At 32.0% G+C, this 72089-nt stretch overlaps 1 protein-coding gene and 1 long non-coding RNA gene across 2 annotated transcripts; one reads left to right on the forward strand and one right to left on the reverse strand.

Annotated features, from left to right (window-relative positions):
- Window positions 1–7142: 7142 nt before the first annotated feature.
- LOC136271489 (uncharacterized) lies at window positions 7143–32286 on the forward strand. Its single transcript, XM_066071596.1, has 8 exons — window positions 7143–7276; window positions 14614–14746; window positions 15202–15427; window positions 16575–16691; window positions 16849–16933; window positions 22095–22201; window positions 30225–30268; window positions 31938–32286. The coding sequence occupies exons 2-7, from the start codon at window positions 14681–14683 to the stop codon at window positions 30266–30268; spliced, it is 645 nt and encodes a 214-aa protein (XP_065927668.1). The 5' UTR covers window positions 7143–7276; window positions 14614–14680; the 3' UTR covers window positions 31938–32286.
- A 14888-nt stretch (window positions 32287–47174) lies between these two features.
- On the reverse strand, window positions 47175–50263 carry LOC117687164 (uncharacterized). The gene is made up of 2 exons (XR_010709429.1): window positions 50011–50263; window positions 47175–48731 (listed from the first exon to the last, which is right to left on the reverse strand). It is a non-coding gene; the product is annotated as an uncharacterized lncRNA (long non-coding RNA).
- Between the last annotated feature and the right edge of the window lie 21826 nt (window positions 50264–72089).

Consider the following 72089-nt stretch of genomic DNA (forward strand, 5'->3'; position numbering starts at 1 on the left):
CAACGTTTTTACTCGCTTCTAATTTACACACCATGTTGACATTCGGAATTCTCATATTAAATGCACTGAGTTTGAACTCACTCCCGTATTTTCTTTGATGAACACAATATTTAGCAAATTTCCATTGAAAATTTACACCTATTCATCTTATAGTTTTAACATGCAAATGTGATTTTGTGGAAACATAAACTAAAGAGCATCCTGTGATATAGCGTGAATGTAATGCGCATACGCAAGATTGTAAAATCCTAAAAAAATCCGGATGATTTCCATATTTTTTTAAGGAAGTTTCGTTGATTATTAATTAGCGAAGGTTGATTAAGAAAAAAATAAAGACAAGTTGGCAATTATCAAGTACCAATGATGTTTAAAATATATAAAACAAAAAGCAGTTCTCTTCCAATATCTCGGTATTAAAGCCCAAAGATTCGAGTCTATTATTTTAATATAGTGATATAAATTGTTCTCCCATTTTCCAAACAGAGCACCATCCTAACAAGTTTCTATGAATTAGCTATCAGGGCACTAACAAGTCTAGGGGCAATATACTTGTTATCCGAATTGTCAGTTAACAGCTATTTTATCATATCGAATACAACTGTATTTGCCGGCGATGCAGATTTTCTTGATAGCAAACAAGTTAGAGTTATAAGACATCGAATTGAGCGACTCAGATTACATCAGAGGATCGGTAACTCCAGTTTAAAATCAAAGTCTTGAAAGTACAGAAGCATGATCTCCTTCAGAACAAGTATGATAAAAGGTGGCAATGGTAACCCGTTCATGAATTAAAAAAAATGTTTATTGAACGGATAGATATTAGTTCTAAGATTTTTTTTATTATTGTGAAAAGAAATATAGTACAGAACTTTAAGATATTTTATAAGGGCACTACAGTTAAATGAAAAAATTGAGGTAATTAGCTAGCAAAATGTTAAAGAACACAGTACTCATATGCCAAATGAGGTATCTACATGTAGTGAAGAAATACTCAATAACTGCAGGAGATACTGTGGTTTCACCAATATTCTTTGAATAACAATTTTCGTGGATTTCGTTATTAAGTTGATCCATGAAATTAAATGTTCATCAAAGTGCAATTTCTATTAACTTTTTGTATTGATAGGGTCATTGGCCTCGAATTTACGTATCCTTGAAACTGTGATTTTATCTTTATCCACGAAAATTGATAACCTTGAATATAATTAAAACCACAGAAGTCTGAATAAGGCCTTGAATAAAGATAAAATATGAAAATCAATTTAAACATTAAAATATTTATTTGGTTTATAACATTTGTATACATGTAACCCATTGAAACAGATTTGCAAGCTGAAATTACAGGTATTTATTTTCATTTATTATGCAGACTAATGAACAATGTTTATTTTGACAACATTAAAATGAAAAAAGAATTTTATAAAATTTTATAAACTGAAACTGAAGTATATTTTTCTTTACAATGAAAATGTTTTATCAACATAAAGAAGTTGCAATTGTACATGTACATCATTTGATTAGATAATTAGTCTCTATCATATTGTTCACTTGAGAAGCAGGAGCCATTGAGGAAGCAGCCTTATAGAATATTATAATATACACAATATCTGGACAATGTGTTGTACAAATTATAAATAAAAAGAATTTTGAGTTTTCTTTAGATACTCTCAGGTTTAAGAGTAACAGGATGATATCATAGTCATTTAATATATAGAGAATTGCTGACCTCTAAATGATCCTCATATTGCATTTCAATACAATTTGTTTACAAATGTTCAAAATTAGAAAGAATATATTTACCAACAAGCGCAGTATATTTTACAAATATCGAACATACATACAAATGTTAAAAAATAAAAGCCGAGTAATTTATTGATATTGCTATATTGCTATAGGGTTTGGTATATATATTGATATTCAATTACAATGTACAAATAAGTGCATTATGTGTCCTTTACAATTCACAGGATTGTGACTGATCGTTAACTGAAAGGTGACTGAATGACATTAGCTGTGCCATTCAGTCACCTTTCCAGACCTTTCGGATAACATTCAGTTGACTGAATGGCAGACGTTCATCCTGTGATCGCTCCAGGTCATACAGTCTAATCACAGGTCTATAATACTGAAGACATTTGAACATTTGGTCTTAAGCTTTAGTTTAATATTAATGGAATCTTCAAAAGAACTTCCCCATGACAAAACATAGACTTCTAAGGAATCCTTTTATAGGTACATGCTGTAAATGTGTGCTTCGAAAGCGTATAATCCTGGTGTGTGCCATTTGTGGCAACAACAATTACAATTCACTAGTGTTGTCTTGCTTCCATTATACCAATGACGACTGTCTTTTTCAGCATGATTTTCTAAAAAAATGAACTATGGACACGTTATCAAGCATTATGTCGTTACAATATATTTGACCTCCTCCGGTAAAGAAGACATGAACCTTAACAAGTAACCTTAACAATGGTGTTAAGGCCATTCAGGTTAAGGATCCCTGTAAATTTAAGATGTCCTGCTTCCATAAAGAAGTTGCAAATGTGTAATGTCTGTTAGCGGTTTGAATTTTAAATATTGTTGATCTAAATCATGTAAACGCATAAGTCATAAATTTGTTAAAGACATAAAGACGGACGGACATATATTAAGCAGACCCACAAGGATTAAACAGTATAACTTCCTCTCCATCGGACCGATGGTATAATATTTACTGTAAAATATTTCTGACAGTTATTCTATATTTATTTTTAAACCATTGACATCAGTTGGTTTCTTCTTATTAAGTCCAGTGAAAAAATCATTTAAATATCTTCAATATTTTATGATAAAAAGATAAGTCGTGCTGATTTAAACCTTTTTAATAACAAACCTATACAACATGGAGGATCGGGCAACATGCACTAGAACTTCGCGTTGTGTTTTAAGTTAAATATAGTTTTAAAAACATCAAAATAATAGATATAAACAAATCATCAAATATAAGGATGTAATGATGACTTAGGTAAGCCATTTCATTATTTATAAAACCAGTTTTTCAACACAACAATGAAAAGAAAATGAACATGTATAATTTGATATCGTTATTAAATGTAAGACTCTCGGTATTAATAAACAGAGGTTTAAGTTTTTAATCTCCAAGTTTTTAGTTGCACCGTTGACTTGCAAAGTTACAGTCGTCAACAAAATATTAATTGTTTGGAATATTTCTTTATTAGAATATTCGTTTTCGGTTTGTTCAATGTTTATGCCAAAATCCACTTAAATCAGACGCGTAGAAAGGAAAAAATTAGTAGTTTTCTAAAAAACAATCCGAACAGCGCTCGTACTGGCGCTTCAGTTAACATTCAGACAATTACAGAATTGTACATGACATTTTGTGCACAGCAAGAATATACACCTGATAACCATTTGGTTCTATACAAGAAATGACCCTGGCTGTAATGTTTTTTACATTTGCTTTAAGATAAACATTGTAGTCTGGCTATGGATGCTCTTGCAGAAGAAAACTTCTTAAGTGAATTTTGCATTGGCTTTTGCATTTGAACTGTACTTGCAATATATTAATCCAGGTTACATCACTCTTTCGAATAAAATTTCAAGAAGTGCTGCTGTGTTGAAGGTACTGAACACTGTATTTGGTTAATAAATGTTTAATAATTATGTTAAGCTACATGTAAATCCAGCTCTCTGAGATAAGGATGTTACATACATTTTCCATCGATCAAGAGGAAATCACCTCCGCAAACTCAACAAAATAAAAAGAAAGGAAAAAATCATCAATGAACAATGTACAATGAGAAATTTGTATGTTTGTATGTTTTTCCCCGTAAAATTGTTTCATAAGCGAGAAGCAGTCTCGTTGTATTAAAAAAATGCCAGTCCATCTTTATCTTAATATCAGTTCTATTAAAGAAGATTTGTATACGGGTCTGTCAATGCATAGTCACCATTTTTTGGCAAAAAGACAATTCACTTAGTTACTGTGGGTAACCGTTGCCATTGCAACTGACGCTAAAGAGGAACATTTTGCCAATCCTACATATTTTGAAGCCATTAAATAAGGTTTTGCCCACTAATATAAGCTGTCAGAGACGAAAAACAAACTTTTGTTTATTGTTATTTGATTGAAAAAACGTATGATGGAGAAACCAATACTTTTAAAATGCTACAAAGATTATTGAAATCGGTTCTAGATCTGTAAAGGTTTTTTATAAGCCGAATTTTTTACATCCATGCAATATACAATTTATTTATTAAGAAAAATAGCAATTGTTGTTATAGTAACAAGGCCACAAAAAACAAAAAATAAAAAAATGAAGGTGATTTTAATCCGCTGCTATTCCTAAAATTCAGATATTTCTAGCATTTTGTTTTCGTTGGTTCTTGTAAAAATCTTCCTAAATATCCAAAAATACCAACGAATTCTTTTTTATGGAACACAGATATGTTTTTGCTATTAAAAACCATTGAATAGCACACAGAATTTTTTTTCAAGTCCATAGCAACGGTAATTATTATTAGAAAAAATCAATTTGTTTTTCAATATGCACTAAAGTGAAGACATACTCTTTTTTCAACAATTGATATCAAATAATTAATATTTCATATTTGAATCATATACTTTTAAAATTTCCTAAAATACATGCATTAAAATTTTCCAGCTTGTCCCCATAACAACGGTTCTTGCATCTTTAAGTTCTTAATTAATTGCACTATTATAATAGAGTGTATAAAATTTTCTTTATCTTCAAGATTTGCTTTTTAATTTTAAATTAGATAAAGAAATCAAAGTTTGAAATTTCTATTTAGTTACGATCGAAGCACTTGAGCAAAATGCGTTTCTCCATATTATTTTTCTTGAAAATGACAATGTTTTGTTAATAATATACTTATTCTACTTTGGAAACCCCAAATTGTTGTCATTACTCTTAAAGGGGCATGGTCACGATTTTGGTCAAATTTTATTTTTCTGTTTTTATTATTTATAATGCTTAAGGAATGCATAATGTATAATTTTTTTGGGGGTGGGGGTACATTTCATAATTGTGCATCTATGCTAAACCTTGCAGAAACTCAGCACATGCTTTAAAGTTTATTAATTTAAATTCATTTAGTGACATTCATTATCATATAAGCATATATAAACGATCTATATACTTATGAAACGTAGATGAAGAAGTAGCGATTTGTAATCTGCTCTGATGGTAGTAGATATGCAGCTATATATTGATAATATGAAGCAGTTTTCCGGTAATAAATGTGCGGTACCTGTCAAAGTCTTTTCTGAATTTTTGACTAGTTGTATTCTAAGAAATGCGGGAAAACTTTATGACTTTAATCTCTTGCCCGCTTAAACATTTAACTCTCAAAATCATATAACCCTCAATGGATACAAAACCTTTGTTTTTTTTTTTTTACTTTTACTAGACCCCCCCCCCCCCTCCCCCTAAAAAATCAAACTGTTGATTTGAACTGCATACGGTAGCGATTTACTCCAAGTCTTACATAAAATTACCGGAAATGTCTATTGTCAAGTCGTACTTAAAATTCATGTTTAACCTTCGTTTTTTTTTACTATTATTAAAAATATTTAATCAATTGACTTGTAAATCAATAGGCTTTGTCCTTTTATCATGCCAAATAAGTGTACATATTTTGATGAGCATTCGTGAGAGGGTTTTCTTTGAATTTTGATAAAAAGCTGAAAATGGACACACACACACACGCACAACAGCGATGCTATATGCCACTTGCAACAAGTTGCGCAAGGGGATAATAAAACATACATGAAAAAAGGGGTAAAGTTAATTATAATAGCAAGAGATAGATGAATTTAAAATTGAGCATTTATCTTATCCCAACTTTGACTACCAAAGTAAGATTTCGATATGCGTGGAAACAATTAGAGGAACAAAGAATATATCTAAAATTTAAAATTTACTTGAGTTAAATTAACTATAGTTATGATTCCATAAAGAAGTTACTACACCATAAAATGAAATGAGCACACCATGTAAAGAACTGACCACGTCATATAATAACTCGAGACTGGCATATATTAAAATTGTTTCATCATATAAAGGATTATTTTACCATTGAATGTAGAACTTTTATCACAATGCATAAAGATTTTACCACCATACATAATAATTTTAACACATTATCAAATGAAATTAATACTGCATATAATGAACTTATCACCGAATGTCAAGATGTTGCACTATACAAAAGGATTCTGCAATTGCACATGATAATTATACCGTATAAAAAACGAATGGACAACAATGCATGATGTGTTTAAAATGAGTTTATCAATGATAAAACAATTTATTTATAACATATATATGAAAAGAAATAACCACTGCACATTATGACATAAAGTAGTGGTATTGTTATTTCATATAAAGCTTTTATATCTGAATACGTATATCTTCTGTCTTTTTAATTTATTTATTAACATGACATTTATGCTTTTACTAGATATTGGAACCCCGTTAAGGGTACCCTGATCACTCGCTCTCAAATTTAGATTGATAAGTCAATTTCAATTTCTAGTGATTTCTATCCATCAAAGCAAATAATGCATCGTTTCACTATTCGAATGTCTAGTCTTTCTACTCCTTGATCTAGAGACAAAAGGCAGATATCCGAAGTGAACGGTAAATTTCCCTAATTTTTTAAAACAGAAAAAAATCTGATACATTTGTTTCATAATATTTTGTCGTTTGGGTATATTTATACATAAATACAAACCTTGAAAAAGACCTAAATTCATGACGCAGCGATGTCTCGTATATATCATGTTATAAACATCAAGATATTGTTTAGTATTCAACGTAAATTAATCAATATTTTACTTCAAATTAAAATTTTGCTAAGGAAAATTTTGATGTATCATTTTAAACAATACAGCGCCAGTGAGAAACGCGGTGCATAGTGTAACATAACTTATGGATCAACCCTTGTATAATGACGCAAACACAGTATATACACTGTAATAATGTTAGCAGTGTATATTCTGATGTTACCACTACATCGATATTATCATTCCATATAAAATATATACCCATTCATATAATATGCAACTGACCTTAAGGCAACTATAACGTTCCATAGAGCCCGTTAAAGCTTTTAAACACTTTCTAAAGCATTTTTACGTGAAGTGAAAAAGTAGAACGAAAAAAAAAACCTCTAGATAAAAAATAAGTGCACACACACCAACATGGACGTCTTCTTTGTTTGAGTGTTTGATCCTTGATATTGTCATTCCCAGGTAAGGTAGAATGTACTTGTTGTGTCAATGAGCCAAATATTCCTAATAAGAAAAAAAAGTTATATGCAGAGATATCATAAATCAAATTAGATTAAATTTACTTTCATTTTCATATGATACGTTTAGAATTTCAGTGTATAACAAAAAAGACCAAAAAAACAAAAAAAAACATTGAAAGTAATTTGATTGAAACAAATACGTGGTAGAATGTTAAAGATATATTATAGGTTAAATTTAATAAAATATAATTAAATTTACTTTCGTTTTCAATGAACAATGTACATGACAATTCGAAATTCAGTTTATGTAATTAAACATAAAGAACGTGTAACTTAATAACTGTAAAAGTTGAATAATTTATTTAAAATCTTACATTTACTATATATGACCTTCTTAAACGTAAAAATAATGGTAAGAATTAAATTTTTTGGGAAGGTTTTTTTTTAGTTTACTAATGTTTTTGTAGCATATTTAAAATGATAAAACACGTATACCTTCATTAATGTTATGTACCTGTTGTATGTTGATTTGTCAATTACCTATCAAACACAAATATAGTTAAACACGTAAAACACGGTTATAGCGGACACGCTTACAGCGCAGTGATTGTCATTCCCGGTGACTTTATTACATGCTGTAAACTTGACGGATATAACGAATTATGCTTATAACGAAGCAATGTGTGTGTGTGTGTGTGTGTGTGTGTGTGTGTGTGTGTGTGTGTGTGAATCAAAGATACTACTTTGACAAAGGATGCAATCACAATTGAAAGCACTATTTAAACAATGAAATACATTCATATAGTATGATATGAATCACAATCGATGTGCATAAGAAAAGGAGGAGAAAATAATCAATTGAGGTAAATATTACATATATATTTTTATGAAATCGTCTTTAAGTTAGCTTTTGTTGTAAACATATCATTTCGATTAATTATGTTTTCGTTCCTTTTTACCCTTCAAAGCACACGCACTTGGAATATTGATATTTTAAGTGAGATCACGCGAAAGATTACGAGATCTTACTCTTTCTGTAGAAGCGCAACGTGGGGCTGTATTAGATGGTTTGAACTGCGATGGGAGCTTCACTTTTGGCTGCAATGACAGTGTGTCAATGATGTCGTTCATAGAACTTTCAGTAGTTTTCTTTAATTGATGTTTATAATGACAGGATTTTTTGAGCGGGAATTAATTCAGGAATTTAAGCGATTAACTGGAGAGGAATTAACGAATGTTCTGACTTTGGCTCAGAAGCCAACAAATTCAGAAAAAGTAATTTAAGCTTTGCACCTCTCGAATATTCAGACAAGTTTCAAACAAGAAATGTTCAAGATTGATTTTGAAATCTTTGTAGAAAATAAATTTCATAAAACAATATTTGGAATTACTTTTTCTTTATCATTTATCTTGATCTTAGGCTAATAATGTTGTTGCCCCAAGAAGAAGTCTTCTTAGAAAAGGGCCTACCACTAGCTCGGAGGCAGCAGCCTGTGTCAGGAGCAATGGCCATTACCCCCCCCCCCCCCAACCCCAGGCGGCTGCAGATTCAACGAATCTGGAAAACATGACAAGGAAGTTGGAAGAAAATCTAGCAACACAGCACACACAAACTGTTGAAGTAGCATTGAAAAATATAAGAATCCTAGTATCTATGCCAAAACTTATATCCCTGGGATACTTATTGCAGTTTTAGAGGTCCTTGTAGATAATGCCACTGCCAGAGGCCATCCTGATAAAGATTTCTTTCAGAAAGCTTTGATAGAATGTAGACACCATGAGAAACATCTAGATTTGTGTAGTTTGTGTTTAAACTGTTAGGGTCATGTGATGACAGAAAGATTGCTTCATCTGAAGCAGATTGGTTGAAACTATGCAGTAAGAAAGAAGGTATAAAGACAAAAGAAGTAAGTATGAGAAAGAGAAGGCAGTGAATTTTATGTCCTATTCACTACTTGTACCACAGGGCTACCCTCTTTATCCTCCCCCATTTTTCCATAATTCAGGAGTCCCTTCTTTGGGACCAGGTTATTTTGGTAGCCCTAACAGGTACTCTGGGGACAAAGAACTAAAAAAAGAGGGGTCCATGTTTTCTCAGCAAGGAATCCGGACATGTTGTTCATGAATGCCCTAAAATTATTGGTAAGAAAGAGTAGTCTTCATTAGACTGAAGCATGCAATTACTCAGGGTAACAAGGTGTTCTGTTGAGACATTTTTAGAAGATAGCTACCATCTCATGTTAATGTTTTAGGCAAAAGTTGTTATGCATGTCAGGACCAAGAAGTGTGTACTTCAATTTTTTGGATTATTGTCAATGGATTCCATTATTTTGATTGACATGTCTTTCCATTGGCTTGTCCTTCTTTTATCACATGCAAGAAGAATTATTTTGTCCATTTTTGTGAATTTCGAATCGTTTTTCAAAATTCTAATTACAGATGAAGAACTAATATTGGAATCCAGTTCTCTAAATACATTCCTTACTGATTTCGTTGGAGTCTCCTGGATAATTTTCTTCACCTCTTCAATATGTTTATGCGATCGCCCAGTTCTCTGTCTTATACGCGTATCTTTTCTTCTGTCACCGATAGTCCCGTACTGCTCAAATTTAGTAACAATACGAACAATCTGTTTCCTTGAAAGATGTTTCACATCTGGGCACTTCTTTTTCAAAATCTTTTTCGCTAGGGTCGGCGATTTTCCATACTTAAACTAGAGTTTTACAATTTTAATTTTAGAGATCATTATTATCATTTATTTTGAAATACTTGAATACTTTTAATGAGTCATCAAAAATTATTTATGACATCATAGTATACTGTAATTACACTGTAATAGATTTTGCTGGAATAAACGCTTTCAGATGCAGTTATTGTAAAGAAAATATTTGAGCAAAGATATAGATATCCAAAGTTGGACATGCTTATTGAAACACCCTGTACTTTTGGATTCATTTAGCAGGCTTGCATTTTGTATATAATACTATTCCCTTTGGGTTTAAAGCAAATGCTTTCATATATCAAACCACAGGATAGGAGCAACAGACTATTGCAGAAGCCTTGGTATACCTTACTTACAATATATTGGTGACATATTGATCGGAACTTTGTCTTTGAACACCTGTCCAAACTTTAAAATATAATTGGCAGAGAGAGCATTTTACATAGTTTGCAACATCCTTGTTAGGCTTGGCTACTTTGTTGGCTTAAAAAAATTATCACTTCAACCAAATAATTCCTTTACGTTTTAAGGATTAGTTTTAGACTCATGAACACATTTTTTTTTAAACTTCCAGATAAAAAGAATCTTAGTGTTGCGAAATTGACGGGTCATATTTTCAAGAGAAAAGATGTAGATTTGCTCACTTTCTAAATATTTGCAGGGGAAAATATCTCATTTATGCTTGCGGTCCCATCCCCATTGCCACTTGCCCTGATAAAGTAACTAACATTTTAAAATGTGTTGGGGGTCCCAATTCCCTGCCAAATGCTTTCTAGATAATTTTATAAAGCTTCTTGGTCTTAATTGATATTTTATGCACTTTTTAGTTTTCACAACAATGGTTCTGTTCAATATGTGTACAATGATAAATCACATTTAAATACAGAAGGTTTGAAATTTTTAGTTATTGAATTATTTTAAAGAGGTTTTCTTGATATTTTAAATAAAGTTTCTCTCACTTTGTGTATTTGTATTGAAATTTTTCTGTTGAGAATCTTTATATACTAGACTGCAAGAAATTGAGTTTTGGGGTATGTTTTGGTTAAGTTTTAGGGTATTTAAGACTGTAAAAGTTATATGGTGCAATGGCAACCAAATTTTATTTAGGTAAGGAAAATACCATGCAAATATTAATCTAAAACTCAAATATTCAAGTTACCCAGATTGTTAGATTACTTGAAATAAATTTCTACTTTAGTGAGATCACGCGAGAAATTACTAGATCACACTCTTTCTGTAGAAGCGCTGAAGGGGTACACAAAGGGTTTTCGCAAAGCAGCCTTATAATTAGGGTCAGTGTATCCTACTTCAAAATTAAAACATAAAGATATATCATTATCAAGTTCATAAATCGTAATTTGATAAAAAAAAAAAAAAAACGTTAAAAAACAGTCGTTGAATTATTTTTGGTGAAGACAGAAAGGGACAACACGTTTCTTAATACATTTACATGCACCAGATAGTTAGACCACGTCACGTTGCCGGGCGCTGATCAATTAGATCAATTATCATATGCCTTCATTTCAAAGACAGCTACGGGAGAAAAAAAGGCCAACATAATCTTTTTTTATTTTATTTTAATGACGAGAAAAAATCTCGTTATTACGAGAAAAAAATCTCGTTATTACAAAATTACAAGTAAGTTATCTCATTATTACGAGAAAATATCATGTAAATTTAAAAATGTTTACATTAAAAAACAATTATTTACAATATTGGTTGTGTATGAATATATCAAACATAATCTTAGGTCAATCCTATATATCCTTGACAGAAACTGTTTAGTTATCTGTAACTAATTGAATTTTGTTTTTATGACTAGGACTACCTGGTATTTATATCAGAGTGAGATTGTATTATATGTTAAAAAGTAAATTTACATGAAGTTCTTTCTACTTCTGTACCACTATATTAAAATGATAGACTCGAATTTTTTCAGTTTTACAAAGGAAATACGTGTACGTTGGTGAAAAGGTGTTGAAATTTTCCATTCTATGGATTAAAATTTTTAGTTGAAAGGTATTTGCAGTCTCAAAAAGGTTTGTTGTGATGAATGTGACTATTATTTTCAAGGCAACTTCATTATCTTTCTCCGAAATCGTTCCGGAGCGATTCTGCTATTCTCTGCTACATTACGTGTATAAGGGATGCATTCAAACTGTGGTGAGGACTTTTCCCGAGACACAGTTAGATTATTCAAACTAAGGAAAGTGTAGTGAAAAATAATAGCATTATAAATGTCAATAACAAGGTGTGTCGATGTACCTATTTCGTGAATGTCCGATATGCAATGTCAACCCGTGCACGCACGGGTCAAAGTCTAGTTTTCATATTAGATAAAATGTCAAATCCGATCATCTTAAGTGAAAATTAAATGAAAAATAATTGTTTTATTTTATACAAAATCAAAATTTAATTAACGTTTCTGGAAAGAAGAAAATAAACTAAAAGAATAAATCAGTACTTGGAGGTCTAAAATGATGAATTTGGAACACTAGTTATAAACATATTTTTTCACAGAAAAAAGTCAAATAAAATCTACTATATTTTTATAATAACAAGATATTTCCTCGTACGTGTAACATTGGTATAATTAAGGAAGGAGTCTTTTTATTATCAAACATACTTCTTATAATAAGAAATGCATGAAATTTTGACACAGTCAAACGGATCATATTAGTTAATGATTCTATCAGTTTAATTAAATTTGACCTTTTTGTTTTCGGATAAAGGTCAGGTCAAGGTCACTACCTTTTTCCTCAACGTAAAGAGTGATAAAAATAAGTGTAGCTCTTTATAGTTCTGTAGACATTTGTTTAAGATTTAAAGATTCAAATCTTCAATGAAATCATAGACCATGAGAGTGTCTATCAGCTTATACTACTAAATTGGAATAAATATTTATACTAAAATTGATATTGCTTAGCCCGCATTTCCTCTAATTTTCTTAAATTTTGAAGAAATTTTGATTATTTTTTTATGCTTCCAATAATAAAATATTTCTAATTTTTATGTATTATGAAGACTTTATATAAAGATATAAATTGACAGAAAAGCTAATATATTGACCGTTTCATAAGAGAGAAACACTGATTTTAGTGATTTTTTTCACAAAATCAATGTATAGAATGGGCGCTTTAAAAAGCTTATAAAAATGTTATTTGATAGGCAAATCATATTTTAAAAACATATTCTGAAACCCAAGTATCATATTATTAGTTCACATTAGTAAAAAAAATCCAACATTATTGTTATTGTTTTTAATATGCTAAAACAGACTCATTATATATATATATAATCTGCAGCAATTCTGAATTGCGCAACATGTGATATTTTCCTACACCAATATTACGCCAAAAATATAGTCCTTGTTCCATTCTAAACATTGATTACATTTTTCTATGCCAAGTTGTATGATAGTAAAAAAGAAAGAAAAATATACTATTTTAATTTCCTTTCATCTTGATTTAATGAACAATTAATCAAATTTACGTTTGACAAGTCGAAAACGTGAAAAGACTCCTTCCTTAACTTGTAATAACGAGATCTTTTCTCGTAATAACGAGATAATAAACTCGGTATAACGAGATGTTTTATCGTAAAAAAGAGATAATTTACTTGTCATTACGGAATCTTTTCTCTTTTCTCGTTATATGAGATCTTTTCTCGATATAACAAGATAATTAACTCGTAATTCCGAAATAATTAACTCGTAAAAACGAGATCGTCTCTGGTAATGAAAAGGTCTTTTCACCTAAAAAGAGATCTCTCGTAATAACGAGATAATCAACCAGTAAATACAAGATCTTTTCTAGTAATTTCAAGTTGAAAATATTTTTTATGTGGCCCAATTTCAGAGATATCGTACTATCTTTGTTAAATCAGTTTTATATTATTTACCTGTTTGAAGTAAAGAATCTTCACAAGAACTTTTTTCAAAACTAGCGAAAATGCAGAAGTTATTGTGTATTACGTCATTGGTTTCATAGAGTGGTGATATAATTTCGGAAACAACAGTGATCATCTTTAAAACCTGTAACATTGACAATATGAAGAAAGGAAAAATTGAGGGGTGTACAATAAATAAAACACAAAGATCTAATATCCCGTAAAAATTAGTTTCTGAAAATCAAACCTTTTTTTAAATAAATAATTTCAAACTTAAATGGTACTTCCTAATTCTTAAAAATGCGTGAAGTTCATCTAATGATATTTTCCCTAAAAATAAATTTGTGTAAATTAAAAAAAAAACAGTTTAAAAGAAATTAGGTTGAAACGTTTGATTCAGAAAAAATAAACGTGAAAGCTGTGTACATTAATTTAGAATCGGTGTATACATGTAATTGACTTACATATATCGAAATCGAGCATTCTTTTAATCGCAAGATATTAATTTGAAGGAAGAAAAAGGAAAACCTGGCATAGTATTTAGCTTATAAGAACTTTGTAGAAACTCTCTTACGCAGCCTCTTTGCACATATACATAGTACAAACTAACTTGTATAGATGTGTAAATCAACCCATTTAATAAAAATAATAATTTGAAATCAGTTTCAAGCCTGAAACTACATGTATGTCTTCATAAAATTATGCTGAATTTTTTATTTATTTAAAAGGTAACAAAACAAGGAAGTAAGGACGAATTATTGTAGATTATCTTCTGTGAAACAATCCAAAACAACGATGAGCCATAGCGAGACCAAATTCAAATTAAGCTTCATATGCTTTTTTCTACTGATGATCATGGCTGTAAGTTAATGAATGATATGATACAGTTATTATATATAAATCATGCTTTCTTCTGTTTTTAAATATAATTGAGAAGTAAAATTGATATCAATTATAAAGTAAATGATTTTTTTTTCTATTAAATACGTCTTTGTTGATAATTTTTTTTAATCAATATGATGTTTCTTGCTCACAATTTCTAATTGATGATCATCTTTAATTTGAATGTCAGTTGCGATAGAATGACGGTTCACAACTCCTTATTATGCATTATGATGAAATGTCGAACCATGATCTTGTTTATCTTGTTAAAGAGTTTTTATCTTAAAGATAGCTTGCTCAGTCTGTGGAGCAATAACTAAATGAAAACTAAAAACAGGTGTCTCATTATCAACTAATGGGCTTTATATTATTAATCAAAGACTTAAAAAATATACATGTAATTTCCAACAGTATATACCATATATTTTATGTAGAACTGCGGCATAAGAAATTGTCCTTGGTCACAACAAACTGTACAAACGACCGATTCCTGTCCAAAAGACAAAAGTGAAATGGAGGAACGAGCTAAAAAGAAAAACTGCGAAGCATTAGCTCGAATACAAAATTGCACGGAGCCTCAGAAATTCAAATATCACTGTGTCATCAACGAGCGTGGAAACGCCATAGTAGAAGTTTGTGCAGAAGCATACTATATACATGGTGAGTTTGTTTGATAATGATACAGTACCGATCAGACCCAACCTAACACCAGAGTAAACCCCAACTTAACCCTGGGTTTACGTGAGGTTTACTCTGGGTTTACTTTTTGAAAATTTGGGTCCACTCGGGGTTTACTCGGGGTTTACTTTTGGTTTACTTGGAAATTGCTAATGAGATCAACTGTTCGCACTGAAGTTTGAAGCAGATCCGTCTTTTATTTTACCATCCTACTGCTTGTAATTCCTACCTCTTGTATATTCCTAATACACAGTTAGCGTCTGCTTTCAGGGGTATACTTCTGACCTGGTTTACTCTCTGTGTCCACTCTGGGTTTACTCTGGGTCAACTCTAGTAAACCCTGATTAAACCCAGAAAGTAAACCCAGGGTTTAGTAGGGGTTTACTTTTTGTTAGGTTGGATCTGATCGGCACTGTAGCTGAACATTTTTTGTAAGTTTTCAACATTACAAAACCTTAGACCTCGAAGTAAAATGTTGCCCTTTTGTTTTCCTAATTTATTGTTCAAAAGCATTAATTCAGCAATTAAAGAAAAAAAAAACATGTGTATCCTTTTCTGTAATAAAGGTTAAATCATGTAAGCTTCCTAGAAAAAAAAATATCTATACACTGAATTATTATTTGCAGTTAAAATTACACATTTATGATTAGCAATGAGTTGCAAAACAAATCTTTGTGATAAAATTACGAAACTATGATTATTTGATTGTTTGGATATAAAATGTCCTTTTGATAAATTAGTGATTTTTTCGCCACTAATCCATCCCGTTATTGCATCAATTTTTAAAAGCAAAATACCACCAGATTTAAATTTTGATTTACAACGATATTCCAAGAAACCTTATATTTTCAAATTAAAAAAAACCCAGTTGAATTTATTTGTCCGTTGCTTGGACAGAACTTTTTGGACAATCGTTTGGTTGTTTTCCGTTACAATGGCTTCAACATATTGATCTCGAGACCCCAAAAGCAGAGGGGTTTGAGAATTTTCATTGGACAGACAAGGAAATACGTTCTGTCTCCATTTTCTCTTTCGTCGACGCATACAGTCTTTCTCGGGTTTATAGTAACTTGACATTTTCCTTTCTCAGTAACTCATACTTTGTTTATTTATATACATGTATTCTAAGGGTATTGTCCAGAGTATAACACATATGGCGCGGTTGTACAAGCACATTTTAACTTGAAATGCAGTGAGGTTCAACCGCCGTGTCCCGATCGCTATTTATCCACAGAATCCTATCATTGTAAGTTTGTAAGGTACATTTGTACTTTAATCTGACTTAATATTATTCTTATTCATTAAAAAAATATGCTAAAACAATTGTATTTGATTCAAATTTCTTCCTATTACATAACCGTATATTATAATATGGTTTTTGTTGGTTTTGTTTTATTTTATAGACAGTAGTTGCATTGAAGCAATGAAAAAACAAACGAAAAGCAACTCCATGGTGTACGAAAGATTGAACAGCTACAATAAATCAGGGTATGTTTTTACTTAACGAAAAATGAATATCAACACAATTTAAATCAGTATTAGAAATGGAAAATAAAGTCTCATTAAGGAAGTTGGCACCTAAAAAAAAATAGTAATGTCAATCATTCGAAAACCATGGATATAAAGATGGGGACCTAAACTATTCATTAATTTCATTTGTGACCCCTGTCACAGGCCATTTTTTGGAAATTTAGGACCCAAAACAGAAATGATAATTATCCTAATATTTTTGCTAACATATTTGACATGAAAATCGATAATCTGAAGAAATCAAACAAATATTTATACATGTATTATGAACAATTTTTAGCTCACCTGAGCTGAAAGCTCAAGTGAGCTATTCTGATCACTTTTTGTCCGTCGTCCGTCCGTCCGTCCGTCTGTCCGTCCGTCTGTCCGTCTGTCTGTCCGTCTGTAAACTTTTTACATTTTGAACTTCTTCTCTAAAACCGCTTATCCAATTTCAACCAAATTTGGCACAAAGCATCCTTATGGGAGGGCAAATATAAATTGCAGAAATAAAAGTCCGATCTGTATTCAAAGCGGAGAAAACCTTGAAACTGTAGAAAAAGGGGGGTGCATTTTAAAAAATCTTCTTCTCAAGAACTACTGATTCCAATTCAACGTAGTTTAGCATAAATTATCCTTATGGGAAGGAAAATATAAATTGCAAAAATTAAGGTCTAATTCTGTTTCAAATCTGAGTTATTACGAAAATAATAATAAAGGAAAGGCGTGTTTCAATCAGTTTAATAGCTTCGGATTCGGCATCCGGTAAAATGGGTAGACAAGACTTGGCCTGGGCAAAACAAAAGATTGGCAGTTATTAATCTGCCAATCTCATTAAAATTTCAGGATATTTGATGGACCAGTATATTTGTATTTGCTGTAAATATTGCTGCAAAATAATGCGTATTTGGAATTGACGATTGCCGATCTGCCCCGGCTTTTATTTTGCCACGGCCCGGGTTTGCGTACCCATTTTACCAAGACTCGTATTCCATACATCTTAAACGAGGTTCTTTGTTTAAAGCAGCCATGACATTATACGAAAAAGGGTCGATCTGACTATGATGAATTTGCTTGTTGTGCAACAGTTCGCGAATGAAGGGAAATTTTTGAAACATGCAAAATGTATATGGTGCCGATTTTGTGAAGTAAATTGAGGCTAAATATTTCAATGCGTCGACAGTTTTTACACATGACGTTGGTGTTAGCTTGTTCTGATTTTCGTTTCGTTTTCATTATTTATGCTTTGTAACCTGGGAACTATCGTCTGTATTTCGTGATTTTTACGTATCAAATCAAACAGAGACTTCGGTAAATCAAACAGTTAACTGTTTACCTGCGCAAATTAAGCAAAATCTGATGTATCAAAAAAGTACTGAAATACAATTCATTCTATCGGTAATTCGGCATTATATATAGGTTTTGTTGAGATGCTCGGCATTTTCTCGAGTTTATTCAGTTTAAATAGAGTTTGATATCGCTGTCGGAAATATGTAGGTATATACATGTACATGTATATATATGATTCATTTCGAAAAAATAAATTGTGTTCTTTATTTGTTATAGTGCATGTTTCTTGTGTTTTAATTTTTTACAATTTCTATTTACTAACCAAACTTGAGTGTTAAGCTTCGAATTATAAGCAAGATACAGAGATTTGCTAACAATTCTATGTTTGTACACAGATCTTAAAAACTAAAGATTAAAAAAGTAAAAAAATTGTCAATATTTATTAAGAAAATTTTCAAAATCTCTTCTTCCAGAAACCAACTTTAACAACTTATTGTATTGTAAACGTAACCTTTTTTAGCTCACCTGAGCCAAAGTCTTCTTCTCAAAAACTATTAGGCCAGGAAAGCTCAAATTTGAGTGGAAGCATCCTCAGGTAGTGTAGATTCAAGTTTGTTCAAATCATAGTTCCCATGGGTAGGGTGGGGCCACAATTGGGGGATCAAGTTTTACATAGGAATATATTGAGAAAATCTTTAAAAATCTTCTTCTCAAAAACTATTAGGCCAGGAAAGCTCAAATTTGAGTGGAAGCATCCTCAGATAGTATAGATTCAAGTTTGTTCAAATCATGGTCCCCGGGGGTAGGGTGGGGCCACAATTGGGGGATCAAGTTTTATATAGGAATGTATAAAGGAAATCTTTTAAAAATCTTCTTCTCAAAAATATTTGGCCAAGAAATCTCAAATTGGCATGTAACCATCCTTAGGAAGTGTAGATTCAAGTTTGTTCAAATCATGGTCCCTGGGGGTAGGGCGGGGTCACAATGGGGGATGAATTTTTATAGATAGAGAAAATCTTTAAAAGTCTTCTTCTCAAAACTATTAGGCCAGGAAAGCCCAAATTTGAGTGGAAGCATCCCCAGATCATATAGATTCAAGTTTGTTTAAATAATAGTCCAGGGGTAGGGTGAGGCCACAATGGGAGATGAATTTTTACTTAGGAATTAAAGAGAAAATCTTTAAAAATCTTCTTTTTAAAGAATTTTTGGCCAGAAAGGGTTTAAACTTGTGTAGAGGCATCCTCGGGTAGTGTAAATTCAAGTTTGCAAAATCACAGTCGCTAGTGGTAGGGCGGGACCGTGATGGCGGTTTGAATTTTTACATAGGAATATCTTAAAATCTTAAAAACTATTCTGGGAAAGTGTTCCGTTCAAAACTCAGTACTTAGTGTGAAAGCAAAGGTTATGCAGATTTAAGTCTGATGAAACCATGATTCCCTAGAGAAAAATGGGGCCATGAAAATGGGGGGGGGGGGGGTATATAGGAATAGAGAAAAATCTTCTTACAGGTACAACAACAAAAGGGGCTTGGTATTTACCAAAAAATAAGAGGTTGATAAAAATTGGCAGATTTTCAATTTTTTTAAAGCAAGATCTACTGTACTCAGTTGTCAAGATATTTTGATACTGTAATGCTAATTTGATCAGAATTAAGGCAAGTGTTGCTCAGGTGAGCGATGTGGCCCCTGGGCCTCTTGTTTACTAATGATTTTAATACAGTATGAAGTTCAACACATGTAGGGACTATAGAAGTAAAATTAAAAAAAAGTCAAAGTTTAAAAATTCTTGCTTTACTGGTGGTTTCTAAGACCAGTACATAATGAACAGATTCTGTTACACAATATTTTAGCAATGCACTTATACGCAAATAAAAATAAATAATAGTAATTTCATCTTTCCAAAACTTTACATTCAAATGTACACACATTTAATATCTCATTTTAAAGTAACACAAAGAGGGGTTGCATCTTGAAAATTGAGATATAGCATAAAATTAGCTAATTTTAGTCCAAAATTGGAGTTAATTTTTTTTTTAACTTCTATGAAATATAAGCTCAATATGCTAAAATATATCGATAGAAATATCAAAATATTGTTTAAATGTGTTTTTAGAACATCATGAATATATTGTAATACACAAACTATCTAGAAGTTTGGTCTGCGCTGAAAATTAGGAAGCTAAAATAACAGTACTCTAAATCTAGTGAGTTAAGAAAATAGTTCATTTCATTCTTGAAAATCCGCCACAAAATATAGTCCCTTAGTAAACTCTGTAAAATGTATTTTTTAAAAACAATTTTATTCAGCAAAGTTTATTTGGCATTGTAAAATATAAATATACTGCTAGAATTAATATATGATGCTGATATTTCAGACTAGAGGTGACCCAAAAAATGGCTACCCAAAAAACCTAAGAAGCAAACCTCTTTGCAATCATATCAAAATGCGATTAACCATCTTTGACATAAGGACATCTAATGGGAAGAATATTTAGCAACAAACAAAACGGAAATTTAAGCTTTAAAAGGTTAAGGAATAAAATAACTAGAATCATCTCAGAATTGAAACCAGGTACATGTAGCACGGGCATAGGTCCATTACACCCGACCTTTTAACAAATTAGCGACTGACCTCTTTTTATTTAATAAATATTCTTTACTATGTCAGATTAAAATAAGTTTTAAACGAACGTCGTTATAAGTATAGCCGAAATACGATGAATTGAATTTTTTTTAGTATTTCCCAAATGTTGCCTTTAAACAATATCCTTGTTTGACAACAATGGCCCCAATATAAAAAATGCAAAGTCGCATCCATTATTAGTGATGACGCTTTATACGATTTTAAACGTTAAAGCTAAAATAGAATTTAAATGAGATGCTTACCATCCAAAAGACCCTCTTTTTAACGAAGATATTATAATGAAATCATATTACATGTCAGCAAAATTTTGTGTTGGCCTTGTGCTATGTCTAAAATGTTCACAATCTTTGCTTAACGTTATTCAAAGGGCACTTTTTTGGTGTACTGCAAAGCAGATATGGTCAAGGGAAATCGAAGTATTATAAAATTTGGATTCAAAATAATGCGATGTGTTATAACCTTATACATGTAGTTTGTATTCTGTCTCCTAATTTACCCACTTCAGACAACGTAGACGGATAGATAACGATTTTTAATATCGTAAAAGCTACAAATAACCCCCACCAAAACAAACAAACAAACGAACAAACACAAACTTACAATAAAGAACAAATGAAAAAACAAAATGATACAGGAAGGTTAACAATGTAGGTCAAGGGAACCGAACAATGCAAACATTACATAGTTATAGACCAAAAGATTTTAAGAAATCATGGTAATACAGAACTATATAAAAAACAATGCACAAAGTACATATACATGTATGTTTACTTACACTGTTAAGTTTCGGCAAGAATAGAAAGGCAGAATGCCTTGGAACATAGGAAAATGTGCGAAGTTAGAATAAAGCGCCAAAAACGTCAACACGGAAAACATTTCAAGACAATTTCAACAAAATAAACGGATATAAACGGATTGGATAATAACAGAATGGGACCCACTACACTTTTACAAACTACGATCAATGTAAACCACTTGCACACTTCCTTAAAATAATGAGGAGCTTAATCAGGTTATTAGTCAATCATTTTTTTTACAGACTAGAGGTCGTATCCCATCTGACCATTGGCATGAAAACTTTGTTCTATGTCATTGTATACTATTAACACATTTCAATTTTTTGGTTAACTAAGAGGAGAAAATATCTCCGGACGAGTACTAATGTACCTTCAATATGATAATTTTGTTTCTTTTGCTTTTTCCGCAGAGATAATACATCCAATACTGTGATTGCAGTCGTTGTGCCAGTGGTAGCCGTCCTCATAATCTTTCTCATTGGATTTATGTTCTTTTTACGATCAGCTTTAAATAAATGTAAGTCTTTCTTCCTTGAAAGTAAAACGAACAATTCTGTATCACCAAATAATTATTATTTTATTTTTCTTCAATGTCGAGAACTAATTCTCTATTCATTGTATCAGTCAAAGCAAAGCAATTGGTTTTTGGAACGCAGTTCGCAGTTTTTAAATCCACGATTCAAAAAGGAAATGCATTCTACATATTGAACGCAGTTTACAATTAAAAATTTATTCCTAATATGTGGGCTTAAAGTGATAAACTACTACCACTGTTAAAATATGGTGATTTTGAAAAATGGGGCCCTAAAAATACATTACTTATTAAAAAAGGGATTTTAAAGATAGGGCTCGAAAACAACTACCATGCATATAAAGTACATGTATCGTATTATAGTAATAAATATTTTGATAGGGTTTGTTCAAAGGAATAAATTCAAATAGACTTTTTGTTAGGAGCACCTCGGCCCTGGGGTCGAATTTTGCCCAAAAATCGACAAAAAATTCAGACACTGATTTCTAACATAGTGGTGTATATTAACAAAATGTTTAAATTCTGGATAGCTCAGTAAGTTAAACCCCCGGCGATGTCACACATGAATTTTTGTGCCTTGGTTCAATTCCATCTGTGGGCATTCCTTTTCTTTTTTGAAATTAACGGCATTTATTAACACCTTTTTATTTGTAATATAGAAAGGAGGGGAGGAATGAGCATATAACACGAACGTGTGCAATGGCGACATCAAATGTCAAAAATGCAGGAGAAAGGTTTCTAGAATAGAAAAAATGGAGGCTGGGTTAGTTAGGGTTTGGTTTTCCGGCCCCTTAGCATCCCGGCATCAGGAACGTACCCCTATACAGCGGATGTAGCGGTGAATACTAAAAGTCGTATAGTTAAACATACGGTGATTGATGAAAGTGTTCAAACATCACGTAAGAATCCTACTACATCTGCAACTATCGACTATTTTGGAAAAAACTACGGCGACGTGCATCATTTGCAGCAAAGAATCCAACGTTTGCGTAGTAATAATAATAATAATGATGTAATTTAAACACGATTTAATTAAATTTAATTTTTTTTTTAATTTAAAATTCATCCAATCATTTCGAGAAAGATTTTATTAGACGCAGAATTCAAAGCGCAACATAGATATTATGTTTTAAAATTAGTGTGAGGTCATTTTAACGCGATTTAAATGAGTTTAAAATTTTTGAAAAATTTAAAAATTCACCCAATCAATTCGAGAAAGATGTCATTAGACGCAGAATTGTAAGTGTAACCTGAATATTATATTTTGAAATCAGTCTAAGGTCATTTTAACACGAATTACTTAAATTTAACATTTTTAAAAAAATTTAAAAATCATCCAATCAATTCAACAAAGATGTATTCAGACGCAGTATTGTAAGCAATTTTTAAATTCATCCAATCAATTCGAGAAGGATGTCAATGGACGCAGAATTCTAAGCACAACTTAGATGTCATGTTTTAAATTTTTTTAAAAATTTAAAATTCATTCGATCAATTCGAAAAAGATGTCATCAGACGCAGAATTGTAAGCGCAACCTGGATATCATGTTTTAAAATTAGTCTGAGATCATTTTAACACGATTTAATTAAATTTTAAATTTTTGAAAAAATCAAATTTCATCCCATCAATTTGAAAACGATCTTAATTATTTGAGAAAGATTTCATTGGACACAAAATTGTAAGCGCAACTTAGATATTATGTTTTAAAATTAGTCTGAGGTCATTTTATTACGATTTAATTAAATTTAAAATTTTCAAAAAAATTAAATTTCATCCCATCAATTTGAAAACGATTTTATTAGACGCAGAATTTAAGTGCAACTTAGATAATATGTTTTAATATTAGTCTGAGGTCATTATTACACATCCATTGAGTTTTAAAATTTAGAATCCCTACTCGGAATTTCCGGACAATGATTTTCCTCGTAAGGCTAGATGTTCATGTCATCTGTCATTTATGAAAATATCAGCTTCTTATCTTTGCTTGTTTTTGAGGAAATGTGTGGACAAGGAGAATTCGTAAAAAACGTGTCCTATATTTTGACCCCAGCTAGCTTCCGTACTCGGAATTTCCGGACAATGATTTTCCTCGTGAGGCTAGATGTTCATGTCATCTATCATTTCTGAAAATGTCAGCTTCCTTTCTTTGCTCGTTTTTGAGGAAATGTGTGGACAAGGAGTATTCGTCAAAAATGTGTCCTATATTTTGACCCCAGCTAGCTTCCGTACTCGGAATTTCCGGACAATGATTTTCCTCGTGAGGCTAGATGTTCATGTTATCTATCATTCCTAAAAATTTCAGCTTCCTATCTTTGCTCGTTTTTGAGAAAATGTGTGGACAAGAACTTTTTAAAAAATGACAAAAAGTCCGAACCGGAAGTGATTTTTACAAAATAAAAAAAGCGTATCAAGTTTAGATGATAATAGATCGATGCTGAAAATTTGACAAAAATCGGACCACCCATCTCGGAGAAATCTTCTGCACAAAAATGTAAAGAAAAAAAAAAGAATAAAAAACTAGATACGATCTCGTTACGAGTAACGAGTAGGTCTTCCGTTCAATTTTTAAACGATACGATTAAAATATCAATGGAATTTCAAAATCCCCCCTCCACTCCCTGATAATGTATGCGATTGTCAATATCCTTTAAAAAAGTTTTAAGTTATCTATAATAGAGTTTGCGAGTTTTTTGACCCCTAATTTAAGGGGCCAGCCCCTTTTTCTTGAATTCAGTCGAAAGGTCTCATAAATTCTAACATTTTTTGTTCTTACACCTATTTAAAATTGTTGATCATTTTTGAGATACAAATGATTAAATATTTTAAGGGCCAGCCCCCTAGATCCTTAATGGGGACAGACATTGGTGTTTTGATTGATGGAATCAATTAGAATCATCAATACAGATATTTTCTCTTCTACAATGCTTAACAAAATATGTCTCCTTCTCTAGATATATTGCATCAAAATATTAGTACTTTGGCCCCCAAAAAACCCCTAATTACGAGATAAATAGGCGTGGCAATGATTTTTTCTGATAGATATTGTAATGATCAACAACTTTGCTTCTATAATGCATTACAAAATATGTATCGTTTTTAGGTTATCTGTAATAGAGTTTACGACAGTATTGGCCCCTAAATAAAGGGACCAGCCCCTTTTTCTTGAGTTCATTCGAAAGTTCTCATGGATAATGACATTTTTTGTTCTTACACCCATCTAAAATTGTTGATAATTTTTGAGATACAAATGATTGAATATTTTAGGGGCCAGCCCTCTAGATCCTTAATGGGGACAGACATTGGTGTTTTGATTGATGGAATCGATTAAAATCATCAACGCAAGCATTTTCAATTCTACAAAGCTTAACAAAATATGTCTCCTTCTCGAGATATATTGCGTCAAAGTTTTAGTACTTTGGCCCCTAAAAATCCCTAATTACGTATTAAATGGGCGTGGCAATGATTTTTTCTAATAGATATTGGTACGATCAACAGCTTTGCTTCTATAATGCATTACAAAATCTTCATCGTTTTTAAGTTATTTGTAATAGAGTTTATGAGTGTCTTGGCCCCTAATTTAAGGGGCCAGCCCCTATTTCTTGATTTTGTTGGAAAGAACTTTTCATTATCTACCACTTTTGTTAAATATGTCTTAACAAAATATTAACTGATAAAAAGATACAGATCAAAATGTATGAAATTTTTGATGCAAAATTCGTATCCAATTTTCGAGCCTAGGCGAGCTCAAAGAAATGGCGCCACTGGCGCAAAAAAAATACGTTCTGCACATCTTCAAACTATGGTCTACCTATCCTGAAAATTTCATATTTATATCCCTGAAAGTCTCTGAGTTTATGTTTGCACAAAATGGGTCGTAAAAACTGACAAAATCGGCCGTAAATCGGAACCGGAAGTGATGATTTCAAAAATTCAAAAAACTTCTAGAATTATGACCACTGGCAATCATCTGTTAAAAAATTGTTCAAATCGGCCGAATAGTTTTTGAGATATCGCGTGCACAAAATTTGTGGAAAAAAATAATAATAATAATAATAAGAAACAGTACGAAAACAATAAGGTCTTCCGTTGGAAACGGAAGACCTTAAAAAGTGAAAAAGAAACATTACAATAATAGAAGGGTCTTCCGCTGAAGACGGAAGACCCTAATAACTAGATAGCTCGCTGCAAAGCAACGAGTGGCTCTTCCGTTAACGTCGAAAGTAAAGCTAGAAGTTCCTTTAAGAAGCAGAGTCCTTAAACCAATAAACATAAGTTACAAAAACAAAAAGAAAATAATCGAAATGATTCTTGGTACGAGTCAACAAAACCCGTATGATTCTAAATACGAATTAGCAAAAACCTTATTGATTTCAAGAACAAATTAGCAATTACCAATCCGAATGTGTTTATGTAAGATTCAAATATTATCGAATTATTTTAGGTGGTAGTTAATTTAACTTTGAACATAACATTATTTTCTTAACCAAGAATGTGGAATAAAAATTTCCGGAAAAATAAATTTTTAAATCCTTATATCTCTGTAATGCATCGTCTGAGTTTAAGACGGATTTCAGTTTTGATTTAAGCTTCATAAGCTCTTATTTTTACTTTTATGATTATTAATTATCGCTACAAAAAGTAATTCTAAAAAACATTGTAGCCCTTCTGGTCCCTTATCTGAGGGGTCAGCCCCTTTTTTGATGTCAAATAAAAGGTCTCGCAAATATAAACATATTTTTTTCAACAGGAATTCACGAATTGTTAGCCGTTCTAGATATATCAAAACAACTGTTTTCTTAGGGCCGACCCTTTAACTCCTTACCGGGACCACCAACAAAACAATTTTAGGTATCATATTGTTGAGAACAATATTTTGAGCAACATTCCCTCTACAATGCTTTTCAAACTATTTCTACTTTTCGAGATATTTATGATCAGAGTTTTGGACTGTGGCCCCTTGAAACCCCTAACTACATACATATGACTTAAGCATGGTACTGTATAGATAAACAGTTGTACAATGAACATTTTTGGTTCTATCATTAATAACAAATTATTTTTCAGTAAAGAGTAATTATAAAAAGACTTTAGAGCCCCCTTGGCCCCTAATTGAGGGATCAGCCCTTTTATCTTGATCTTAAATAAAAGGTCTCGTAAATATAAACACATTTTGTTCAACAAGTGTTCACAAATGGTTGACTATTCTAAAGATATCCTATAAAGATGTTAAGCATATTGTTAAGAACATTATTCTTAGCGCTTTTTTGTTCTAAAATGCTTTTAAAAATATTTCTCCTTTTCTAGATATTTATGATAAAAGTTTTGGACTTCTGGCCCCTTAAAACCCCTACTTACGTAACAAATGACTTAGCTATGGTACTGTATAGATAACCAACTGCACAATGAACATTTTTGCTTCAATAGTTGATAACAAATTATTGTTTGGTAAAGATTTATTGCAGAAAGAGTTTAGAGTCCTCTTGACCACCTAATTTGAGGGGTTAGCCCCTTCTCTTGATATCAAATGAAAGCCCGTAAAAAATGAAACAACTTTTGCTTTACATGCGTTTACAAACTATTTACAGGTTTAAAAAAACATCAGAAAATGTGCACAATTTTTGGGAAAAATTGTGCCTATTAACGACTTCCAGCGAGCTTCAACGCCTTGCGTATTATCCACATTTTAAAACAATGCAGTACATTTACATACTTTCATCTAAAATCACTGAACATTTCAAATTTCTATCATGATTTGTTATAGAAATAAAAAACGACCCTTAAAAATTCATTAAATCGTCAATATCCTAAACCGGAAGTGAAGTCACTAAAAATTGTACTTAAAAATATTTATCCCCTCTGATGTTCTATAAGTCTTTAAAGTTTGGTGCAAATCGGATGAATATTTTTTGAGATATAAAGCTTTAAAGAAGGCAGAAAAAGAATGTAAGACTAATTAAAAGAATAGAACGAAGCAGTTAAAAAACAAGAGGGTCTTCCGTCGGAAATGGAAGATCCTAATAATAATGTCCTTATTTATACAGGATAGCACAATAAGTTTACAAAACTAGTTTACATTGTGGTCCTGAAACGAATTTACAGACAGCAACTATATACAGAAGACATACATACAAAACGTATTTCAGTATACAATATACATTATATGTGTTTGAAACTACATGTAATTGCCTAAAATAGAACCATACTTTATATAAACCTTCGCCGATGAAAATAAAATACAGGTGATCTCTGCAACGCTGAATGCAAATAGTCTCTTAGGTAAGCGTATTTAAAAGGTTCTAAATGTGGGTGACATGTTAAAAAAGAGATAGATTATTCCATAAAAGCGCGCCGTATACTGTAAATGATCTTCTAAAATATTCCGTCTTTGCCCTTGTAATGTATAATGCATTACTTTGGCTTAATCTAGTTGATCTTGTATTTATTTCATTTACATATTTAAAAAGTCTAGATAATTGGGAGTTAAATCATGTAAAACTTTAAAAACAAGAATAATTGTTCTGTACACAAAGTAATCTGCAATAGGCATTATTCCATGTTCAGCACGTGCAGACATTTTCATACAGCAAGGTGTGATTGTTCAAGATGGGGTCAAGTGTTAACTACTTGCGAGCGGGGCATGAAGTTGAAACGTCTAAACTCAAAAAAAAAATCCCAGAATTCAACCAAAGTGAAATTACAGATCTAGATTTACTCAGTAATGTAGGGGAAAAATATTGCAATGTTGCTCTAACACACTTGATTTAAGAAAGAAATTGAAACATATGTGACAAGAATTAATATAATCTTACGGGTCTTTCGTATAATCAGTTTGAAGATTTGGTTAGTCATCATGTTCTAAACTGAATGCGATATTAGGAAAATAAATATCCGATTTTAACGTCATTGTAGACACATCATATATGAGAATTAAATCTTCTTAAAATAATACATTCCTTATTTTTAAAGGATACTGTGTTAATGTTTTCAATGGAATGAAAGAAAATTGATGCATAAAATGACTTTTGAAATTGCGTCACGCGAGACTTTCGATAGTTGCTAATATGTCCCTGGTAGTACATAAACGCATAAAAGTACTATATCGTATTATAGAAATAAAACTTAAAGTAAAATTTAAAGACAGTAACGTGAAAAAAGCGTCCAGAACTCATACCGCTCGAACAACGACTGTGAAACTTTCAATTACTATACATTATGAGAACTAGAACCTAAGAGTTTAATGTCTATGGCTTAAAATCAAAATTCCGTGGAACGGAAATCGATATACTTTTTGTAAAGACAGAAACCGGCCCTATAGGTCAATTCATTTGTTATTCGCAATAGATTTGTTCAGGCTCAAAATATGAAAAAAAATATTTGAATTGCGAACTGCGGTCTAGAATTTAGTTCATCATTGAATTGCGAACTGTGAATAACGAACTGCGTTCCAAAATCTGATTGTCCATACCAATAAAGATAAAACGAGCTATTAAGATAAAAAAAAATGTTTTTTAAATTCATTATTCATTAATAATTCAATAAATATATTGTTAAATGACAATAAGTTTTAGAGTGCATTTTCAATTCTTGTACTATTTCAAACAGAAAAATAAATCCTTTGGTGTATACCAAAACATTTGTACATGTGTTATCTTATAATAATGCTAGTATTGTCTCTTAATCATAGAGTATTTTCTATTACATGATGATACAAATTCCGCCATACATGTATGAGTCAAGTTCTGTTTATAATAGAACATTTTTGTTAATAAAGAAACGGTCAAATATTTTTGAAATGTATATTTATATCTAGCACGAATTTCGAGTAAGGAAACAACCCCCCCCCCCCCCGCCAAAAAAATCCCCAAAAAACAAAACAAACAAAATCAAAACATCATGTATATACATGTTGACCCTGAATATCTGTATCGGATATTAAATGTTTTATGATTGGTATGTTTATCTTATCATAAAAACATCACATATTGTCAATTCTTTTTTCCTCTTTAGATTTCTCTACGATTTTGTATTCACGTCCTGGGACAAATGTTTAGGTAATGTATTTAAGTTAAAGAGAAGGAGCATTTCCTTTTGACGCTTTGTGGCAAAAAGTACGTTAAATGTGGTTAAAAAAAACGCACTTTGAAAGACTTGTTCAAAGTTCGTTAAATTTGGGACCAAGTAAGCCCACTTTATAAAAAAAATTTCAAAGTTTGTTATGAAGGTACATCAACATTATTTAGTATCGAGACACTTAAGGCGCCTAAAAACATATTTATAAATCACAAATTCTTGAATTGAATTCCTAATTTGTTGATAGCATGATGATTTATTAAGACTAATGAATCTAATTTACCCTCTTTAAAAACGGGGATCGGTGTGAGGATGGGGGTTAACCCAAGATACATCTCAATTTTGATTGAATAAATCAAGATTTATTTAATTTTAGAACAAATTATAACTTATATTTTATGGGATACTTTAATACCTTCATTGTGGCCGAAATTCGGCCCCATTCCTAATCGAAAAAAGGTAATATTACTACAAATTATTAAGCGGTATTTTTTCCCGACTTGTTAACACTGTTTATCGGTATATATTTAATTATCTTGGATAAATACTATGCATAAAACCAAAATGTGTGATCTTTTAACCTTAATCAGCAAAGTTTTAATCATAATACATGTTTAAAAACATTCTGTAAACATTGCCAACTTTTATTCCTAATTTCCTTTATCTTTCTAAAAAAATGCTGTGTTCTGTAGAATCATTAAGCTGTTTCCACATACATGTACTTAATTGATATTTTAGAAAAATAAAATATTAAGCATCATAAGTTAATTTTAGATATAAATTTGATTTCAATAAGTGATACATGTATGTATTCTTACAACAAAGGACAGTACATATATACATGCATATATCAAATATTTTTTTTCCTGGTTACTAGAATCAGATTTCTGGTAAATACCTTTTCAATTTTAAACTTTCAATTTAAATACGGATGAATGAGGTTACATATATTATACAGACATTTTTAGGAAAGTCACTTAAAAGAAGCGATTAAGTAGGAAATACTCATTTTATCATTAAAATGAAAAGTGCAAGTTTCCTCAGGGGGGTTAAATTTCAATTAAATGAAGTTTTACCTAAACTAATAGTGATTATTTCTTAGTATTAGTATACTTTAAGATAAATTTGGGTATATATAGCCTAATGATCCAAACAGATTAAGGGTGTTTCATATTAAATGAAGGTTTCCTGATTAGAGTCCAAGTTCAATAGGGAAGGATTTTGACTTAAACTAAAAGTGGTTATATCTTAGTATAAATGTAATTTCGATTAAATTAGGGTACAAATATTAATTGAAAAAGATTTGTTTTTTTTTTAATAAATACTATACTGATTTAGAACTTTAAAATGAAAAGTATGGGTTTCCTCATCGGGGTTTTAGTTCAATAGGAAAGGATTTTTAATTAAAACTAGGGATATATATTTTACTTAAAAAAAGGGATATGATTAGCATGAACTTAGATAAGGCATTAAAAATGAGAGATAGGGAAATAGTGTGTTCGAAGGAGAGAAAGAGAGAGAGAGAGAGAACTTTTAGTGATACCTTTTAGTTTTGCATAAAATCTGAAAAAGTACATTCAAATGTATTGCTTTACAGAGATGAAACACATTCTCAGAATTTATGTTTTGACAAGGATTTTTGTGTTGCAGCACCAGGGTTCAGGCATAGGTTATCTTCCTAAAAAGACGATTGAGGACCAATAGTGCTAAGGGAAAAAATCTACGCCATGAAGATTGCTTTAATTAATACTGGTTTAGAAGTGATAACGAACCTCTGGTACATTTTTTGATTAATGTGTTTTCGTGTTTTTTTTCTTCCAGAAATGATGATATGAGAGGATAAATACACTTATTACGTGTACATGTAGGTGTAAATTCAGTAGCATTGAAAGTTGGTTATACAATGTACATATTTTCTTGTTTTAATGTTCCTAAATAATGCTTTATCATATTGATATTTAAATGTTTCAGTGATACTCAATAAAGAGTCAGAGCCTAATGTAATGTATTATTTACTTTCATAATCATTGATATTCTTTTTTACTAAATGTATCAACATCACTACGTCAAAAAAAATATATGCGCGAATCCAGATAATGTTTCGAAGGGGGGGGGGGGGGGTCCGACGGCTATTTGAGTTTGCCAGGGGGTCCGAGGCATATTTTGGTAATCTTATAATGTAATTTAAAGAATTATTATTTTTTTTGGGGGGGGGGGGTATGGACCCCCGAACCCCTATAGATCCGCCCATGAAATAAGCTTAGCTAATGCATGATCTTGTTTTTGTATATGCCATGCAATATTATGTAGGAACAATCAATGTGAATGAGCAATTGGTGTGAATAATTGTTCAATAATTTTTATATCATTAATCTGTAATTTCATCATTAAAAACAGTGCTCTACTCAGTAGTTGTGCTGTCATTCAGCCTTTAAATAAACATACAACTTTGGCTGAATGAAAGATGATGGATGTTCGTATACGCCTGTGTTATACATGATCTCGTTGCAAGCAACGAGGAGGTCTTCCGTCCGATATTTAGAATATTGAATGACCTTACTCTTGATCTTCGTCAACAAAACGTGTTCTGGAAAAGAAGGAGGGATCTAAGAGTAATAAGTGAAAGACTATCTATCACTTTGATGTCCCTTATTTGAAGGATCAGCTCCTTTTCATTCATTTTAGTTAAAAGGTATTTTTGTGTACCGCTAATAAGTGTTAAGAAATTGGTTACCGTTTTTGAGATATCTGTAAAAAATAATTTTGATATCCGGTCCTAAAACTATTTTTAGGGTCCGGATAACAAACAATATAATGTTGTACATTGTAAAGCATATTATTTTGAGCATCTTTTGTTAAATACTGTTTTCCAGAATTTTCCACTATTTCGAGATATTGAGGATCAAAGTGTCATTTCTGGGGCCGACCTTGTAACTCCTCTTAGGGACCGCATAACAAAGAAATGATGGTTGCAGATTGTTTAGCTCAATATTTTGAGCATCTTTTGTTCAATAATGCTTTTCAAAATTTTCCTCCATTTTGAGATACCGGTATTGGGCATCAAAATTTTAGACTTCTGGCTCCTTTAAATCCCTAATTACGTAACATAGTAGTTAATGATTGCCATGTATTGGTAAATAACGTTAGAAGGAACATAATTGCCTCTAAAACGTATCAGAAAATATTTCACAGTAAAAGGTTATTATTAAAAGACTTTAGAGGCCCCTCAGCCCCTTATTTGAAGGGCCAGCCACTTTTTTATGATTTCAATCAATTCAAACACATTTTGTTCAACGAGTAATTACGAATTTTGCTCGATCTGTTCTCGAGATATCTCGAGAGAGTCGTTTTAGGGGCCGACTTTGTTACTCCCTTTAAGGACCGCATAACAAAGAAATTATTGTTGATATTTGTTAAGCTCAATATTTTGAGCATCTTTTGTTAAATATTGCTTTTCAAATTTTCCTTCATTTTAAGATATTGAGCATCAAAGTTTTTGGACTTCTGGCCCCTTAAAAACCTAATAACGTAACATAGGAGTAAATGATTGCCATTTATAGGTTAAAACGTTAGAATGAACATAATTGCTTCTATAAGGTATCAGAAAATATTTCACGGTAAAAAGTTATCATTAAAAGACTTTAGAGACCCCTCAGCCCCTTATTTGAAGGACCAGTCACTTTTTTATGATTTCAAATGAAAGCTCTTGTCAATACAAACACATTTTGTTCAACAAGTTTTTACAAATTGTGTACCGTTCTCAAGATATCTGGAGAGGGACGTTTTAGGGGCCGACCCTGTAACTCCTTTTAGGGACTGCATTACAAAGAAATTATGGTTGCAGATTGTTAAACTCAATATTTTGAGCATCTTTTGTTCAATATTGCTTATAAAAATGTTCCATCATTTCTAGATATTGAGCATCAATGTTTTGGACTTCTGGCCCCTTCAAATCTCTAATTACGTAACATTGAGTAAATGATTGCCACGTGTAGGTGAACAACGTTTGAATAAACGTAATTGCTTCTTTAACGTATCTAAATATTTCAAAGTAAAAAGTTATCATTAAAAGACTTTAGAGCCCCCTCAGCCCCTTATTTGAAGGGTCAGTCCTTTTTCTTGATGTCACATGAAACCTCTTGACGTTATAAAGATTTTTTGTTTGTACATGTTATAGCAAAATACTATCGAAGAAAGAGATATTGAAAGAAAAACCACGAAAAATCACGACGCTTTTTTAACTGTACTTTTCGAGCTTATTAATATCTGAAATTTTGAACTCAATATCTAAAATCGTGTAGGAGTTTACCCCTGGACAAGCCGACCCTCTGAAAATCGTTAAATTGTGAATAACTCAAAACTGAAAGTGCTGTCATCGGTAAAAAAAATTTCAATAAGGTTCAGATCATTATATATCAGACCTTAAAGTTTTGTGTAAATCGGTCGAGTAATTTTAGAGAAATCACGTACACAAAATTGGTTGGAAAAAAAAAATACAAATATTTAGATACGATCTCGTTACGAGTAACGAATAGATCTTCCGTTCAATTTTTAAACGATACGATTAAAATATTAATGAAATTTCAGAATTCCCCCCTCAACCCCTCCCTTTCAGATAATGTATACGATTGGCAATATCGTTTAAAATGCTTAACAAAGTGTTTTGCTTTTTTCACATACAGCACATTAAAGATTTAAAATTATAGACCTATAGAATCCTTAATTACGTCATCAATGGGCATTACAATGAGTTTTACAAACTAATATTGTTACGATCAACAACTTTGTTTCTATAATGCATTACAAAATCTTGAATCCTTTTAAGGTATGTGTAAAAGACTTTACGAGTATCTTGGCCTCCAACTTAAGGGACTAGTCCCTTTTTCTTGAGTTCATTCAAAAGGTCTTACAAATATTAACATTTTTTGTTCTTACACGTATCTAAAATTGTTGTTCGTTTCTGAGATACAAATGATTGAATATTTTAGAGGCCAGCCCTCTAAATCCTTAATGGAGACAGCGATTGGTATTCTGATTAGTAGAATCGATTAGAAGCATCAATGCAAACATTAATTCTTCTACATTGCCTAAAAAAATACATGTCTCCTTCTTGGGATATATTGCGTCAAAGTTTAAATACTTTGGCCCCTAAAAATCCTTAATTACATAATAAATGGGCTTGGCAATACTTTTTTTTCTCTCATAGATATTGCTACGATCAACAACTTTGCTTCTATAATGCATTACAAAATCATTATCATTTTCTAGTTATTTGTAATAGAGTTTACGATTGTCTTGGCCCCTAAAGAAAGGGACCAGTCCCTTTTTCTTGATTTTGTTGGAAAAAACTGTTGATTCTCTATCACTTTTATATATATGTTGTAAAAAATATCAATTGATAAAAAGATACAAATCAAAACGTATGAAAATTTTGAATGAAAATTTGTATCCAATTTTCGTGTTTAGGCGAGCACCAAGAAATGGCGCCACTGGTGTAAAGCAACATAATATTGCGCAACTTCAAACTATAGACTACCTATCCTAAAAATTTCGTATTAATATCTCTAATAGTTTCTGAGATCAGCTCTGCACAAAATAGGTCGTAAAAAATAGAAAATCGGCCGTAACTCCGTACCGGAAGTGACGATTTCAAAGTTAAATAAACATCTAGAATTATGACCACTGGCAATCATCTGTGGAAAAAATGGTTAAAATCGGCCGAATAGTTTTTGAGAAATTGCGTGCACAAAATTTGTGGAAAAAAATAATAAGAAGAAACAGTACGAAAACAGTCATGTTGTTACATGCACTTTGAAATATTTCGCACTTTAAAAAGAAATTCAAAGTGTGTTATTTTTGGAACCAGTTTAACGCGCTTTTCAAAAATAAATATTCATTGCAAAGTGCGATCGTGTGTGGCAAAGCCTCGTTATATCTGTCTTTGTAAATTGTGTATTAAGTATGTGCTTGATTGTGTTTCTCTTTGCATGGCACAGCATCTATATCTATAAATTAAGACATTTTTCCAATAAACTTAAAATGCCAGCACCAGAGTAACTGCTTACACGTTGGGTATTTCAATACATGTTATACGATGTCCATAAACTTAACCTGATACGTAATGATTGTAAAATTAAATAAACACCTACTTTTATTTTCGAAAAAAGCTCGATATAGCGAAAATAAGAGTAAGGCGCTGAACACGCTTTGGTGGATCCAAGTCAGTGGGAGTTAACAACAAAATATATAAATAAAATAAATTAAAATGATATCGCAAGTAGTGAATATATTTACTAGGGACTTACTAAGATTACATATAGAAGTTAAGATATGACAAATGTTGAAAAAATGAGATAAAGCAATACGTTTCTTGAATGCGCGATTTTAGCTTTGATAAATAGAACCTTGCAAAGCGCGACCTCTCGCGAGAGAATGGAATAGAATATTCCAGAACAGGGTAACCAAGAACGCGGTTTGACTATTTAACATCATGGTGAAGAGTGAAGGACGGGTTATTCATGGATCGCGGGCAGATAGCCATACCTTGGATAGGGCATAAATAAAATGGAACAAATTGATGCTATTTAAATTTTGATGAAAAGAATTTTCAAAATAGGGCGCCCTGGAATTTACATCACGGCGGAAAGTGTAAGGCAAGTTAACCATCGGGCAAATGCAAATAAAAATCCATACACTGGCATTTTTTAATTTCATACATTTTTATACCACGACAGATTGATAGATTTAATTTGTAAACAATGAGCAGATTGTATTCCAAATGTTAAAAAATAAATGACGTATGCATTTAACGGGTAAGTTAAACGGAGGGGGTGTTGGGTGTTGACTTGCCAATAAGTTGTTCATTTTTTTAATTTAAAAGAATAGGTTAATAAAGCAATTAAGAAAACAAATTCGGGTACTCGGGATATCATCTAGTTCTTTTGTTTTAAAGGGAAATTTAATAAGATTAATTTTGTATTTTGAGATTACCCATGTTACGTGACTTTGGTCATGCTATGTTTTGTGAACCCCGTTTTTTTAAGACAGTACCTACGAATGTTTCACGTTTGTTAGAGGAATTCAGCGTTGTTACTAATATATTTTCCAACGCCCGAAAATATTACTAACACGACATTAAGACGAAATTCTTTTTTGACGTGGTGCCTCAAGTGCATGTTAGACAAATTATTGAAAGATTTTTGACTTGCTTAGAGATAAGGGAGAATTCCAAGACAATATATGGCCGACAGGATAATTGTTTTAAATGAACTTTCACATATTCACAAATATTCACAAAATAAGTATTGCACATATACATAGATAAATGTATACGTAGTGTAAACATATACATTTATAGTATTTGTTTGTTAGATACATCCAATATTTTGATAAAAAGTATATGTACATATACATATTACTCCTCAGAAGAATTAAACTATAATTTGAACAAGTAGTGGTAAATAATATACGAGTCAATGGTCTTCTTTTAAGAAAAAAATGAAAAAAAAATTCAAAGATACAGAAAAAATAATATTAATAAGAGACAGGAAATTTAAGAAGAGAATCTAAATGGTGATGAATGCTCCAAACGTTGAAACATACCTTTCCAATAAGTATCAAACAAATAATAATTACAGTTTTTCAGAAGCAAAAGTTTTTCAATAAACAGTCTTCCGGTTATAGATTTCTTAATGATATTTACATTTAGCCTTGATGTTTTCATTTTACTTTGCATAATATATTACTTTGTTTTGTGAAAAGAATGATTAATTTTTCTAACCTATGAATATCTCTATTATCATATTTTGAAAAACTATTGCATAGAATTAGTTATCACAACATAACACTTGGGTCGATCCTCTTATACAACATTGAAAAGGGATTTCAAAGTAAACCTAAGGCACAAGATGTTGTCAAAGACCATCTAGTAATTCATTTTCAAGGGTTATTGGCTGGGAGAGACATTCAAAAATCTCGAACAGGAATTTCCGCAGAACAAAAGTAGATAAGGCGCGGGAATTGCTGACAATTGTTTCTAAACAGATTTTTTTAAATTTATTTTTTATGTTTTATGATCAACCTAAATTTGGGCATCAGCCGTCGAGTTTAATAAAACTCGCAGTTTGTAGTAATTTAAACAAAGCTTTGTGGAATATGTTTTGTATACTTACTGAGTGCTGCATTGAAAATGACAAAATTAATCAAAACAAACTTGTGACAAACATTATACAATTATTGCTGTGTTTAGGACAATACCATGATTTATCTACCTGAGAGGGACAATATTCACCGAGCATCAACTTTTCGGTCCGACTGGTTCTAACAACAAAATAAGAGAACGTAGCAGATATATATTGTACGTGTACTTAATAAATTTAAAAGTTGTTGAATTTTCCTTGTTGAGTCACGTCCAGGTTTCATATTAAATATAAAGAGATATTACTTAAAATGTCAACTAAATCTCTTTATCAGTAACAAAAAATTTGGATTTTCGGGACCGTTTGTTGGTCTTTGTAACCTTAAAACTATCAATTTTCATACGTACGTATTATCCGTGTCTGAAAATGTATGTATGCAAAACATGTGATAATACTGGTTTTCTGTCGAGTTTAGTTGGACGTAGAATTCGTATTATCCCGTTTTTAAGAAAAAAGGGAGGAATCGGTAAATTTATTTTTTTAGAAACTCTGAAATAAGATTCAGTCTTCATGCGATATCTTTCATTTCTAGTTACGATTTTCGCATTTCTTTGGTCTTCCGTAATTTAAAACGTTCTAGTACATCGGAAAGATAAATTTATATCATAATTGTTGACTGGGTATGCGACGTTAGGTGTACTTTGGATATAGACAGGCTGGTCCAAATGTGTACGTTTCGACGAATTTTCTCTCTTCCAGAAAAAATAAATTTTAAAAATCCCCTTATGATGAATATTGTATTTTCAGAATGGTTCCGAATTGTAATCTAGAGATGATACCATCGCCGTTTTCTTCCATCGTGGTAGTTGTTAAGGCAACTAAGATTGGGGACTTTAATGTTCCCTTATATTGAATTGTAAATTCAGTAGCAAGCTGATCTTTTAAACAATAAATCATCATTTTTTTTACAACGGTAACGGTTGATGTGTAGTTGTACATTGATTGAAAAAAAAGTTTTGGTATTTTTTACTTTTTGACCAAAGGGTATATAATTAAGGTCAAGATCTAGTAAAAGATTCCGAAGTGTCGTTTTGGAGCTAGAACCATTCTGACGTCATAATTGATTTGATGAATCTTTTCCCGTTTATTACGGCTTTAAAAGAATTAATAAGAAAATAAAACAAAATTTTGACATTCTATTTCGAATCACGGGAAAAGTAATCCTGGTACCTATATTCAATTTGATATCATTTTAAAGAGGAGGTCGAGAACTTGTTTAATGCCGTTTTTGGAGAGACTGAAGGCATTCTAGATATATTTCATTAATCAAAAATGGACAAAACTCCGAGCCTTTTTTCTTCATATTTCATAGACAATGGTTGTTTAAAACATGAATTTTTATTGCGTTTACCAAAAATTTAGCCTCGGTACACCCTATGAAAAAAAGATATTGTTATGAAGCATCATTACAAGAATTTACATCTTGAATTCCCTAGACCTGTAGGCTCCTCTCATTTACTAGACATTGACCTTAATTTATCATTATAACAATAACTTGATTAAAAGAGCGGAATAACATCAAAATGCCAGGGGTGGATCATCAGATCAAACGACCTTCTGGATAAAGTTACTGCTTCGATATCTTTAATTTTGATATTGATGCAATTATACATGTAACCAGAATACATGTAAACTAACAAAAAATAGAAGGTTTGAAGTATTGGGATATAAGTTAGCAAAAATAAGTAAACTAGACTCTTGTTGCGAAAGCAAAAAAAGGTCTTCCGGTTTGATATACATTAATTAATTTAACTGCAAGACATTGCTTCTCTCACATAGAAATAAATAATGGATATGATAATTATTGTGAATGAAATATCCAGACATTACTTACATGTAAAAAAACGAAAACAAAAAAGAAATAAATTTTTGAAGTACTTTCTATGACGACCGAAGTAACGCCGAACCAAACAAAACATGTTAAAAATTTGTACAATCATAAGTCATTTGTTCCTCAAAGTTTGGTTGTTCACCAAAATCTGTCAATCTGCTATCTCGTTGAAACAATATTTTTTGTCTCGAACCGGAAACAGACGAACAGAAGTGATTAATAAAAACAAAAGCTGGTATTTCTCGTACATTTGTCTAGCGTACATTATTTTTTATCAGGCTAGATGCAACACCCAAGAAAGTAAGTTAAACTTGTTAAAAACATGATTTGTTTGAACCCTTCCTGTGAGAACCGGAAGTGACGGTTGACAAAAAAAAAACCCGTTAAACACATCTTCAATCAAATGTCTATCATTCATGAAAGCTTCGTGTCTCAATCACTTAAAGTGACTAAAATCTCACGGGCATCAAATTTGTAAAAAGGAAAATTAGCTAGAGATATTTGAGATATCTCACCGGAAATGAAATTTATTTGCTTATTAAACATTGTATAGATGACATATCTAAAAACTTTTTATCCTGATATACTCATTTCATGTAAAAAAAAAATAAAATAAGAAATAAATAAAGTTCTTCCTTAGACGACGAATCAAACAAAATTGTGTTATCCCACAAAGTTTGATTGTTCAAGTCAGTATCGTTTTTGAGATCTTGAGGAGTCAAGGTTTTTTGTATCGGGGCAGGAAACAGACAAACGGAAGTGTTCAATAAAAATAAAAGTAGGTATTTACTAAACATTAGACAACAGGACTTTATTGCCTATCAATTTATCTAATATTGTCAAAAAAACCACAGTTAAACTCATAAACAACTTGATTAGTTTGAACACCTTTCCGTGTGGCCTGGAGGTACATGTAACGGTTGACAAAATGAAAACAATTAAACACATCTTCTATCAAATGTCTATCATCTTTGTAAGTTTTGTCTCTTGGTTACTTACAGTTTCTGAGATCTCACTGTTACAACATTTGTTCAAAAAAGACTGCCTCAGATATTTAAGATATCTCCGCGAAAGTAAAATGTTTTTGTTTATTTATCATCGGATGAATGACATATGTAAGCTTTCGATGACGACCGGAAGTTACGACAAACAAAACGAAATGGTTTACACACATCAATTATTATAGGTCTATCATCCCATAAAGTCTGGATGCTCACGTCTTTATCGTTTTTTAGATCTCGATGTCACTAGCTTTATGTCGCGGGAAAAGAAACGGACAACAGGAAATGAGATTTGTAAAAGGGAAAAAAAACGCCTAGCGATATTATCATTCTCTGTCAGTCCTGAAAATTTGAAGACAATCTATTCAGCCATCTCTGAGAAATGTGGTGGACAAAAATGGGAGGAATGGGGGGGGGGGGGTAATAAAAACTCAATACAATTACTAGAAGGTCTTCCGGAAAGGAAATACCTTAATAAATAAACAAGAAAGGTCATAAATACAACTTTAAACATAAAAAACATGACATTTTAATTTGTATTTATATACTTAAAACACAATCAGTAATTTATGTCCTTATGCAGTGTGTTTGCAATTTCATTAATCATCAAAACTTTAAAAACATGAATAATAAGGTGTAATATACATTTTGGGATTTTTAACTTAAATGTACTAGTACACATGAAAGGGAACGCGGAGATGATCTCTCTTGCTATATTTTACTTGCTTCCTCTTACAAGGATTTATTCCTAACACTTTATAAAATGTTTGAAACATTCAAATAAAATGAGGAGGAAGGAACAAATTGATCACATATGTTTTATATAAATGTCTAATATGAATTAAAACGTTTGTATGTCAGAAGTTTCCCGTTGGAAAAAATTATCATTGATACAATAAAATGCTTTTTTGAATCTGTCATAATTCACGTTGATTTAGATAAGTAGTTAATTTTAGGTATTATAGTCAAGTATCTATGATAAACAAATTAAGAGGCATTTTAGGTAAGCGAAACAAGGTCATAAGAGCTTTAGTTATGCATAAGTAAAATCTTGGTTACAGCGTCGTTTAAAACATTTCTTCAAACCGAGGAAGTGCACATGGTGAATACCGTCTCTATGAATGTGTTTATAGACATAAGACATATGCGGCAACATTATGGTCTGAATGATTATTTCCTATTGGGTTTCTTTATTTAAATACAAGAAGTGTATCGGATTGAAGGAGATCTGGAAAAAGTCGGCCACTGTGATTTGGGACTTTCATGTTCCCTTATGAATAATTGTAATTTCAATAGCAACCAGATCTCTTAAACAAGAGATGGTACCATTACCATTTTTTTACAAAGGCAGGGGTTGTGTAGTTGTACATATAAATGACCCTGAGACTTTCAGCCCTCAAATATGAATAATACAATTTAAATTGCGAACCACGTTCCAGAGATCCAATCACTTTTGAATTGCGGAAAACAAACTGCATCTCAAAAAGCATTAATGAGATACATTTTGAAAATTGGAAAGAAGGACGGATATTAGGTGACTATGATAGACGTAATATGAGGTACTTGTGATAAACACTTTTAGTAACTCTGTTAATGCCTTAATGTCATAGAAAGGGATTCATTTCAACAGTTTATTTTTAAATGCCGACTTTTTATATTCTGTTTTTTATCATATGTCTCATTAGAATTTCTCAAAGCCGGAAATTAAGAACTTAATGAGGTTAAATGCTTAATTTATTCTACAAAATTTTTTCTACAAAAAGGGCATTTGAAGGTTAAATAACTCCGGACTCATTGCAATAACGCCCCACCCACCCACAAAAAAAGAATTAAAAACAACCAAAAACAAAACTATACTATTCTCGATAAAACTTGTAATTTGAATCGACGTTGTAACTTGTACGAAAGTAGAACCTACTGTACCAGTCGACACAAAGTGTCTGCTATCCTAAGTTTGTACATAAAATTTACGTTAGATTTCATTTTAAAATATAGTTGCAGGTAATTGTATGTCTTCGTTTATATAGGCTTTGCCTGTTGCCTAATCCATTTGATTACTCAATAAAATATGTTTAAATTTAATTTAGCTAAGTTTTAATGACATGTACCAGCAGCTACATGTATCAAAAAGTTTAGTTGCAGCTGTAGTATTGGTACGGTTAATTATGGAAACACTTCCGCACAGATGCGAAATATATATATATATATATATATATATATATATATATATATATATATATATATATATATATATATATATATACACACACACACACATGTATATATATTACAAGAACAAAAATCTGTGGTCGGTAATGTACAATTCAACATTCAGCTTATTAGTAATGCATCTGGTGTTCTATTTCTGTCTTCATTTTTTAAACTGGACACCTGTGATATCACTGTGCCAAAGGTTTGTAATATTTAATTTTAATTCAATTTATTTAATTTACTTTGTTAATATTAAACAAAACAGAAAGAAAAAACTTTCAATACTTTATTTAAAGTGGACAAGGATATGTATGCTGCCCCGGTACATATTGGAATGAAAGAACCTTAGTCTGTGAAAGTTAGTTTTTTTTTTTTGTCTTTTTGTTTTTGTTTTGGTTCTTTTTTTTTGGTTTATGTTTTTTAAGTTTTAGTAAACAAATCTTTTATCAGTATGATCTTATAAACAATGAACTGTTTTTGTCAATTTTACTTATCTTTTCATCTGTTGATAGGATGTCCTTTAGGATATCATGATATAAACTGTTCAGAAACATGCAAATTTCCGGCTTTTGGTGAAGACTGTCAAAGTGAATGTAAATGTAACTTTGACTTTTGCGACCATAGATTTGGATGCACAGGGCATATAAAGGTATGGTCTTATTATGTTTGAGATTGCATATATAAGTTATGGAGGCTCACTGCACCTTGAAATAGCTTCTAAAAGCAGCAGAAAATAACTTGAATATAAAAGTTAGCATGGTGCATAAGAAGTCAAATGGACATGCAAAGAAGCAATTTTAGATAAAGATTATGATTTTCAATTATTCAATTAATATAAAGCAATTCGAACTCGTCATCTACAGTTCACAAGCCCGATATTTTAAGTACAGGTTCACGTAAGAATCAGGCAAACAGTGATAAGTCATATATTTCATATTGAGATGATAATTTACTTTGAGAACAGTATATATAAGTGTTCTCAAAAAATGATAAATTTTTTAGTGAATCGTGCATAATTGTGAAGCTGTGTTACTAAAAATAGATCCACTCTGTCACAGTTTCTAAACACAATGAAAACACTATGGCATGAAGATATCACAGGATTTTCAGAAATTCAGTGTCAATTCATTTATTCAAAAATGTTGGTATGAAGAGAAGACAATGCCCTCTTCTTTTTTCTAATGTTAAAGATGTAGTATCCCATTGGTTTCCATGGCAACCACGACAATAATGAGCCATACAGTCTTTAAAATAAGAGAAAAACGATCACTTTCATGTTTTTTTTTAAAAAAAAACAGCAAACATATATGACTGTGTATTATAAATAAATGAATAAAGGATATTCTGAAATATTGTTTTGCATAATAAAAAGTTTTGAAAAATTAACAGACGGTTTACATAATCTCAGCAATCATGTGGGATTCCTAACAAAATTTAAAAAATCTTTATCATTTTTACATGTATCTAAGAGTAATAATATAATTATATTGCATATTCATAGTTTCATTTTAAAACAAGGATTAGACTTTGATTTCATTGATGTGTAAATGTTATTGTTTCAACCCATTACCTGTGAAAATGTGATCTTACATCATTATTGATCGGGATCGGAATACCAAATATTGTGTTTCAAATTTATACCGAATTTTCTCAGACTTCTAAAAGATACGTTCATAAAGTTATCAAAAGTTTAGTTTTCAACAATATTTAATGATGTATCACAAGTCTTAAAACAATATATAAGTATGTCTATCAAAAAATAATGGAAGTAGCCAAAGTTAGCCAGGCTTACGATAACTAACAGGGAAAAGGAACAATATTAACTGTCCTACCTGCTGTATATCATGGTTTTAGTGAGTAATATGTACAACCATTAAAAAACTTATATATAATATTGTTTGTCTCGGTGGTCAATAATACCTGAACCTACATGTACTTTTGAGTAATTCATTTTATTTTTACGTAATTTGAAATGAGGTTGTTGGGGATGTTGACTTTAAAAAAAATAACACCATTCTTTTTTTAAACAAAGATGTCTGCAGATTTGTTAAATACCATGTACACCATATTAAGCAATTAAAATGAATTTATCATATTATGTGGACCCTTAGCCCAGCCTTTCCAATAAAAATAAATATATTTCATACTAATATGTTTTACGGTGTGACCGTTGGGGAGAGCGTAGAAGGAACCACACATCTGTCATCATTGTTAAATGCAACCCGTGGACTTGCCCTAACCAAAAAACTTGGGCTTTGTTTGAAAACTTTTACCGCCGCAAGGAACCCGAAGTTATTAAACTTTTTTTCCAATGGTCCCTTCCTAGGCTTATACACTTAAACAAACTACTATGCACTGAGCATTAATAATGATCTTTTAAATCAGTAAACAATGAATTGTGTGTCTGTGTTATCTCTCATTTTGTTCCTCTGTGGCATCAATTTTGTTTTTAATCTTTTAAATTTCTGTACGCTATATAAGCGTTGTAGACATGTGCCCTCACCCTTTTTTTAGTGTGTGTTATCCAATTTTATTTAAAGGTTTGACCACTAATGTAACTATAACAAAAACATGTAGATATTTGAACAGTTTAATTTTTTTCGTTTATTTATTCATTACAAAATGACGTGGCTGCACATAGATCTAACAATGATTGGACTTTTCTTTTTTAATAACTTTTTGTCACCTACCTAACGTATGCATATATGTTCGGATCAATATGACAGTAAATTTAGCATGGAACTTGCATGTGTATTTACTGAGCAAAAAAAAATCAAAACTAATCAGCCAAAGAGTCACCGTTAACACTGATATTGAGTACTTTCTACACGTTACATCCAGTACAGATGCTTGATCCACCTCTAAATATTGCTGGAAATTATATAGCCCGAGATCATTGTGACGTCATACTTAACTTTTGCGCTCGACAGTTTTCGTAAATTGTCGGACAAGTTCGGGGAAGGAAATGACGTCATGTGTCAGCAAAAGTTCAGATAGGTACAGTTTTTTTTACGTAAGCATATGTGTTCTTTACTTTAATGTTTTTAAAAGGATTTTTTTTTATTGTTAAATGAAAATGATGTATGCGATTTACAGGTAAGAATTTTCCTTAGAAACGCTTCCTGTCCCACCATGTTGCTATGCACCGCAAAGGATCATTGGGATAGTAGAACTTTTTCACGTGGCCTCCTAAAAATTCCTTTGAACAATGTGCAGATTTTAACTCGAATTTCCTCCGTTCGTACACGTTGTCTATGGAACTCGCTATGCGAGCGGCGCTTTGCGCCGCCTCGCTATTACCATGTACAGTAAAACATGCTCATATCTGATATATACATTTAGAATATGTTTGTAGACTATATGGGGGGGGGGGGGGGTCCTCAGTAAGCATCAATTTATTGTAAGCGTAATTATTGTAACCCTGTATTAGTTTATATAATGTGCATTGGATACAGTTTAATCATTAAGGGCATGCTTTAGATTCCAGAGTTTAACAAAACATAAAAGCATTTTTCACTCCCTTTATATATATATATATATATATATATATATAGATATAGATATAGATATACATTTTGAGATATTTATTCAAATATACTACAAGGTAGTATACCTAATAAAAACAACCATATGTAGAAAACACGTGTGACACCATAACAAGTACTTTATTAAACTGACTTCCAGTCATACATATAATAAACAAGTCGTACATGAATAACTCGATATACATGACACCATACATGTCAAAATGTATCACACATACTATAGATGGCTATATCAAACATAAACCAATAGATTACATATTGATTTTTTTCCCTCAATTTGGACCCTGGAAAGGCTAAAAGTTTACAATTTAAAAAAAAAAATCCTAAGAGAACGATTGCACACAAACAAGACATGTTTGTGAAACAATTATGACCCCTCCTTTGGAAACATCTGAGAAGAAAATGCAAATAATTGGAATGTTTTTTAATTTCAAGGTCAAAAATTGCTCAATCATACCCAAAAAATAACTTTGCCTAGATCTTATTCAGATAAATCTGTATACCAAATTTCATTTCAAAATGTGGAACCCCTGCGAAGAAAATGAATGGTAACTGTTGGTGGACTGGCCGTCCGACCAACAGACAGACAGAGAGAGAGAGAGAGAGAGAGAGACGCACAGCAGCAAAGTGATATGCCCTACCTTCTTCGAAGGGGGGATAAAAATAGTGCATACATTTATATGAATGTGCAGCAGTTGGGTAAACGCTGTGTATACAAATTTATGCTATTAGAATATTCCTATATACATGTTTATGTAGTCCAAAAATGTAGCTACCATCATGGTAATTACATAAATAAAAAATATGAATTTCATGAAAATGCATTAATTATAGTGCATATTATGCAGTACATTTCATCAGATGGTTATATTATTTTTACCCGAAGTGATTTTGCCCCGGTGAGGGCCCTTTAACGCTGCACCGTGCACCTACTCTGACAAATTTCCCCCCATGCATCAAACATTTTCTGGGGAAAACACTGTTAATGTAGTCCAAATGATGTAGCTACCATCATGGTAATTACATAAATACAAATATTAGTAATTAAAGATGAAATCATGATAAGTACATAGTATTTCACTAGTTATCTTATTATATAAATATAGCATTCTGAGATTCTTTTTTTTATATTAGAAATTTAATTAACTTAATCATTAGTTAGTGTTCTGTCTTCCTTGGTTATTAACCATGCAGCTAAATTTGTCTTTCTAAATGCTAATTACACATAATTTTTCTTGAAGTAATGAGATATAAAATTTCTTTCTTCTTTCTATACATGTATAATGGACAATCAGTAAGAAAGGGACATACATATATGCAGTTATCTTCTACATAAATTAGTTATACATGTACATCTTATTACTGTTATATATATTAACATAGTTTTTTGATTTTAAAAAAAAATTGAGTGTGAAGTTCAATGTTAGTTATTTCCTCATATACATGTAGTTTGTAAGCTCTTTATCTGTTGGAGTTGTTTTAGGTCCTAACATAATCAATTGTTTAATTTCTCCGATTGCCCTGGTGCAATCAGATTAAGCACTGAGTGAACACATTCTTCGACCTTTCGCTTGTTGAAACATTCTGTAAGATATATTCCGCCTCATCAGTTCATTTTGATGTTATGACAGGGTCTATGATTGTCAAAGTTCTGAGTCCTGAAATAGAAAGATTTAAAAACTAGAAATATTGTTACTTTTCATATGTAATGTAAAACAACATATAAATACTAATACACCGGTCATGTCAAAAAAGCCTAGATAAAACATTGATTCCTATTCCAGTCTGAAAAGAAAGAATCAGTAGATAGGGAAAGTTGATGGTTAGGTGGATTGGTCTACGTTAATAAAATTGAAGGTAGGGCCAATTGTGGAACCCTATTATACACTATTAAATCAATGTAATCTTAGATGAATTAATCAAAGAAGATTTGAACTTCTGCAATGGGATCTCAACCCATGACCATTTATGATACACTGAATGGATTGGAATAGGGAAAAACAGGGGATACTTGCCAAACCATTACATAAATTAAATAGATCTTCAAATACCAGCAACAAATATAATTGTTAAGGGTGGGGTGTAAATTGACCAATGAATTATAAAAATATGGGATAAGAGATAACCCCCAGGCATTTGCATACCAAAGTATTCGCCACGTCTTATCATGAGCTGTATCAAAGAAATTACATGTACCCGTACATTTAGGGGTGGGGATCTCTACTGGAACACAGCAAATTACCGTTATATATTGAGGGGGTGGAAATGACCTAATCATTAATTTAAACTTTGCAATTATATATTATCGGTCAATTATTGTTAAAAAGAAATTTCTAAAAGAGTGAAAGTGTTTTGATTATAATATACTTTTATCTACATCAATGTCGACAGGTGTTCCATACCCCCAAGTTTAGTGAGGTAAAAACCCCACCTTATTTTTACCCCACAATGAAAACAGCTGTGAAAAAAATACCTACAATGTGGAACTTTTCATTCAAGATTGACTGGTGTTTTGTTTCAATTGTTGATTGAGGCATGAACATATATTAGTTTCTAATATACATGTTGGCAGACATCATTTTTCAATGTATCTGAAAACAAAGGGCAGTGTAAGGCTATACTGCAGTACATTTATTCAAATCAAAATATGAATATAAGTTATAACAACGCACCTTTTATAATTAGACTTGTAAATGAACAGATGAAAGTATACATTAGTAAAGTATGCAGTTATATTTGAGTGTCCGGATAATTGCCAAAATCAATCCCTTTGATGTTCTAAAAATAGATTCGGGGAAAACCAGTATGATCACCGATACATGTAGTGGAATATGCCAATAAAACAAAAACTTCACTGCAGTTGTTAGTTAACTTATATCACTGTTTGAAAAAGCTTATTTCATTCAACATGTATAGCGTGGATATGCAATAATATACCTGTATATAATGTGATTCTTTGGGGGTATGACTTCCTTCGCTGTCCGCGGCTGGGTTGACAGGTTGTCTGTCGGCCATCACTAAGTTTTAAACCTTGCAGATCTCTTGTTATGTCTCTGCAACAATTACAAAGGGTCACTGGAGTTGTTTATTCTGGATCGGCTTTATACAGACTTGTGAAACTGTTTGCGTAGTGTCCCGAAACCGTGTAGTCTTCTCGAACTTCCATTTTCGCGCACTAGAGTACATAGCAACGAGGCGCCATCTAGCGACGATAATGTGAATCAACCAAGAAAGAAAACCAGATTTCACTCGAATTTGCTAATTTTAACGGCAATTTAAACTCGAAACTCAAACTTTTCAATACTTTTTTAAATTGGAAATCATTGTGCTGAGCGAGTTTAGTAACTAATTATAATCAAATTTTCTCGTAAGGTTTGTTGTTTTTAGTAATTTGATAAAAATATATGCTATTTTACTAAGACTTGCACGGCGTCAAAATTGAGCGCCTTGTCAATATATCGGGCCCGTATTAAAAAACGAAACGGAATATTTCAGAATAATTTGGCATATACATTCTAAACATCCCAGTTTCTTGCTGGGTAAAATTTCGTTTTATTTTGCGTCTTATCACTTATCACAAAATTTCGATAGTGCCTGATTCTTACGTGAACCTGTACTTAACAACTGAGCTGTGATAATATTTAACCTTCTCGATTGATACAAACAATTTTACAAGACATTTTAATTGCCACCATGTCACGCAGTGTCTTAAAATTATGTCTTGGTGTATTGAGGTGCCTTCTTTAAAATAGACCAATGCATCAAAGCTTACACTTTTAAAGACTCTACGTCTCAAGATTGCAATTTGAACGTTTTGTTGAATTGTTCGTATCAATCAATTTGGTTGCATATTATCATGCTTAAGTGTGAGCCAAAGATCATGACTTTGAATCTGCATGGGCGCTTTTGTTCATATTTAATTTTTATTTATATATTTATATTTTTTAAATTTTATCATTCAAAATTGCATTTTTTTTCGCCATTTGAATTACATTTGACATACTTTTTAGCAATGCAACTTATCTTTCATAATTAAGTAATGTTCTGCTGACATGAAAAACTATTTCAAGGTGTTTTGAGCCCCCTAAATTTACTTTTCTTTACATTGGTTAGACGACTTACTCAGCGACACCTTTTACCAAAAATGTGCAAGTAACGTCGGGCGAACCCAGCAATACCAACAGAAATTCACCTGAAACAACAAACTTCGATGTTCCCAGTAATTCTGAAGTATTTCCCAGATCTGTGTTGTACATCATTATCGCATCGGTTGTTTTATTTGGCGTTTGTGTAGGAACATATTTCTACAAACATTGCATAAAACAGACTGCTCAGTCTGATGACATGCGAGTTGATTACCATTCCAATGAATTGATAGAAGGGTACACATATATCAACCACAGTAGCTACCAACAGGTTGAAAACAGTAGTGACCCTACATACTTAGAAGCAGATTATTCTCCTGAATATGAAATGATAAAGCATGATGATGTTATAAACGAAAACTCTTTAGTAAGTGTAGCAGTACATGACTAAAATGAGAGTAACGTCAACGATTAAAAAAGTAAAAAACGTTCAGCCAAGAGTATGTTTTACACGCCTGATTTTTAAATAAATTTATATTGAATTACTTTATTTTAGCACCAACAAATATAGAGCGATTTCAAATTATTTTCCCCCAATAAACATCATGCATGTTTTATATCATTATATACTTAATTTCCGTTTTCTTTTATAGTGTTAATTTTCATGTACATAGTGTGATCCGGATCACCACGCTTTGGTTTTCAGAATCAAAACAACCCCCTCTCTGAATCTGATGATGTAGTATGCAATAAATTACACGTGATACTGTTTAAGGCGCGTTTGAAGTGTTCGTTAAAAAAACACTGTTCTGTTAGGAAACGTTGTCCAAAAAGATAGGTTTATTTTTTTACTTTTGATCAAAGGGTATATAATAATGAAGTAAAGCGCCTTTTCCCATTATTTCGCCTATACCTGTGCTTAGACGGAAAGTATTAGTGTCAATCACGAAATACGAAGACAATGTGTCTGCCTATTACCTGGTATATATTTTTCAGGAAATGCATAAGAAACAGGTGTTTATGCAAAAATACTTATCTTATTAATATACGAAATTTAATTCCATTTTATGAAAAGGTACCCGACTTTGAAATCAACATGTCTTGTCACAACGAAGCACGGTGACGTTGAAAACATAACGTCTTGACGCACGCACAGTTAATAGAAATATCCAATCTTTATATAGCTCTGAATCTTTTGTGCTTTTCCCTATGCAATTTAAATCGACACTATTTCACTTGACATCTAGTTTGTTCTTATTTTTTCGAAAGTCATGAGATAGTTCCTCAATGTTTTCTTATTTTTACCGCATATCTCTCTGTTTACATATATTCTACTCTCTTTCGTATTGTTTGATGTTCAAAGTACATTTATCACAGCCCCATAAAATGTTTTAAAGTTAAACATAAAAGCGCACATAATTTTCGACTTATTGTTCTATTATTGAGCATTTTTCATAGCTTTTATAGGCTTTTTCCCGAGTTAGAACCAAACTGTTATTATACTTTTCGTTGTGCCGTGACGTCTGGCGACGTTCATTTAAAGAGGACTGTATGTCTTTAGTTACAAATGTCTTTTCAACAAATCTATATAGCCCTTCATTATTTGATACATATAGTATCAGAATAATTTTTTATTTAAAGCTGAACACCGCTCGTAAATAGGCACTGTCCGCTATACTTCTCTTTAATCACTGTTGTCCCTACAACCCCTATATAAGAGGCAGGCTTTAAACAGTTCTAAGCACTGTAGAGATCTTACCATTGTGGACGTACATCTTGTCTCGGCGTGTTACTAGGTCGCGATGAAATTATCAAATTTTACGCACTTATTTCAAGCCAGGAGAATACTAAAACCAAATAAATTGGTCGATGCATTATTAACAAACAGAGTATGCACATAGAATAATAAATCTAAAGATCCCGAAAGAAATACAACATGTCAGCCACGAGTTTCAGGTGTGCAATCGGGTGTAACGAAATCGAAGGGTTTATACATGTATAACGAGTACCTGTTTGATGGTGCCTATTTACGAGCGGTGTTCAACTTTAAGGTTTCAATATTAGTTAATTTTAAGCCTAATTTTGGAGACATTACTCTCAACATTATATGATTTATTGATGACAAAACATGTATGACCGTGCGCCGTGACCCCATATTTGCAGAATTAGATTCTAAATTTATCTAAGGAATAATGACCGCTTTTTATTTCAGATTGTTTGAAACAATTGCTAAATTACTTGTTTGTCTACTGAATATAGTAATATTATGACATTAAATAGCATTATTATGGAAAGGTCTTCGTATTTTTATAAAACCTCGTACCTCCTACTAAAATTAGCTTCAGATACCTTTTATGAATTTCGAAACCTTAGTACTGATTTTATAATGGTGTCTGTAACAACTGATTTGTCATAAATACGGGAAACCTGCATCACAAAATGAATATATAGAACTCTGTGCATAATGTCATATTTGGTATTATGAACCATGGTAATTACCTGTAAAATGCACTGAATATAGACGTGAGTGTAAATAAGATACATCCATGTACATGTATGTAGCGTCTTAATCATCGTAATATATATATATATATATATATATATATATATATATATATATATATATATATATATATATATATATATATATATATATATATCCAAGAAAAACCTCAGTGGTCGGTGAAATATATATATAACTTAAATAAATGAAAACACAAAGATCGAGTAAAACATAAGCGTTCATTTTTAACCGGGTTTTCCGAAGGAAAAATCCGGTTATTAAGATTATGAAAATGGCGGGCGGGCGGGCGGCTGCCAAAAGGGTACCCTCATTGTACGGATAACTCCTCCTACAGTTTTCAAGAGAGGAAGTTGTTCTTTAGCAGATCAATTGAACATATGTCAGAGGTGTGCATATTGCTAGGATTTTGATTTCGGATAATTTATGAAAAAAATACCAGCTTTTGAACTTAGTCATTTTTTTGCAAAATATTGCATATAGGGTACCCTAATTGTACGGATAACTCCTCCTACAGTTTTTAAGATAGGAAGTTGTTCTTTTGCAGATCAATTGTACATATATTAGAAGTGTGTATATTGCTAGGATTTTGATTTCCAATAATTTATGAAAAAATACCAGCTTTTGATTATAGTCATTTTTTGGCAAAATATTGCATATAGGGTACCCTAATTGTACGGATAACTCCTTCTACAGTTTTTAAGATAGGAAGTTGTTCTTTTGCAGATCAATTGTACATATATTAGAAGTGTGTATATTGCTAGGATTTTGATTTCCAATAATTTATGAAAAAATACCAGCTTTTGATTATAGTCATTTTTTGGCAAAATATTGCATATAGGGTACCCTAATTGTACGGATAACTCCTTCTACAGTTTTTAAGATAGGAAGTTGTTCTTTTGCAGATCAATTGAACATATATCAGAGGATATTCCGCACAGGTCAAGGTGCTCACTTACTTTTATTTTGCGGTATTCCTGTTGGTTGATGTTCTGTTTGTGAATTCGGATTCTTTTCCGTAAGGTACTTCCCGTTTCTCCAATATATAGTTCCCCGCAACCTGAGCACGTGATAACATATAATAGATTTCTGGTTTGACACGACATGCTGTTGTTAACGATAAACTGTTTCCCACCAAATTTGAAATGATGTCCTTGTTTGATATAGGGACAAGTGCCACATCGCGAATCCTGGCATTTGGTAACTTCAAACTCCGATTTTTCTTTGAAATTGGATTTAGTAAGGATGCGTCGAAGATTATTCGGCTGTCTTTTGCTGTTTATAAATTTTTGTTTTTCAAATATCTTAGCCATTGTTTCACCAGTCTTCAAGACGTCGTTTAGATGGTGAACAATCGGGGCGATGTTAGTATTTCTGGGATTATGGGTGGTAACCAGTGGCAATATCTTCGATTTTTTATTGTTGTTTTGAACGGGATTGAGGAGCTTCTTTCTGTCTAATTTCATGGTTTTTTCAATAGCATCGTCAATAATTTTATCCGGATAACTTTGTTTCTTTAGATACGTTTTTAATTCCTGTAATCTCTGTATTTTGACAGACTCGTCGTTAACGATTGTGCATATTCGTCTAGACAGGTTTTACAGTATTGCTCTTTTCGTATGTCGTGGATGACATGAGTTGAAGTGTAAATACTGATGAGTATCCGTAGGTTTGTAGTATACATCCGTCATAATGACTTTGTCTTGTTTGGTCAACAAAATATTTAAAAATGAAATTCTATTCAGGCTTTCGTCCGCTGTAAATTTGATATCTGGATTAAGTTCATTCAATATATTTTTAAAAACTGACAGATTCTTGTCTCCGGAATTCCAAACAATAAAACAGTCGTCCAGGTACCTTTTCCAATGCTTTGTTATATACATTTCCGTCTCTTCGTTAAATAATCTATTTATTGCCTTATACATTTTCTTTATACATTACATCTCTTTTTAAAAACCGATGGTTGATTTTTTCAGGTATCCTATTGATCCAATATTCCATTGCTTTAAGTTCCAGAGAATTTGAAATGTTGCTGTACAAATTAATGACATCAAAAGTAATGAACTTGCTATTCTTATTATTTTTTCAGGTAAATGACGGAGAAAATCCAAGTCATCTTTCACGTAGCTTTTAACATCAGTACACAATGGTTTAAGTAGAATGTCAAGTAAATTGCTAAGTCTTTGAGTAGGTGCTGAAGGCCCCCCTACAATACATATGTAGGTCTGAATGTGATATCATCTGGATTTGGACAACTGATGTATTCAGAACACTGGACTTTGATGGCATCTTTATTTTTGTTGATTTATGAATCTTTGTGAGACCATAAAAACTGTTTTCTTTATATTCATAATTTGTTAGGTAGTCTTTTTCTTTCTCAGTTAAGCAGGATGTTGTTTTATGTCTTTTTAACAGATTCTTGATTTTCTGCATCGTTTTTTTATCATCATTGGTTGGTATTTCCTGATAATAGTCGACGTTTGACAACATTTTCATGATATGGTCTTTATAAAAACCGGAATCCATAATCAGTACTGCGCCACCTTTATCCGCTCTTTTAATCACTATTGATTCGTCATTTGCTAATGATTCAAGGGCTGTGGTTTCTTCTCTTGATAAGTTGAATTTTGTTTTACAGTTTTTGATGTTACTGTTAAGAGGTCTAATACTAGATTGTTTAGTGTGTCACAAACGGTATTTAAGATGTCGTTTTTACCATTTTTTGGATTAAAAAATGATTTGTTACGTCGATGTTTTCTTCCGACTCTGTGTCACTTTCACTCTCTTTATAAAAATGTTCTGCTACTTTCAATTTTCTTGTGTATTCCTTTATATCTGTCCTTAGTTCTGACATATTACTCTGGGGTGTGGGGGTAAATTTCAAACCTTTACACAAAAGTCGTACTTCAGCTTCATTTAAAAGTCTGTTAGACAGGTTAATCACTTTAGGTTCGATGTTGTTGGATGGCAGTATAGATTCTTAGTTCTGACATATTACTCTGGGGTGTGGGGGTAAATTTCAAACCTTTACACAAAAGTCGTACTTCAGCTTCATTTAAAAGTCTGTTAGACAGGTTAATCACTTTAGGTTCGATGTTGTTGGATGGCAGTATAGATTCTAAATCTTGATCTACATATACCGTGGTCGCAATTGTGTGCGGCGTCGTTCTTGAAATATGTGATTGTAGCGACGATTGGGAATTAAGTTGTTTGCTCCTTGGTTCGGTTTGCCTCCTCCTAAAAAATAGTTTCTGGCGTTTATCCCCACATATGTCACATGATTCTTTTTGTAGACAGTGTTTGTATGAACATTGTTATAATGCAATTATTTTCTCTCGCCTGGTGTTGATTTTCTATACAGCGTGGCGCTGTTGTTATAACAGTTTGATTGTTTGTGTTGGTTTTTGGTAGTTGATCGATTGTATCTTTGGTGTCCTAATCCGTTGTTGTCTTTGCCCTCATTTGTCGCCGCGGTTTGATTGCTGGTAGTTCTTTGTCGGTCATTCATAACGGCGGCTGCGTAGTTTCTCGGTGGGCCATTGTTTATATCCCCTGTCCGTTTTTGAGATGGTAATGTTTTGGCTTTGTTGGTTTGCTGTTTATGTGACATTTTATTCTTTATAAGATCTTTTCCATAGTTTTTTGCATAATCAAACAACCAAGCTTCTTTGTATCGCCACTTATTAAACGATTTTTGTTCTTCTTTTGTACAATCAGATTCCCACATTTTAAGAAGAATTTCCAGAACTCTACCTGAAGCATTATTTCTTTCTTTTTTTTCCATCTGTGCATCGAAATCAATTACTTTTTTCTGACTGTTGTTTGATCATCAAACGTAGTAACTGAATATCCCCTTTAACACGTTTTTTGGTAACTTCAATACGGATATTTGTTTGGTCCTCTGGTTCACCTCGGATTGGTTTAATTCTGTATTTTCTAGGTATAATAGGTTCTTGTTCTTCTAGCCATTTTCCAAATTGTTTAGCGTGATTTGCATTGTTAATCTGCTTCCAATATGTTTGTTTTCTGATATTCAACATTTGGCTCCAAACAGATTTCAGTTTTTGCTTAATTCTTGACGCTTCTTTTTGCAAAGCAAGCTCATTAATTTCTCTTTGAATTAATTGCGTAGGAGATGTGTATGAGCTTACCTCATTTTCGTCAATTAAACTGGTTTCTTCTTATATATATATATATATATAATAAGTGTGCTATACATCTTTATCATCATAACAATAACTTGATTAAAAGAGCCGAAGCACGTCGAGTTTACAAGAGGCGGATCATCATATCAAACCAGACGATAGAACTGTCTCTTTGGATAAAGATACTACTGCAATTATACACCTTTAATTTTGAAACTGTTGCAATTTTACATGAAACCATAATAAATTTACCAAAAATAGAATACTTGGGGCATTGTGGTATAAATTGACAAAAAATGTCATAAATGTGAATTTAAACATAACGTTTTTATTGAATTTATATACTTAAAAACTCTGTGACGGTATCCTTATGAAGTGTGTTTTCAAATTCGTTGAGTTGATTATCGAAATTATAAACATGGTTTCTGAGGTTTATATTTATTTTTAGCTTTTTAACTGGCAAAAAATTGATAAAATGAATCAATTCCTTCAAGTAGATCGACGAATAATAATAAACTTAACGTTGTATATATGAACGAGTGCGTGGTAATCAAATCTCATGCTATATTATACTTGCTTCCTCTTACAAGGATTTCTTCCTTAAATTTTATAAATCGTTTAAAACTGCATTCAAATATTGTGAGAAGGAAGGAACAAATTAATCACAGATGTTTTAAATCAATGTTTTAATAAATATAAATTAAAACGTTTTCTATCAGAATGTTTTACTGTTTGAAAATTCATCATTGACATAATAAAATATTTTCTTGAATTTGTCATAATCCACGCTGTTTCAGATAAGGAGTTTTCTTTTAGGTATCATAGTCAAGTATCTGTGGTAGACACAGCAAGAATCATTTTAGCTCAGCGAAACGAGGTCATGGGAGCTTTAGTTATACAAAAGTATAACCTGGGTGACAGCGTCGTTTAAACCATTGATTTTTTTAAGCACAAATTGATATTGCCGTCTATATACATGTACATGTAGACTTATCGCATATACATGTACGATAACATTATGCACTACTGGGTCTAAACAGTACAGAAAGTGCCATGTTTTACTGATAATTTCTGATATTTACTGATAATTTTACGGTTGTTACTGATAATTGCTGTTGGTTCTAATATTTACTGATATTAACTGATGCTTTTGCTGTGAGTTCTGATAATTACTGATATTTACTGCTGGTACTGAAAAAGAAAAGAAAGGAAATAAAAAATGAAAGATCTAACTAAAGTTTTATCAACAGTAACTTCTCTTTCACAACCACAAAATTCTTATAATAATCTGCTTATTTATTTTAATGTATATTTTTTTTTGTTCTTCCAAGTTTTATTTTAGCTGATTAAAAAAAATAGCACATAAATAAAATGCATGTAGAAATAGAATTGGTCTATATCCCATCCCAATGCGCGGATCTCTTCGATACTACAGTGTTACATCGTATATCTAGATTTACTGTAAGTCGTTTTAATTACACTGTGTTAAAATTTCACGATTCCTATTAAAGAACCAATTGCGATGGTTTTAATTTCACACTGCTTAAAAATCAATTTATAAATTACATGCATGCATTTATTTAGAATGAAATGGAAACCTTTAGGCTTACTAGTACTTAGTAAATACATTTAAATTGTGTAGATATACATTCACCTATTTCATAACTAAATGAAATACAAGGAAGAAGATGAAACTATTTTTTTTAATGCATTGAAACTATTAAGGTATTAGTTCGACGCAATATCCCGGTTTTTGTGATCACGGCGCTATTCCAGCATGTATAATTTTTTTAATATTGATTAATATATATTTACAACAAATATGTAGAACGATCACAGTGTGAAACAGTTAATGTAGTAACAGACGAGAGTGTATTTGGTATTGTAAATGCTATAGTTGTTGACTGTGTAGCAGATACCACTCAGGATGGCCAATTATAAGACTACCCGGAACTAGACTCCTGTGGATGCACAGTGATGGATGTTAACAGGGCGATATCAACTGAAGAACGGAAACGGCTGATGGGAATGGTATCCAAATATGGGGATGTTCTACAGGATAAGCCAAGTGTAACAAATGTTTAGGAACACGACATCCGAATGGTAAGCGAAAGGCCAATATATGTTAAAAACCGTTCCATTCCATTTTCATTGGAAGATACAGTAAATAAAGAAGTGAATGATATGTTGAAATTGGAAATCATTGAACCTGCCGAGTCTCCGTTTTGTTCTCCAATAGTCATTGTTCTTAAGAAAGATGGTACTAATCGGTTTTGTATTGACTTTCGACTCCTGAACAGACAGACAATCTTTGACTCTGAACCAGTACCAGACGCAGACGAAATGAATGCAAAATTTGCTGGACATAGTACTTTTCCAAAATTGACTTGTCAAAGGGTTATTGGCAAATAAAACTGACAGAATCATCAAAACCAAAAACAGCTTTCAGAACAAGTAAAGGGTTATTTCAGTTCAGGGTTATGCCCTTCGGTTTAGTTACAGCGCCAGCTACTTTTTCTCGTTTAATACGGAAAGTATTGTTTGAAATAAAGAATGTGGACAATTTTATTGACGACATAATTATTTTCACACAGACATTTGAACAGCACATTGAAAGACTCGAACAATTGTTGAAAGGTTACGAAGTGCCGGTTTAACCGCTAAACCAGGTAAATGCTCTTTGGCTTACTCTAGTTTGAATTGTCTAGGCCATGTGGTAGGCAATGAACAATTGAGACCAATGTCAGACAAAATTGAGGCCATACAAGATGCACAAAGACCAGAGACTAAAAAGTAACTGCGATTCCTTGGTCTGATTGGGTTTTATCGCAAGTTTGTTCCCAATTTCGCATGCATAGCATTACCATTGACAGATCTGACTAAAAAGGGGTGTCCAACAAAGCTAGTGTGGGAAAACTGTCATGAAATTGCTTTTCGGACTTTGAAGTCGTCGTTGATCAATTCTCCAATTCTCAAGCTACCAAACTTGAAAGAGTCTTTTATACTCCAAAAATATGCTTCTGATAGAGGTTTAGGGGCTGTGTTATTACAGTGTGAGGGAGATCAAAAACTGCCTGTCGCATACGCAAGTAGAAAGTTGAAGGATTCTGAAAGTGTTTATGCTACTGTAGAGAAAGAATGTTTGGCTATTGTTTGGGCTATTCAAAAGTTTCAAAAGTACCTATATGGGCAGGAATTCGTATTTGAAACTGACCACAGTCCACTAGTCTATTTGAACAAGTCAAAGGTCACCAATCCAAGGTTAATGCGCTGGTCTCTTAGTCTTCACCATTTCGATTTAGAATCGAAGCCATCAAGGGCAAAGATAACGTAGGGACTGACTATCTTAGTCGGTTGTAAATGTGTGTATATATGTATGTTTTTTTTTTAAAATATTCAGTTATTTTCCAACTTTAATGTGTGTGGTTTTTTTTTAAGTACTGCGTACTTTTCGAAAAAGGGAGATATTGTCACATAGAAGCCACACACTACTTGTTTTGATTTTATGACAATTGTAATTATCCTGTGGTGAGCCCCTTTTTCGAAATGTTACCTGTACAATTCACCTGTAACGAGCCTCAACTCACTGGACCTTTAAAATTAAAATCAGTCCGTGCACAGTTTGGACACGGCAGTCCGAGGGGAAGGACGCAACCTAGACTTCTCCTGTTTTTCTTGTACAATTTTTACTTTGCTTTCATATTTATAATGCCTATGGTCCAGCTTCTCTGATGTAAGCCTTATTTTTGTCATAATTATTGTGGTTTTAATGTTATTGGTTTATATATGCAGTAAATGTCTTAAAACATCCAGTTACGAACTTCAAGTTTCTCGGTAATTTCAACTTAAAGCTATTCACGTTTATCATTAAAGAGACAGTACAGCTGAAAACACATGTGTGAATAACTTCAGATTTACCTATTGTATATTTAGGAAATAAAAAATAACGTTGATTGTAATAGTTGAAATACATGAAAATCCCTTTCACATACTTAATTAACGTAATTATGAGCTTCCGGAAATTCAAGGGTCGTACAAACCGGAATAATCTTATATCGTTTATTTGTACCTCGTGGACTTTGATTGACAGTAATATGACCGTGCTGAAAACTACAAGATCTTCGTCCCACTACGGTCATCATGGAAAACGAGGTTAAAGCGATTCCCTAAATGAAAAACATCCTTTCTTACTCGATAATTTACATGGTTTACAAATTCAGGTTCATTTTAAAATGAATATACATATATATGTCAAATAACCCCTCAAGGGGCCTCATTTATAAAAATAGATTTAGGTTGTAGCAACTCCTATGTTAAACACGATAAATACATGCTTACAAAATAATAACTGTGGTTATTTTAAACACTTTGAACAGTTTTTACCTATGAGAAGTAGAAAAGAATATTTTTATCAACGAGCATGTCCAGATGATTATTCGCGAGCCCTGCATGTGTTTTGTTTACAGTAAATACGCATGCGTAATAGTATAGAAGGCTGAACCCCGAACACGTTGCAATGTATTTATGTGATAGGTTATACGTAATTATTAACTTAATGATATAATTAGATTTATTGCACGGAGAACTTTGCAATTTTCTGAAAATTTATACATTCATGAGTAGTACAAAAATATAAAACCCGGTCGGAAACTTTTTTCAAGTCGGGTTTTTGATAAGATGCGCCGTACTGTCTCTTTAAATATCTTTACCATCTGTTACTAATATTTAGCATCCTTATTATGGTGGTCCGTTTATGTCTTTATGTATATGAATGACATATGTTCCGTTGGTCTTATCTTAGTAAGTGTAAAGTGTGAGTAAGTGTAAGTGTATCCATGTGTAAAGTAATGCATGTATTTCATGTTTGTTATGCGTAACAGAAGTTACGAGTAAGTAAAATGTCTATCATTGAGACATGCAGTATTTGTGTATATGCCTCGTGTTGGTATGGTGTCCACCTTGTGACATAAGTATGTATTTGTATTTGAACAATTAACAGGTTTAAGTATTCCTGGTAGTTTCCTTGTGTGGTTCCACGGATATACATCGTGGACATATTTGAATTTGAGTGGAGCATCAACTTCCTACAGGACCAGTACCAGCAGAAGGACATCCTCACCACAATCACTATACTTCACGGACCATCTATTCAATAAGCGGTGTTTTCCTCCAATTCCAGATTCATGGACAGGTTATTGTATTGTTAATGTATTTTATAATTCAATGTAGAAGAAAATATAAATCATTTATGTAAAGTCAGTATTTATTTTTTATCATTTGAGGGTCGGGATCTCCAATTTCCCTTGGTCACGTGGTTATTTTGTGACAGAGAGAGAGAGAGAGAGAGAGAGAGAGAGAGATAGCTTTCCCCGATTAATTTTTAATAGGTAGGAAACAAACAGACTTTAATATTATTTCATGCGCAGATTAAGATACAGAGACTGCGCTCGTCCCTACAATATTTTTGTAACCAACAAAAGATATAATAATAAAGAATTTTATAACGGCAGTTTGTGTCCATTGGAGCGGAGTTAATAAAAGCGATCTGTGTTCAGTGGAGCGACAATTAAAACCGCCTTGAACGACCCCCCCCCCCTTTCCTTGGAAATTATATTTTCACTCGGATCACCCCCTCCAATCCCTATAAAAGAGATTTTGCATTTAATTTATTTGTTCATGATGAATCTGTTCGACTTGATCAAACTTGACTTAAAGGGAACTTAAAGATGGTGTAAAGACAAATTGAAGGGAGCGTAAATGCCACTTAAAGATGGCTTAAAGGTGACATAAAGAAGTTTGGACATTAAGGACCTTTGAGCTCAGCTTAAAGGTGACTTAAAGGTGGCTTAAAGATTGTATATCCTTTAAGTTACCTTTACGTCACCTTTATAAAGACTCGTTTAAAAATTGTTTTCGCCCTGTGCCCTTTAGATTCAGAACCCTTACCTCGTGGAACATGAAATTATGAAATTTAAAATTTTGGTAGAGGACTTCCTAGTCTACAAAATCATGAATTCAGTTTTCCTTTCAGGTGTGTGGGAGTCGAGAAGATAATTTTTAACATTATATGCATTAACACTATACATCTATTTTGGCCCCGCCCTAGAGTCTACACCCATAGTCTAGTGGACATAAAATTTACAATTTTAAGAGACTTTCTGGTAAACATAAATATGAAGTCATTTTTTCTTACAGATGTGTGAGAGTAAAGAAGAAGATACTTTTTAAACATTATATGCATTAACACTATATGGCCATACTGCCTGCCCCCCCCCCCCCCCCCCTCCGCTTGAACCCCTGACCCAGGGGCTATGAATGAATTTCACAATTTAGATAGAGGAGTTCGTAGACATTATAACCATGCATTCATTTCTTTTCCCACATGAGAAGATATTCTAAGATTGAATACATTTTCACTATGTAGCTATATTGATCCCGCCCTAGGGCCTAAACCCATGTCCCAAGGGTAATGAATTTCATAATTTAGGTAGAAGACTTCATGGACATCATAACTATGCATTTAGTTTTTAAAAAACGTAGATTGAGTAGAGAAGATTTTTTAAGATCTAATACACTTTTACTATACGGCCAAAGTGGCTCCACCCTAGAACCTGAACCCCTGAGCCAGGGGCCATGAATTTCACTATTTTGGTAGTGGGCTTCATGGACATCATAACCATGCATTCATTGTTTCCTCACATGTATGGGAGTAAAAGAGAAGATTTTTGAAAATTTGGCTTTTTGGACATTTTTGTCCCGCCTGTGGCGCCCTAGGGATGGTAGAGGAATGAATTTCACAAATTATATTCTTCTTACCATAAAAAGGCTTCCATCAAAAATAATAACAATTGGCATTGTAGTCTCAAGAAGAGGTTAAAAATGTTAAATAGTTAACGCACGACGAACGACGATGGACGAAGACCAATTGCAATAGATCACCTGAGTTACTCAGGTGACTAAAATGTACTTATATTTAATCCTAAATAAACACAAATAGTGGTCATGAGGAAGGAATCATGTATAAAACGAAATTGAGATGTGTATTATCACACATTCGTTATAATATTTTAACGTATTATGGAAATAGCGATTTAAATCTAATGGTCCCAAGGAATTCGCTGTACATGTAACTGAGTTTTACTGATAATGTGTTTCAAAATTTGGAGAGATAGAATGAGAGTTATGGTAGCTCCATACTCGTAAAACTCTCTAATGAAAGTTGAAAAACGGAACTGATTTCAAGTTAGTAGACTTAAATTTCATCAATTATAAGAAAAAATATACATGTCATCACACTTTTTGAGATGTCAGATAAACATGAACTAAAGCATAATTTAGCATCAGAAAACCTTAATTTTCTTGTTAAAAGTAAAATACTTGTAGACAGAAACTTGTTTATCTTTTTTAATTTAATTGGCAACTGTGTCAGAAAAGTATAAAACTACAAACACATTTTAAATTAATTGCCTGGATAAGAAAAATTATAGCATTTAGACATACAACTGAGAGAAAAGTCAGAAAAAGAGTTAGTTCCCCTTAGCATAAATAAAATGTATAAGAAATTTGAAATTTAAGATAAAATCAAGCTGCGAAAATATCTTGAACTTAACAGTAATTCTAGTTACGTCCATGTGATTCTATTAACATAAGATATATAAAACTATCTGGCACAAATTTTAAAGAATTCAAAGTTTTACAATAAAGTATGACATCACAGAACCCTGGATCTACTTTAATAATCAAAGGATAACTACATTTACATTCTATGTACTATTGAACACACATAATGTTGTTTGGTAAAAGTTATGGAATCGCATTCAAACGTATTGGGGCTACACCATTTGAGTATTCCTGTGTTTACCTCCGTAAATTAGAGCCTTTGCCTGAGACTGCTTGTTGTGAACATTAACTAGGAAGTACGCCACAGAGGTAAAAGCTTTTGTCATCGTCCTCACTAGGTACCAAGCACGAGTTTATATATATATATATATATATATATATATATATATATATATATATATATATATATATATATATATATATATATAATCCAAAATGAGTAAAAGGCGATATCACACAGTATAAATAATCAAAAAAGAAAAAGAAAATGAACAGTTCCAAAGTTAGAAACTTTAGAACTGTTCATTTTCTTTTTCTTTTTTGATTATATATATATATATGTGTGTGTGTGTGTGTGTCACATGAAATTGAGGTTATTGATATGTCGGTGTGTTTATGGTGTGCTGGTTGTCTTTCTTTCTTCGTACAAAATTACACAATGAATATTCAAAAGTCCAAAATCATGCATTTAAAATTATACATTGCATCATAGTGCTGAAGTACAGGTCCACCAAATAATTACGCAAAACTGTGAAATCATTCATATACTTTGGGGGGGGGGGGGGGGGGGTCAAAGATCGTGGTATGTCAAACTTGTGCTTGATCGTTGGTAGTAAGTTCGGGGTAATGTTAATAAATATTACAAAAGTGCTTGAATATAAATGTATGTTCGTGGGGAAGTAAATTCGTTGGCAAGGGCTATCCACGAAAGTTTCGGATATTGGTTCACCAAGACTAATGATATGTAGGATGGTATATCTCCGTGTTTTAGTTTAAAAAGCGGTTTATGAAAGAATTAACTTATTTTTTAAGCGTAAAATAGACATTTACCTCTTAAAGGCAGTTTTCATAAACTAAGACTGAAAAATAGTGATGGGTTTCAACCTTAATATAGTGCCATAAATATGTATGCAAAATGACAAATCTCAGAAAAAAAAAGTTTTAAACCCACAAAAATTGGTACACGTATTCAGATAACAGTAAGTAATTAACATCTCTTTGTGCTGTTATTACGGAAATTGTTGGAAAAAATATACTTATCGTTGTTTTAAAAAAAATGGTAGCTCGCTTTTTAGTTTCCCTTCAATCCTATTATTTGAGTCACACTATTTTTCTAAAAAAAAATTAAACCGGATCAAGGTTTAAGAATTGTATCGATATTTGTTTTACTACTTTTCAGTGTACAATTTAACACATACACACACGCCGCGGTTTAAAAATGGCTGCAGCAAGGACCACAATGAATTGACCGCAATTGTGTAAGGCGGAAAGGATTAACTAACCGCGCTGGGGGGGGGTACAGGATCCGTGTTGACTGTCCTGTACCTTTAAAAAAAAAACCTCTTTGTGCACGATATGTGAAAAGCAAGCACCTTGCATTTTAAGTGCATAAGATTTACTGAATCTTTAACATTGGTCAAATAAAACGTAAATCAATGCACAGAAACAATATGAACACCGCATCTCTGGTATCCCTTGTATACTCTACATGTATATAGAATGTTTGTTTGTATTGTGTCAAGTTTTGTTTCATTTTAAGTACCTTAAAATATAACGTTGTAAAAACTTCAAATAAATCTGCTTCCACAAACAAATCTTGTTAGATTTATGGCGTAAAACACTAAGTGGGGTATGCAGAAATCAATTAACCTCAAAACGAATTTCAGTTATCACATTAAAAGGACGCGTATGCACTATTACGCCGTAATGTTCTGTGAACAAAAAGGAATTGGGCATTCAATAAATGTCATTTTGTAATTTAACATAAACACACACATTGCATTATTTAAAATGTTAGATTTTACTTTCAAAATTGAATTCTTTTATGTGTACAAATAAATTCGTTATTGGATACGATTAAAATATGGTTGTCAAATAGAAAATATGATGCATGATGGATAGTCCAATAAATCTGTGCCATCCAACAGTTTATAATTACCTTAAATGTATATGGTATCGTTCTTGAAGGAAATTGTTAAAAAAGTGATATTTTATTAAGATTGATAATCCAATGTGTTTGTAACAATAGAAATATATCATTGTACATTTTTTTAGAATTGCAATGTGAGCGATATTTCAAAAGCAAGAACCATGAATTCTTAGCGCAAAATAATTATTTGAATTTCGACTGTAGTAAAATGAAACGTTACTTAATTCACAGAACCATTAACCGAATCTCAGGTATCTAGCAGAAAATCTTACTTAATAAATAGATGACGTTGTTGAAACTTCTAGCAAATCAGTCTGCTTGGTCACTTCATTGCCTGCCACACTGAGTAGGTACATGTATGCAGAAATTAAAAAAACCCAGTACAGAGCAGTTTATTGAATAAATGAGAATTGAATAAATGACACATAGAAATTTAGCATAAACAGAGATTGAATATTTGAAATGGTAATATTTTCGTTCTAAATTAAATCATGAGTTATTTACAAAAAATCCTTATCGTATATATACGATGAAGATATAGTTGTTAAAAGATAAATATAATGCGTGATGGATGATCCGATGAATTTGGTCCATTACGTTAACTTATCGTTACCTTAAATGCCTATACAATTGTCTATTTGGCAAAGCTTTATGTGTATGCAAACTGACAAGCTTATAAAGTACGACTTGCTATAAACCCCAAATAGGTACTTGTATATAGAAATAAAAGAGAAATATACGTTCTTTAATTACAGAAATCGTTGGGAAGATATACCTTTCAAAATACTTTTGATGTTGATAAAATTATTTACAAAATGTATTTATATTGTTCCTGAAGGAAAGTGTTACAAAATGATTTTTCCATTCAGACCAACAAGATAATGTGATCATAATAAGAAGAGCATTTCACAGTAAATTAAAAATAATCTTTGTGTTCGATACTTAAAAGGAAGGACCATGCATTCTTAGCTTAAAAGATTTCCAATATGTTTAACGTTTGCAAAATAAAACGTAAATCAATACCCGTAATCACACTGCATCTCGAGTAGCCCTTGTTTACTGCAAGTAGCAGACAGGTAAAGAATTTATGTATGTTTGTTTGGATTGCGTAAAGTTTTATTTTTTTCACTTAATGTACTTTAAGTAGAAAATCTTACTGCATGAGACATAAGGTTGTTGATACTTCACATATATCAGTCTACATCCTAGACAAACGCATCTTGTTCAATCTATAGCGTGAAACACTACGTGCGGTGTGCAGAAACCAATAAAACCCGAATAACGTTTAGTTATCTCATTAAAGGGACGCATATTCACACTACGCTGTAATGTTCTACAAACAGTTTAATAAATGGGATGTTAAAATGCAAATAGATATTGCATTATTTGAAATGTTAAATTCTGGAGTCTCAGCTCTTAACTAATAAATTCGTTATAGGATACGATAATAATACGAATGTAAAAAAAAACCCAAATATAATGCATGATGGACAATCTGATGAATATGTCTCATTCCATCATTTATTATTAAATGTATTTAACAACGTTCTTGAAGGAAATTATTAGAGAAGTGATTTTTTTTAAAAATAAAAACCACCAGCACATTGTGTTTGTAATAATCAGAATATATCATTGATTATTGTTTAGAATTTCTATGTGTTCGATATTTCAATAGCAAGGACGATGTATTCTTATCCCGAAAAGATTTACTTGAGCCTTGACTTTGGCAAAACAAAACGTTAATCAATACATACAATCACACATCGCATCTATGATATCCCTTCTCTGTTGTGAATAACAGGCAGGTAAAGAACACAGGTAGAATGTTTGTTTGAATTGTGTAACATTTAATTTCACTTTATTTATTGAAAATGAAACGTTCTTTTGTTTAGCAAAATATCTTACTAAATGAAATATATTGATAAAACATAGACCAGGATGGTAACACAAAAACTTGTTGAATTCAGTGCGAGGCAACCTAAGTAATCCTACATGCTACACCTAGACTGTCCCGCAGTGAATTTATTGAAAGAATTCAATCAAGAGATTTCTTTTTAACTCAAACAGCTTTTATTATTACTAATTTGAAGTTCTTAATACGTACAAACATTTACGAAATTATGTTCTATATTTTACAAACAACTAGACATTTTTAAAATTCAACATGATGCATGTTTAAATTTAGCACCAATGGAGTTTGTGCATTTTGTAACTGTTATGGTGAGTTAAGGTATGTTCAATCTCCAAAGGTGATCAGCACACCGCAATGAATTCTATAAATATTATGGAAATTGATCCGCGTCGCCCGATTTACTTATGTGATTTGTCTGCAGAAATTTTTGCAGTTCTATTTTCCATATAAATAAATGTGAATTTACTGCATGAAATAGTGAATTCCAAGCTCATTTCATTGTCGTGAGTTTGTGTATCAGAATCTATAAAAAATAAGTCAGACTCTAAAATAATCGTTCTGATCTTAAAGCATAGAAAACAATTGCTCCAGTTGAGCGACTTATAAAAAATCAAACAGACCCGCAGTGCCGCAAAACTGCTTTTGAGCGTCAGGCGACAAATATAGTTCTATTTGGCAACCATTCTTTGCAACCAGTACTTCAATCAACTCATAATATATATCTGAAATTTAAGACCTCGCATATGAATGCATTTGAAGTATAAAAACTTAATGTACTATAGGTATGGATTATATTGAACTTCAAACTATAATACACTGAATATTAATTCCGATGATGTCATTTATTTATCACCATTGCTGCCTTAATGTCAAATTCATAGGATATAAATTTATATATACACTGCAAGCGTCTTAATATTCTGTGATTACACATCATTATATTTAGACATTATATGATGCAATCAGTATTTTACATGATGTGATCATTTCATAATTATAAAACTGATATCACAATGAACGCAGCATTTAAAAAAAAATAAAACTGGACCTCCTCTCCATTAGAACTTTCTAGCCAGAACCAGTTTACAACCTCACCAATAAGTTACTGCTGCACCTTAAAAGTTGCCACACCATATAATGAAACGATCAAATCATGTAAAGAACTGACCTCATCATACAAGTATTATGACTCAATAACAGCATATCATAAATTAGCACATTATATACATGATTTACCTTTGATTTAACGCTTTTACTACGTTATATTTACATTCCACGTATTTTTGCACGAAAATGTGCTGAAAGCTACGGCAGTTATAACACTCTAATGAGACAGGGTACTCAAGGGTTAAAATGACGAACTTTATTATGACGTCACAAACGTTAAACGCTGTAAACTGCATTCTCACAAGCGAAAATCAAAGTTCACGCTTGTGGCTGTTACTGTGACTCTAGATCTTCCATTAAAATAAACTTACCCTTAGGATAAGATAAGAGTTTCCAGGTTATAAATCCCATTTGCAGACAAGGCATGAAGTTAAATAAAATGTAAATATAAGCATTAAATCATAATTTTTTGAAGTATACAGTCTCATAGCTGCAGCGATGTGTGCATACAAATTTCATAACGCGCGTTACTTAATTTGTATACACACGCTGCTGCAGTTATGAGACTGTATACTTCAAAAAATCATGATTCAATGCTATAATAACCTAATGTCAAGATGTTGCACTGCACAAAAGGATTTGCATTTCCACATGAATAGTGTGCCACAAATCGTAACGATTAAACAGCAATACATGATGAGATTATCAAATCATATAAAAATTATTTAACGCTGCACCTAATGATCTTACAAGTTACGACATAACGTATTGATATTACTACTTCATATAAAGATTTTACTGAATATAATGATGAAATCACAGTATATAATGATGTTAGCAGTGAATATTGTGATATTACATTGTACCAATGCATGTATTGATATTACCATGAATGATTGCTAATTAATGCATAATGGATAACCCAAAAAGTTTGAGTACTTCTGACAACTGAAAATGTTCTGAAAGGTTTGAAAAGTAACTGAATAGCAAAGAATAGTCATTCAGAATCAATTCAGCAATCTTTTGGCTACATTTTAGTTGACAAAATGACAGATATTCAGATTATGTCGGGGTTGACGTGTTAAAAGTGTACATGCTTTAATCAGTCAGTAGTTGACATCTTTTGACTGCCTCTGAAAGATAGACTACTTTAACATTTTCCGTGTACATAAAACCCATTTATTGGCCGTATGTTACCTTGACTTGAAATGTCAGATTGTTTGAACAGAATGTTTGGTAAATACCTAGACTCGACTGGCACATGCTTATGCTTTAAATGAAAGTTGCAAACTTGTCAATTCAATAAAAACGTGAATTTATTGAAGCTCAAAGTACTTTCACATGGGTGTCTGTTTTGTTATCAGTACCATTACTTTCAAGGTCGGCAGAAATGGTGTCGCGTTAATATATAGGATTATACACTCTCATATTTATTAAAGAGATATTTGCGGAAGATGTCTTGATAAAACAAGTGTAT

This window comes from Magallana gigas, chromosome 9, assembly GCF_963853765.1.
Source record: "Magallana gigas chromosome 9, xbMagGiga1.1, whole genome shotgun sequence".
In the NCBI taxonomy this organism is placed as follows: domain Eukaryota; kingdom Metazoa; phylum Mollusca; class Bivalvia; order Ostreida; family Ostreidae; genus Magallana; species Magallana gigas.

Coding starts and splice junctions, on each gene's coding strand:
- LOC136271489 (XM_066071596.1), top strand. CDS start 14,681: ATGAGCCATAGCGAGACCAAATTCAAATTAAGCTTCATATGCTTTTTT. Junction 16,934..22,094: donor AACAGCTACAATAAATCAGG/GTATGTTTTTAC, acceptor CTTTTTCCGCAG/AGATAATACATCCAATACTG. Junction 22,202..30,224: donor ACGATCAGCTTTAAATAAAT/GTAAGTCTTTCT, acceptor TTTCCTCTTTAG/ATTTCTCTACGATTTTGTAT.